The 72,089-nt window shown below is 36.6% G+C and overlaps 1 long non-coding RNA gene across 4 annotated transcripts; it reads left to right on the top strand.

Annotated features, from left to right (window-relative positions):
- Window positions 1-32,077: 32,077 nt before the first annotated feature.
- On the top strand, window positions 32,078-70,009 carry LOC144365035 (uncharacterized). 4 transcript variants are annotated; one of them, XR_013423309.1, is made up of 7 exons: window positions 32,078-32,262; window positions 39,610-39,715; window positions 49,040-49,171; window positions 49,949-50,057; window positions 50,251-50,411; window positions 61,162-61,245; window positions 65,680-70,009. It is a non-coding gene; the product is annotated as an uncharacterized LOC144365035 (long non-coding RNA). The 4 variants fall into 4 exon arrangements; XR_013423312.1 differs by lacking the exon at window positions 49,949-50,057; XR_013423311.1 differs by lacking the exons at window positions 49,040-49,171; window positions 49,949-50,057.
- The last annotated feature ends 2,080 nt before the right edge of the window (window positions 70,010-72,089 follow it).

Here is a 72,089-nt window from a genome sequence, read left to right as displayed (position 1 = left end):
ACTCTTACATGTATCATAGAATGAAATAGTATGAAAACGATATTTATCAGAGATAACCAGCCTTAAATAATTTATTCATCTATAGAATCAGATAAACATTAAACTTTCACCAGGATATTGACCAAAATCTGTTTTCTTCTTAATTTCAACATATATTAAAATCCAAAATAAATTCAATATTGAATAAATGATTAGACTAATCTGTACTACATATAATGTAGTTAAAAAGCCCAACATTGAGAAAAATATATAAAAATTAAAATTTGAAATTTTAAAATTTTATAGCAAAATCCTTAACATTTATGATACTTTTTATTCTTATTGGTCATCTTAGCAAGCTGCTCTCCATGTATTCTGAGCTGATTGAGCATGACTAACTCATTGTTCCTGACAGTTGACTTCAATATGTTCCGATGCAATACTAGAGTTATCTTTATATTGGAGAATTTATCAGCCATCTCAGCACAGTAATAGTTTTTCCATGTCTGTGTTTTGATTCAGTCTGCTTGTAGATAAAGGGCCAATTTAAATGAAGTTGTGCACTTTTTTATTTTATCAGTGATAGTCTAAAGTTGAAAAACCTAAAGACAATACAAGATATTATTATTAATTCATGATAACAAAACCCAACCAATATTCTGGCATTTCCTTGAGGTTCTCTTTTGATGTAAAATTTTTCTAGTTTTTCTTTCTCTTATATAAATAAGTTCTCCCAATCTTTTAAAAGTAAAACTCATTTACGATCATAAAGTTTAGTTTCCAAATGTATATGAGAATCTCTGGCTTTCCAGGGTTATTCCTAGGATTCAGGTAATATGGGGGCCTTAGTATCCTCTAGAAAGGATTAGGAGAAAAATAGTTTGACACTTTTGCTAAGGCTGAGTTACTTGGATTTTATGGGGTATATGTGCAGATAAGTTAGTCAGTTGTGAATAAGTGGGTAGGAGAAAGGACGATGAAGGGCAGGCATTAGACATATGCATTAAGAAAATCCATGAGTCACAAAATTGAGATCACAGGGAGTCTTATCAGACAGGCAGCCATCTTTCCAACTTTCCTATACCCACAGATAATTAGGACTCCTTAAGGGGATCATTACTTGAAATCATGGGGAACCTTATCAAAGCAGACAAACTTCAGGAAAATGGGGCCGGGTATGTCAGAACCTCCCTTGGCCATAGTTAATCATAACCCCTTAAGGGAACTACTGGCTCCAGACCAGGTCACCACTATCCCTTGAGACTAAGTTAGCAGGATCCTCCCTTATCACTGAAACCATGTGGTAACCACCCCTTGTGGGTGGTTATCTCCAATAGCCCTAACACAGGAGACTCACTAGAGGCTGTATGAAGGGATAATTAACCTCTTACAGGAGTGCTAGATATTAGAATAAGGACAAAGAAATTCAAACTCCTTAAAACCTCTCAATTCTGTAAGGGCTACACCATTCTCTTCAGAGATGGTCTAACACCTGTACTATATATGATCTCTTTTATTCTCATTTTCCCAAATAAACTCCTTTTACTTGCTACCATGCAGGACTCATCTGAAATCCTTACAGGACCACAAGATCTGCTCCACAATGGCAGACTAGTGGAGGGGCGCTGTCCCAGCAGTTCCTCGACACCCCACTTAAAAGTGGGAAGACAGCTTCCGAGTGAGGTGGGTAATTGGGGAAAATCACTTACACTTAGTACTAAACTATAAAACATATATAGCATCACAAAAGTTAGATTCACGAACATAAGAAATAATTTGTTAGAGAAGTGCCAGCTTGGGTGCCCAAGTGGTTGCCAACAGTTGTAGCTAAGGGAAGAGGCAGCGCAGATGAACAAAGGAGATAGTGTGGCCAGCAGATAAAAAAATTAAAAAAAGAAGAAGAATTGACTTAGGATAAGCTGTGGTATACAGCTGAATTTAATAGACACAAAGAGAATCAGTGAAAACAAATCCCAAAGTGACTTCCATGGGAGGAAAGTGGTCTGGGCTTAGAAAACCATTCTGGGCTCCCCACTGCAAGGAAAAGCATGCACTGGCCCTATCAGAGAAGGTGGCCACCCACTGTGATTGCCATACCAGAGACAGTGATCCCCCGCTGAGTTTCCATAGCTGTGAAAGTGCAGGATCATGCTACCCAAGAGGGCGGCCTTCCAGGGAATTCAAGCCTCCCTCTACAGATATGGCCCTCTGCAGTTCTGCGGCTGGGAAAGGGCATGCTCACATAGTGCCTGCTGCATCCCTGCTACCTGTAAAAGCCAACAGCCAACCCCACTAACACTCCTATGTGCTGGCAGGCAGGAGATCAGGAACACTTGCAGATAACCAAAAATTCCCAGAAAGCATTTAAACCAGAGAGATTAAAATAGGCACAAAAAAAGTTTGCCTAGACCATGCAGGCTCTAGACCTCAAGGAAAAAATCTCTCACTGATGCTGGTGCTACAGTGGGGACACACAAGTGTGTCACCACTCCAGGGCAGATACCTGGTATTTCATATTCATAGCAATGAGAATGAAACTTGTGGAGGTTTTATGCCCTAAAAGTGGATTTTACCAGAGACCCTAGAATTCTAGATACCCTGCAAGGACTGGCATTCCAACTTCCAGTAGGTAGTATAGAGCAATTCTCAAACACCCACCCATAGAGTTCTAAGGTTTGATCTAGACTAGACCCCAATTACTGGAATCTCCAATTTAGAATTCAGCAACTGCCCCACCACAGAAGCACACAATTTGTCAGCACTCAAATTGTGCTACCCCACTGTGTATGGGGAGACTGGAAGCTGAGATTTACTACAACCAGTTTTGCCTCCTAGCTGCAAAGACTGGCTGCTAAGAGAGGAACACAAAAGTGTTGAGCTTATCAACCAACTCCCCAATCTTTGACCCAAGAGTTACAAAGCCAAAGCAAGTTATCAAGAATGAAAATCCTTCATTGCCAACAGTTTTGGCAACAAATTTAAATTTTTTTTTCAAACATTATTTCATCATACCACTTTTTACTTTTTACATTGTGTGTGATTTTATGTGTATGTATGTTGGGGTGTGTGTGTGGGCGTGTATGTACTCACTATATAGATAGATTAAAATATATGTATACTCATATAATTTTACTTTCACATTAATTTCTTCCTTCTGCACCTATTTATTGTTTAGTCTTGATTTATTTTAGATGAGGTTCAATTATATGCAGGTTCAAGCTGTTTTTGATCTTACAGTTGCTGGTTTTTTCCATACCTTAGTTCTCATCCTTCTTATCTCCTCTTCATCACTATCTTCCTCCCGTAATAATAAAATTTTCCTATTCCCACATCCTCTCTTTGTTTATTTTATTACTTTCTATAAATCTTTTATTTCTACTTCTTCATAGTGACATCTTCTATCACTTATCTGTCCTTTGATAACTTTTTAAACAATATTTAAAAATTTCTCTCACTTTTCCATTCTATTTTCTCTGTGTTTAAGAAACTGTTATCCTGCTAAATAATAAAATTATATAGTTTATGAAATTCATACCCCATTCATGTTGTTGTGATTATTAAAGCCATGGATTAAATAGTAGACAACTGATGTTGAATGCTGATCTAGTCCACAGTTATTTTTATTGCTGAGATTGATGTTAAATGCTGACTGCCCTATTTCTATATAGGTGGAAATTAGTATTATAGATGTCAAAGTACATACTGGACATTTATCTCAAAACTATATATCTGTGGCTGACATTAGTGTTACTTCTAACTCTCCCCTCCCTCTAAGATGGGCAGGAAATGTTTGGAACAATTCAAGACCAGGAAGTATAGATCCTGCTGCCAAAAACACTAACAAGTCAGCCAGGCAACAATGAATCTCACCCCACATATGCTCTAGCTCTATCTGAGCCTAAATATCACTTTAATTGGGAATTATTGGGGGAAGAAAAGACTTAAAACCAAAAACCAGACCCCCAAGAAGGAACAACCTGAAGGGAATTTCAGGTCCCATCCTTTCTTCCCCAAGAGAAAACCTAGAATAAAAAAAGAGGAAGGAAAATCAATCTCAATTGGTTGGGAAATAAATCTCAAGTCCAGGAACTCTAAAAACATGAGGAAATGGGCAAATAAATCTCCTCCAAAATTCATAATCTCCCAACAAAGGATCCCACAGATATAGAAGAGGATGTAATTTCAGAGAAAGATTATAAGAAGGCTGATCATTAAAATGTTCAATGAACTAAAAGGAGACCTAAGGAATGAATTAAGAGAACAAATACAGGAGATGAAAGACCATTTTTAGTAAAGAAATAGAAACATTAAAAAGAACAAATAAGAACTGAAAATGAAAGACAATGAATCAAATTAAAATTTCACTTGAAATCTCCATCAAGAGATCAGATGCGTAGAAAATAGAACTTCAGCACTTGAAGATAGAACCTCAGGCCTCGAAGACAGAATACATGAATTTAAGCATGCAAAATTCATAAAGAAAAAAAAATAGAAAGTGATCAGAATATAGAAAAACTCTAGACAACACTGAGAGGCCAAATCTGAGAATCACTGGTATATAAGAGAACATGGAGATACAAACAAATGCACTAAAAATATTTTCAACCAGATAGTTACAGAAAACTTTCCCCATATCAGAAAGGAGATAGATATTCACCTACAGGAGATATACAGGACCCCAAATAGACCTAACTGGAAGAGAACTTCTCTAAGACACATCATAATCAGAATACCTACCATAGAAAATAAAAAAAAGAATATTAAAAGCAGAAAGAGAGAAACATCAAATCAAATTCAGAGGCAAATCAACAAGGCTGACTTCTGACTTCTCAACTCAGACACTTAAAGCAAGGAGGGCCTGGAATGAGGTATTCTAGGATCTAAAAGAAAACAATTGACAACTAGTTGTTACCTAAATAATTTTTATACCCAGCGAAGCTCTCCTACATATTTTATGGGGGAAATAGAAACTTCCCATGACAAGGATAAACTAAAGGGATTTTTGACAAAGCCAGCACTATCAAGTATTCTCAAAGAAAGACTGCACACAGAGAAACTTAAAAACAAATCCCCAAACTCACAAATAGATAAAAATCAATAGAAAACTAATCATATAAATGAGAATCAAAACAGATAAACAAAACAAAATATCAGAAAGAGAACAAATCACACACACATATGATAAAAACACTGAATACAAGGCCCAGAATAGCCAAGGCAATTCTGAGTAAGAAAATCGAGGTCTCAACTCCTCAATTAAAGGACATAAATTAGCAGAATGGATCACAAAATAATATCCATCTATATTCTATTTGCAAGAGACTCATCTCATAGGCAAAGATACTCACAGGCTGAAAAGTAAAAGGATGGAAAAAAATATTCCAAGCAAATGGAGTCTGCAAACAAGCTGGAGTAGATATTCTCATATCTGGCGAAGTTTATTTCAAGAAAAAATTAAACAGAAGAGAAAAATGAGGCTATTACATCATGGTACAGGGAAGAATCCAACAAGAAGATATAATGCTAGTAAATATATATATGCTCCAAATGTCAGCATACCCAATTACATTAAAAAATACACCTTGACATTAATCCCTGATAAATCCCAATACAGTAATACTGAGTGACTTCAACATACATCTATCACTAATAGATGAGTCATTAAAGCATAAAAATCAATAAAGATCTAACCAACCTAAATAATACTATAGATCTAATTGACTTTATAGATATCTACAGAATATTTCATCCCAAATAGTTGACTTTACCTTCTTAGCAGCTCATGAAACCTTTTCCTAATTAGACTACATTCTAGGTCACAATGTAAGTCTTAGAAAATACAAAAACACAGATAGAACTCCATGCATCCTAAAGGATCATAATGAAATGAAACTAGAAATCAACAGCAAGAAAAATAATAGGAGCTACATGAATACATGGGGACTAAGTAATACTCTTTTAAGTGAAAAAATAAAATGAAAAGAAGAAATGATCAAACAAGTCAGGAAATTCTTAGAAACACATGAAAACAGTGATACAAAATATCAAATCTCTGGGACAGTAGAAAAGCAATACTAAGAGGAAAATTTATTGAATTAGTGCCTATATAAAAAAATAGATCCCAAATAAATAAGATTATGCTCCACCTCATTGCCTTATAAAAAGAAGAAACTAACTGCCAAATCAGTAGAAGACAGGAAATAATAAAAATCAGAGCCAAAATGAATGAAATGAGAATAAAAAAACAACACACAGGATCACAAAACAGGAATAAGACAAGGATGTCCATTCTTACAACTGCTATTCAATATAGATCTTGAAACTCTAGCCACAGCAATTATGCAGGAGTAGAATATTAAAGGGATACAAATACAAAAAGAAGACATCAAACTATCACTGTTTGCTAGGACATGAATCTATACCTAGAAGACCTGAAAAATTCCACAAAAGACTCCTAGAGCTGATAAATGAAATTAGCAAAGTAGCAGGATGCAAAAAGAACACTTATAAATCAATAGTTTTTCTGTACTCCAACAGTGATTTAGCTGAGAAAAAAGTCAGGCAACCACCCCTTTTACAATATCCTCAAAAAAAAGGTAAACTACTTTAGAATTCATCTAACCAAGGAAGTGAAAGATCTCTACTATGAAAACTATAGAACACTGAACAAAGAAATAGAAGACTTCAGAATATGGAAAAACTGCCTGTGTTCTTGGATAGACAGAATTAATATTGTCAAAATAGCTATACTACCAAAAGGAATATACAGATTCAATCCAGTACCCATCAAAATACCAATGACAGTCTTCACAGAAGTAGAAAAAATAGTCCTTAAATTCATGTGGAAGAATATGAGGCCCAGAATAGCCAAGGCAATTCTGAATAAGAAAAGTGAGGCAGGAGGCATCATAATACTTGATCTCAAATTATACTATAGAGATATACTAACAAAAAATAGCATGGTATTGGCATCAAAATAGTGTTGGGAAAACTGGATATCTACAGGTAGAATAATTAAATTAGAGCCCTATCTTTCATCCTGAACAAAAATGAAATAAAAATGGATCAAAGACTTAGGAATTAGACCATACATTTTGCAACTGCTAGAAGAAAACATAGGGTCAATACTCCATCGTCTAGGTACAGGCACTGACTGATTACTCAAGAAGACACCTAAAGCTCAAGAAATAAAATCAAGAATCAATAGGTGGCATTCCACCACTAAAAACCTTCCATACAGTAAAGGAAATGATTAAGAGAGTGAAGAGAGAGCCTATGGTATGGGATAAGATCTTTGCCAGCTACTCTTCTGACAGGAGATTAATGTCCAGAATATATAAAGAACTCAAAAAAGTCCATGCCCCCAAAACTAAGTAATCCAATCAATAAATGGGCAAAAGAACTGAACAGCAATTTCTCTAAAGAAGAAACACAAGTGACCAACAAATGTATGAGAAAATGTTGAACATCTCCAGTAATCAGGGAAATGCAAAGCAAAACTAATGTTTCATCTCACTTCAGTCAGAATGGAAATTATCCAGAATATGATTAATAATGAATGCTGGAGATGATGTGGGGAAAAGAGTGCAATCATACATTGTTGGTGGAACCATTTTGGAAAGCAGCGTAGAATTTTCAAAAAATTCAGAATGGAACTACCATATGACCCTACTATCCCACTGCTTGATATTTATCCAAAAGAACTAAAATTGGCATATTATGGTGATATATGCATTACAATCTTTATAGCAGCACAATTCACAATAGCCAAATTATGGAATCAACCCAGATGCCCATGAGTAGATAAATGGATCAAGAAAAAGTTGTATATCTACACAATGGAGTTTTTACTCAGCTATAAAGAATAATGAAATAATGGCATTTTCTGGTAAATGGATAGAAATGGAGAAAATCATGCTAAGTGAAGTAAGCTAGACTCAGAAAATCAAGAGTCAAGTGTTTTCTTTCATTTGTGGATGCTAAAGCAAAATAATGGAAAGAAACCAGTGAGGGATGGGATCAGTTATCATAAAGATACAAGAAAGATCAGTAAAGTGGATGTAGAAGAATGAGGGCGAGGGAGGAATAAAGGGAAAGGGAAAGAAATAGAGAATGAATCCGATAGACTCATGTTCTATACATATATAAATGTACCAAAAAGAATATCTCTTTTATGTATATATAGTATACATAAAAAAAATTTTTTTATTGTACCAATAAAAAAATCAATAAATGAAGGAGTGACAGGAATATTAGTAGAGGAGAGAGAAAGGGGGAAGGAGGAGGGGAAAAAGAGGGAGGGAGAAGGGAGATTGAAATGAAATTTTGTGTACGTATAATTATGTCAAAAAGAACCCAAATACTATGTATAAATATAACACTCCAGTAAAAAAATTGCAAGATCTGGGGTCTAAGAAACCCTATAGCCTCTTCAGCTCCTTGGATGGGTTTCCTCTACAAAGTAAGCAATACTCGGGTTTCAATTTAGGGGTTTTGAGTGCTCATCCTGTTTTAATCAGCTTTACATTTCTGTGACCAAACCATCAGACAAGAACAACTTAAGAGGAAGAAAAGTTTATTTTGGCTCATGGTTTCACAGTTTCAGTCCATGGTTGGCCAACTCCACAGCTTTGGTGAGGTGGAACATCATAGGGCCAGGGTGTAGCACAGGACAGCAGCTCAGGACATGGTAAGCAAAAAGTGACAGAGCTCCACTCACCAGGGACAAAATTTAAACCCCAAAGGCAGGTCCCCTGCTACACCCTATCTGCCTACACTTACCCTACAGTTAATCCATATCACTGGAAGATTTACACATCAGATTACGTCTTTCATAATCTAATCATTTCACCTTTGAACTTTCTTGTATTGTCTCATGCATGAGCTTTTGGGGGACACCTCATATCTAAACCACAATGTTTTACCAATGATCCCCAAAACCTCATACCCATCTCACAAGGCAGAATGCATTTAGTCCATTTGCAAGAGTCTCCAGAGTCTGAACAATTCCAGTATTGCCAAAGTCCAGTCCAAGTCCAAAGTCTCCTCTGAGACTCAAGGCAAACTCTTGGATAATCTCCCCTGTAAAGATCAAAGTCAAAGTACATATATCTAGGCAGAGAGTAAGCATTTCCATTCCATAAATGAGAAACAAGGGCATAGGAAGAAGGGATGGGACAAATGCAAGACCTAAATCCAGCTGGGAAAACAAGTTCTGTAGATCACTTCTAACATCTGGAGCACATGGCATCACGGTGCTCTCTTCAAAGGGCTAGTGTAGCTCCACCCTTATCACTTTACTGGTTGCAGCCCACATGGCCTCTGCTCTATTTCTGAAGCTTATATTGGCAGATGTGCACGGAGGACCGAGCTAGCTCGCAACACACACCTCTTTGTTGCTTATATCCATCTTGGTCTCTGGTGGTCTTTTGGGGGCCCCCAATTCGAGCATAACAAGAACAATTTAAAAGGAGGAAAAGTCTATTTTGACTCATGGTTTTAGTGGTTCAGTACTTGGTCAGGGGACTCCGTAAGCTTTGGGCCTGAGGTTAGGCAGAACATCATGGCAGAATGGCGAGGCAGAGGAAAGCGCTCAGAACATGGCAACCAGGAAGCAGAGAGATAGACAGCTCAGCTCATCAGGTACAAAATGTAAATCCTAAAGGTAAGCCCCCAGTGACCAATCTTCCCCAACCACACCCGATCCATCTACAGTTACCATCCAGTTAATCCATATCAGTGGATTAATCCACCGCTCTTGTTACATCTCTAATAATCTAATAATTTCACTTCTGATCATTCTTGCCATTGTCTCCCACATTTTTTTAATTCTAAAATTTGTCTTTAAAAGAATAAGCTATACTCCATGTATGTAAAGTTATATTCCATGTATGTGTACTATGTCAAAATACACTCTGTCCTATATAAAAAGGACAAATAAAAACATGTAAAATCATGTTGTCTTTATAATTTTGCTTCCTGTTAATATAGCTGTAGGAACCTTTGAATTGAGTCCTTTAGAAAGATTTTGCAGTGTAATTGTTTCCATTAATACTACAAAGTGGCTGAGATATAAGCTACCCTGAGGACATAGGGAATAAGTTTAAAGTCAGATAAAGCAGAGCTTAAGTTACATAAGTAACAAAGTTTCTTTGAGTTTGTTTTCCTGATGTGTAATACATGGGGACACTGTTCCCTCCACAAAGGGTTTTGTTGGCTTTAAACTCTGCAAGAGTTTCTATGTAGTGTATTTAATACTACGTTTGACTCAGAAAAGTATTCATATAATGCTGGATAATATTATTAACTGAACGATTGTTAAGAGCAAATTTCCCTTTTATCAGCGAGGAAACTAAAGAACATGGAATTTACAAGACATTTCTTAGATCTTCCAGTTAGTCCTTCCAATAGACAAGTATTTCCAAAATTTCAGTCATTGAATATGATTTTCACAATTTTTTCCATATGTTTATAGCATTTTACTACTATTTGCTTAAAAGTTTCCTTAATATTTAATCTCTTTTTTTGTTTAAATAAAATCTTTAGAGAAACTGTATATCCTTGTTTTAAATACAAAGTTAGTATTACTCATAATCAAAAGGTAATTATAAACATCAACTCAATAACAGTATGATTTTATTATATTTTAGTTAGATACTGTTAGAAGCAAGTTAAATCCCTAAGATAATAGCTTGGGAGAGGAGCTTCAAGAGACAACAGTGCTTTATGACATTAAGGAATTGGTGCCCTGTTAATCAGATATGAGAAACCAGATGAGTGTTTAGGTATGGTAAGGATCTAGCCATTTGTACTTCAGGATCAGTATGGATCAGAATGGGTGGTGATAATGTAATGGGAGTGAGTGCTGAAGCAGTGTAGGATATCATTTCTGTTTTGAAAAGGTCTCAAACCATCACTTAATTAGATTTCTAAAAGGACTTGGTTTAGGAGCCTGCCTAGTCTCTTGATTACAAATGATTTCTTAGCTACTCATTCCACTTCCATGTTTTCTCTCACTTTTCAGGTGTTTTTTACCAGTTATTGCTATTACTTTTATGCTAATGTATAGACTACGAATTGAATTTTGTAGCAATGAGGCAATCCATTTTCAGTGACAGGCTGTAATGAACCGAGAGGGTTACTTTATCAAAAGCATTCATGGCAGGAGTGTTGAGAGCCCAACATATACATTAGTCAAATGGCCGAGAATGGCCTTTTGCATGCTGGCTAGAGATGTCAACAATTTGACCACGTGCAGAACAGATGGTGTAAGTCATGTTGGAAAGCAACCTTCCCACCAGAGGCTAAACCTCCAGAGTTCTCTTCAGTAATGTGTGAGTAATTGCTGTCTGTCTCTGTCAATATTTTAGGGAGGTAATTAGACCATAACCCAACCATTCTGCACCCTGATCTTGGACTTCCAGCCTATACAAGAAATAAATTTCTATTGTTTTTAGGCTACCCAGTCTGTGATAAATTGTTAGGGCAAACCAAATTGACTGAGACCCTCAACACCTGAGTTACTGCTCACTTTCTCCAGTCAAAGAAATGCAAACTAAAACAACAGTGAGATAATGTTTTTAACTTGCCATACTGTCAGAGTGAAAAAAGAGCAGAGGAAGGTGCTGAATGAGGCTTTATCACGTATTTCTCAGTGGGACAGAGAGAGACACTATGTGTTTGACAAGAAATCGGGCAAAATTGTAAAAATTTAAAATGTGCCTATTGTTATCCTAGCAATTTCACTTGGTACCAAGAGATGTTTGAGTGTAGGTCAATTGTTGGATTATTTAGAATTCACTCTACATGGAAATAATATAGATGTGTATCAATAGAGCATTGTTTAAACAAATCATGGCATACATACATAGATATGTATTTAAATCTATGTGTGTGCATACATATGTACATATGTGGCCAAAATACTATAATTAATAAGAACAAGGTGGTATTGTGTGTTCCTATATGGAGAATGGCCTTCAACATATATTGAGGTAAAAAAAAAAACAAAATAAAAATAAACAAAATAAACTTACTTATAAGTAAAATTTATATATTTTACAAAGTCATATTTAAATAATGTATTTTTAAATAATTTCTCCAAAAAATACAGAGTGTTATATAAGGTATTATCTAAAATTTATGAGACGAGATTAGCAAAGGGAGAACTGTCAGTGGGAAACAGTCAAAGGAGTGTCCCTCCATGCTTTTTTTCACATTACTAAAGGCATCAAAATATATCAAAGGCAACGGTCTTTGACTCCCAGAGGGTGGCTGAAAACCCTTTCAACATCCTGCACAGCCAGTGTGTCATGGACCTGAATCAGAGCGTGTGTTGCATGGTCCAAAGTTGCATTAAGCTTAGGCATTCAGAAGATAGAAGGTTGAGGCACCTTTACAGTTTTCAGAGCTGATGTGGTATGCGTCTGAGTAGGAAGGATCTGGGGACCTTTACATTCTCTTCCCTTTCAGGTCCAGGTATGTAGGTGCTGATGTGATGCTACTCAGGTCCTTAAGGGAATCTACTGATAGGAGCAGAACACTCTGGCAATATTTTAAAATGTTTATGTATATATAAACTGCTTTGTGACAGATGGTAAGGCAAGCAGCCAGGAAACAAGCATGAGGATGACACAATCCCTGCCCTGAAAATCTTGACTGAGGTGTCAAAAGTTCTGACTTAGCATCTTTTCTGAATCCACTGCAGACAAGGACCTGTACATCTGGCCAAAGGTCAATCTCTAGTAGGCTGTTTTCTCTATCCAGGTGAGACCGGAGCAAAACATACGGAATCTCAGTTAACAAATCCCTCAAACCGATTAATCACTCCATTCTCATGTTACCCCCTTGTGGTCTCCTGGAAAGATTCTCCTTGAGCCTGGGCCAATGGCATTCAGGCTGTTTGTTTTACTGACTCCTGTGACTCACTCTGGGCTTGACTACTCTAGATTCTAAGAATGCTCACTTTTTTTTTCCTTTCCAAATAATCTTTTCAATATCCATAAAGAATTAAAAGGTTATTTTACAGGCAGTCATCATTAAGCCTGAAGAATAATGCCTAGAGTATTATTGCATTTTTGAATTGTGTTAGTATCAGAAAATACTTAAATTCATTTGAATGCTTCATAGTTGCAGGCTTTAAAGGAATTCAGAATTATTATCATATATCTGCAGGAATAATGATTCAAAAAACCCATTGTTGTGATGATTTGTTTAATGTACATTCATAATTCAACTGCTATACTATAATTTTATGGCCATATTCATCATCTTCCTTATTTGCTCTTCTCTCAGTGTTTTTTCCCCCTCCAGCTCTCTACATTTCTGTTGCTAAAGGCATTAGATAGCTTCCCTGTAATCAGAAAGAATCTTAATATTAGAATCCTTTTTAGTCCCTTCCCTTTTTAAAAACTCTCTATATAGTTATTGCTCAGATTGGAGCACCAATTTGCCATTTGTCTTGTCCAAATCGATTACTGTTTTTTTTTTTCTGAGTTATATAACCTAATTTTGACTTGGCTGTATGGTTGTTCAAAGACATCTCCCACTGTTCCTGTACTGCTAGACGTGTTTATATGTCTTCATTTTGAACAGCAGATGTAAGCGGAAATATGTACAACAGCTTTGGGGAAGCTTCTTAGAAAACTTCATAGGTACCATTTTTCATATTATTTTCCATCTCTTCCCATTAAGTGCTCCCTGGCTGGAGCCCAAGGAAGCAGCGCACCCTAAGATAGTGAAAGAGCATGGTAGGAGAGTGAGTAGTCACTGGTCCATGTGTACCTGACATATGGACTCAACCTGCCTAACTCTGCATTTCTTTCAATGAGATGAAAATATATTTATCTTGGTAAGCAATCACCATTTCATGTTCTCTGTTACACAAATCAAATCTAATCCCGAATAATACTTTCTCTTATGCTTTCTGTCCTATTCTTGACATTCTCCCTATGGTTATTAATGTTGGAAACTGAAAAAAATAATGTAATTGAAGGTTTAGCAGCATAAGCTTGTGATAATTCTTGTTTTATTCTTTACTCTGTATCGAACTTTCTCTCTCTGTGCCTTGGTCCTCTCATTGTTATGTTGAAGACCTGATAAGTTTATAGTCAGGAATAAATGAAATAATGCCTATGAAAACAACAATGTGTCGTGTCTGACAGTAAGTGTTCCATAAAGGGTGGTTCCTTTAATATTATTGTCTTGTTTTGTTTGACCTAAGAGAAAAGTCTTAGAATAAATGCCTTTAGACACAGCATACGAATCCAATCACTGAATAAATATTAACCTGCTATTGAGCTGATAGCTCAATTGTTTTTATATTTACACTTAAATTTAATATTTGGCATATTTATATTTGCATTTAAGCTCAAGGTGCCCCCATTTATAGCCTATGTTAAATCATAGACTTGCAGTGACCATACTATATATATTATTTCCCCAAATCTTTTTCTGGTATAATCTTTCATACCATCTCCTTTGACAGTAGAGCCTCTTATGCCCAGTATTCTATTATCTTTTATAATATTTACTCCATCTGGAAGTTTAGTTGGCTTTTGTGCTCATTTTTCTTAATGCAAACATGGTCTATTCTTTAGCCAATTTCAGCAGCTTCCTTATTCAAAGATTAAAACTCACACACTCAGTTACTCACTTAGGCCAAATTTCACAGTTCATTTTTTTATTTTCAAAGATCCTTTAAAAATAACAAAAAGCAGATTTGGTGTATATTTATTTAATATTTATTTATTTAAATAAAAACTATTTATCCCAATAGTTTTCATGATTTGGCTAAAAATCGACAACATTGTTGAATAGTCTTATTCTCAACTGTATTTTTTCCCTTTTTGTTTTGATTCAGCTATAATTCACTGCTACAATTATTGATGGTTAGTTTATAACAGTGACCCAACTGGAATAGGCCTCAACATTAGTTCCAGGGCTCTACTTTAATACTTTCTTCACGTTGCTTCATAAATCCTTATGCACCTCATTATTTGAAGTTGTCATTTTCTTATTAAAAAACTTTGACTCACACCATTTTTTCTTCCACTGCTGTCTTTTTATTATTTTCTCTGCTCTTCCAAACAAATGCCTCAACTAACTCCATGAAACCTGATACATGCAGCCCAAATTGATAATTTACTCTTCCATCTTCCCTGAGAATATGCCAAAAATACATTTTTAAGAGTATTATATTTTGCCTTGAAAACTTCAACTTTCTTACTCATAATTGCTATAACTGAAAAGGAGTAGGCTGGCCTCTGCTATGATGAATTTTTTTCCCAAAGGTGATATACAGGATGTTGGACAGGAGGTCAGGAAACCAGGACCCCAAAATACAAACAGAGGCCAAAGTCATTAATAGCAAAATTGGAAAAGTCAGAAAAAGAAATTTCAAGACTTGTTGGATAAATGACCATGTGAGGCACAAACCATCAAAACTGAAGGAAGTTGGTGGTGGGTCTTTGTAAATCACTTTGATTTCTAGACAAAGTTCATGGTTTTCTGTTATGGGCTGGCAGGCCCAGTGGAAAATAGATGATGGAATTGACTGAATGGGAGAAGTAGAAATGCAATGAGATAGACCCAGTCTGTGTCTTTAAATGGTCTTAAGATTATTTTTCCAGTTTTTAAAAAGCACAGTGGGTGGTATGACATTATTAGAAAAAGAGCCAGATGGTGTCACTAATTTGGATTGTTTCCCAAATAGAGCCTCTTGGTTCTCTGTGCCTTGGATTCTGGATCATATTCTGTATGTCTTGGGTGGCCAGTGATCTCTTTAGGTAATGATGAGGTAGAAACGGTGCTCAACAATGAGACAGAAGTAGAAACCCTGGTTGCTATGCAATGGTGGAAATATGCATAATTAGCATCCAGAAAATAGGATTTGAGCCAAGCTAATTATTAGTATTTCTGAAAACTGCAAGTCCTGGCTGTCTCTACAGAATTATGCTGTGTATTAAATTGGGGAATTTCCATGGGCCCACTGTGGGTGCCTAATGAAGGCATGGCTGAAAGCCTATAGGTGGTTTTTTGAGGTAGATACTTGAACTTTGGGGAGTTCATGCAACTTGGTCCGTGCTGAGGTCTCCTGGTGTTCCAATGGTGTGGTGGTAGTAGTGGTGATGGGGGTGTATGTGTGTACACGCACATTTGTGTAACTCATTCTATGAAGGATTCCAAGAAAATAAGGTTCTCTCCCCAGAGATCCTTTTCACCTCTGAGAATCTTGTAATTGTCTCATAAGTGGTACATTTCTAGCTTCAGCCTCACATTCTGCAAAGCTCCCTTTGCCTGAAAAATTCCCTTTATCACATTCCGTAGAATCACCCATCAGTGGTAAATTCTCTTAGTTTTTATTTATCGGAAAGATTAAAATCAATTTCATCTTTCTTAATTTTTTTTTACATGTATAGAATTCCATGATGGAAGTTTTCTTTTAACGCTTTGTGGTCTCCATTTTGTGTTTATAAGTCAATCCTCAGAAGTGAATTCTTGCTTCTTTTAAGGAAATATGTCATGTTTTTCCCTCTGTGACTGATTTCACAATTTCCTTTCTGTCTTTGGTTTTTTTTTTTTTAATTTTTAATTTTTTTTTATTGGTTGTTCACAACATTACAAAGCTCGGTTTACAATGGTTTTACAATAATGCACCTGTGTGTGCTTTTCTTTGTATTGATATAGTTTGTGGTCTGAAGGGTTTCTTGAAACTATAGCTTAATTTTTAAAATGGTTTCTATCTAGTTATTCCTCTTTGCCTCTCCCTGCCTTTTTTCTGGTACTTTAATACATGCAAGTTAGACTTTTGCTCTGTAACCTTACAGCCTCCCATATTATTTTTCTATTCTTTTTTTCTCAAATTAGGAATTTTCCCTGTCCTGTTTTCTATTTCACCTATTCTTCTTCCAACTCTGTATGATGGGCCCTGAAAACTATTATGACTATTATTGTTTTTAAAATGCTAATATTTCTGTTTGGCTTTAAAAAAAAATTTCTAGCTTATGACTGAAAATCCTCAGTTTTGTCTTTTATCTTTTTCACCATGATGTCTGTGTTAGTCCACTTTACATTGCTGTGACCAAAATACCCAAGAACAACTTAGAGGAGGAGAAGATTATTTTGAGCTCCGGGGTTCACAGGGTCAGTCCATGGTCAACCTACTCCATTGCTCTGGGCCCAAGATGAAGCAGCAAATCCTGGCAGAAGGGTATGGTGGAGGAAAGATGTCAGCTTATGGCAGCTGGGAAGCAGAGAGAGGGAGGAGAAGGGGCTGAGGGGAAGATGAACTCTTTCTCAGCACACTCCCACTGATCTGTCTCCTCCAGGCATACCCCATCTGCCTACAGTTACCAACTAGTCAGTCCATTCAAATTAGGTAGGACTGATAGATGTGGCTCTCATAATCTAATCATTTTACCTCCAACATCAACATAGGAGCTTTGGGGGACACCTCATGTCTAAAACAAAATAATAGTCACATTTAAAGACTATATTAACTTCAATATTTGGATCTTGATTTTCTTAGTTTACGGTCACACTGCTTTGCCTATTGACTGGATCTTGCTATATTTGATTGAATACTGGATACTGATTTAACATTATAACCAAATTTGAAATCTAGGATGATGCCATCATCCAGAAATAATATTTATTCCTTGATGGAGGCTTCAGCAACTTTAATCTTAGCCCTCTTCTAGAATCTATGATGCTGTGGATATTTGGCTTCAAATGCCAGGCTCCAAAACCTGTGTTTAATTCTTCACCTGGTTAATCTTTACTGACTTAATACTCTGCTTCCTCCAAGCAACTTTCGGTCCAGCATTTTTGGCTATATTCAGCAAAAAGGCTGATGTACACCACGCTGTCTACCATTCCCTGAAGTGGAAATTGTGAGTAATTGCATTCAATCCTCAAAAGTAGAGGACTAAATCTTCACTTAGTATTTGGTGAAGAGGGAACATGAGGACACCTTTGTGAATTATTTCCAACTCTATTCCTGACCAAGTCATTTGCCAACAGTTTATAGTGGTGAACTAGTGATTTTGATTATTCCAGGGTGTATATAGGAATATGGGCTATTATATCTCTCTGTTCTCTTGGATACTCTTTCTTGCTATAGATGTTTTAATTGGGAAAACCTTATATATACAATGCACTACATCACTATGAATTTTGATCTCCCTTCTAAAATTAGCTTTTTAAATTTCCATGAGCTGTTGTTTCTTAGAAGACATGATTAATGCTTAGATTTTGTTTTTAAGATAAGTATTTGTTCACTACTTAGATGTTGCTTCTTCTGAGGAAAACATACATGGATAAAACTTACTTTGATTTTTACATAGTCCTTTTCATAAGAAATTGCTTTCTCCAGGGGTAAAGCAAGTGACAGCAAGTGACCAAAGGCCACTGGAATAGCTAAGTCAAGGGACTAGGGTCTATTTAGGAAATATTTTTTTCTGGGATGTGGTGAAGAAAACTATTGGTTTTCTGTGGCCTATGCTCGATCTCAAATCCTGAATTTATTACCAGTGATACAAGGGAATATTCATGTAGAATATCACACAATTAGAGTCAACTTTTAGGTAAAATCGGTGGGTTCTTTATGCATGGAATGTACATCAGTGCCGATAAATCAGAATGGCAAAGAGTGTGCTGGAAACTTACAGTGACTAAATCCTAAAAACAGAGAAATCAGACAATGATACAATCATGGCAAATTTGGGAGGTAGAAATGAAGATAGATACCATAAAATGATGTCCAGGGGCTTCCTGGACATGATACCCAGCATGCTAGGAACAACAGGATGAGTAGCCAATAGGCCAAAGGCTAAAGAAGGGCAGCACAGTGTTCCATAAGGCTCTGGTGTTAGGCTTTTCTGTGGCTTCTGGCTACTAATTATTGTCTTTGCAAAGCATTTAAAGTCTGTACACCTTAGTTTTCTTGTTTGCAAAATTGAAATATTAGGATCTTTTTGTAATTATTAAGTAATATATCTGAAGTGCTTTGTTTATTGCTCCGAACATATTAAGCATTTATATGAAAACAAAAACAACATTGATAATAATTACTATGATCAACATAGAGACTTCTGTAAAATTTGATTGAGGAAGTAGAAATTATCTAAAGATAGATAATTTGAATGATGAGAAAAGTAATTTGGTAAATACATCATCTGTGAAGAATAGAAATGTCAGAATGTTGTGATGAAATCTTTGAGTTGGAGATAGCATCTGTGAACTCTTACTTCTTGCAGATAATGAGTGTCTTAGGAGGAAGATAAAGTAATAGTGATCTTTATCTTCACTGATAAAGAACCTGAAGTTTCTGACCAAGAAGCATCCAGGAATGTGCAAAATTACTGTCTCAAAAAGTGGCAAATGTAAGAAATGATCCCTGGTAAAGACTGCTGGTCTGAAAATGCATTGTGAAAGAATAAGATTTTCTCTGAAGACTTTTTTTTTTTTTTTGTCTTGAGGTAACTTATTTTGCACAAATTGGGAAAAAGATGTGTTTACCAACAAACATTTCCATGAAGTGAGCTAGGGCTCTCAATGCAGAATAGGATAGAGCATCTTCTCTGAAGGAACATGTGGGACATAGTCATTTTACACCCAACCATACTGCATTGCTGTGGAGCTACTTTTATCTGATAAAACTATAAACATAATCAGAGGAGGAATCCCATTTTCATGCTTGGAAACACAGTTTAACTGCATGTCGATTTGGAAATTTGTATGTCATCTGTTCTTTGATTTGGAAGTTTGTCCAAAAGCAATTAAATTCTGATCTTACCATATATTAAAGGTATGAGAACACCCGTCTGGGGCATTTTTTCTGTCTTTTATCCTGTAACATGGAATAGAATGCCTGATAACAGAAGATACCATATAGATATGTGGTCATTTTGCTGTAAAAGACCATCTGCCTACCTCTGTACAACATGGTTGAAGAAGCATAAAATGAAGACCCAAATCCCTTTATACCCTTGAAGACCAGATGCCTTATGACATGACTGATGGGTGGGGTGAAATCCACCCTAGTGCCATCCATTGGGTAGATATTAGGCAATAGGCAACAGAGCCAGCTGTCAGAAACCTAAAACACTGTAACATTTTAGAATTTCATTACTAAAATCCAGCCTGAAGCTAAAAATTTTAGCTTAGTGATTTTAGAAAAATATGACTTTGTAGAACAGGTAAAATACAGTTGTTTGTTATATTACACTATCTCTTTTAAAATGCTGTAGGCCTGAATTTTGGAATATGCTCAATGCTTCTTGGGAAATCATGAACTTGGTGTTCACATATTGCAGTGGACCAGCAACTTAAGAGTGAATAATGTTAATACTGCTTTTGGATATGACATGTTCTGTAACTTTGCAATGAATTTAACCTGTGCAGGGAAATTTAAAAAAAATGTTCCAGAGCACTTCTTATAGGATATGAAAATTTTATAATGCTTGACAGGGCACTGGGTGCCATGAAAATTATTATCAATGATTCTTCAGAGACAAGCATCTCACTTTTACTGAAGTATTTTAATGTGCTGTCCAATTAGAGAGAATATGAGAAATGAGCCTCTCTGATTCTCATTTTTTGGCTGGAAATCTTGGCTGGCTATTGGGACAATCTGTTATTGCTGGCTATGACTCTGGGGGTAAGTTAATGCCAGCCATTCAGATGCTCACTAAAAATCTAAATTTTTGTGGAATGGTGGTTTTCTGCTTGCAGTGATGATCTTGCCATTCTGTGTAGCACAAGCAAAAAAGACCCCTTTTCTGCCCTTTGGTCTTGCTGGAGCCTTGGGCCCATGGCTCACATTCTCTGTAACTTCCTCAAGCTCATTAGTCAGTTTACAGCCATCTGTCTTTGTACCATTAACTCACTCGATTGGACACCGTGCCGTTGTTTTCAGTGTCTGTTCTGGTAAATTATGTGCGGCTACAGTTACGCACTCGGAGGTACATGCTGTTCTGAGGACAGCTCCCTGGGAAGGGATCAGGGTGGAGAACTACTCTGTGCAAATAAGAAGTTGGAGCAGAGTTTGGTTCTGGGAAGTGAGTGATTGGATAAGGGCAGTCCTTGATTAGGCTACAGAGAGAGTGAGGCAATGGAAAAGTATCATCTTTCACTAGCCAGTGGGTAGGATGAGAACCCAGGGACACATAAGAGAAAAATCCAATGGACACTGAAGCAATTTTCCGGCCTTGGAAGATAAACAATAGCACAAAAGAGAGTGACGCCATGCAAATAGTTAAGAACAGGTGTGGACATTTCCTCCTTTCCTTTCTTTAACTTGCCCTATCCACCTATCATGGGTAATCTTCCTAAATGCTACTCTTGGTGCTTGGATAGGATAAAACAAAACAAAACAAAACAAGAAAACAAATAAAAACAACCTATTTTTCCCTGGAAGGCCTAGGAAAGCAGAACTGGTTATCATCCTGAGGGGAAGTCAGTAGGCACAGGCAGAGCTACCTTGGATTTTTCTGCTGACTCTCCGGAATTCTACAGGAGAAATTTGATAAGTTTTGGGTGATGGAGAACCCTCTCAGTGGACAAAATTAGGAAATATATATGTATATTCAAGTTCATGGATGACATACATCTTTATTTTAGTACTTATCTCTATATCGAAAGTATTGAAATTCATGTTCGTATTAATACCTCTCACTTCAATCCAGCATCATCAGGTCCCTTTTCCTTCCCTATTTGCAACTTTATTACCTGAGAGTAAAGAAACTTGACTCCCTGTCTGGACAATATATTTACTTATTTGTTCAGTCCTAGGATACATATAAAGTGTGTTTTAGTCAACTCCTTCATTACTGTGACCAAAAGAACTATTTTAGAGGAGGAAAGTTTATTTGGCTCACTGTTTCAGGGTCTAAGTCCATTGCTGTGGGCCCGAGGTGAGACAGAACATCATGGTGGAAGGATGTGGAGGAGAAACACAGCTCAGGACATGACTCAGAAAGCAGAGAGAGCTCTGCTCACCAGGGACGAAATACAAACCCCAAAGGCATGTCCTCAATGACCTATCTCTTCCAGCTATCCCCTTCCTGCCTGTAGTCACCACTTAGTTAATCCATACCAGTAGATACATCCACTGATTGGGTCATATCTCATAATCTAATCATCTCACCTCTGCAAATTTTTATATTGTCTTACACATGAACTTTTGGGGGACTAAGTGCTTTTAAAATTCTAATCAACACATTCACTAACTAGACTGCAGAATTTGTGAACAGGTCTTTTTTGTCTTGGGAGTTAGGCTTATTTTGATAATATATTTATTTCATTTCAAATTTAGTTTTTAAGGTGACCTTCTCCTGTATCAGCTGTAGTGAGATAATTATCACTTGAATAGATTTTTGGTGGTACAGGTTATCACTGAAAAGCAGCAATGTGCAACTGTCTGTGGATAACAAAGATATTCGTAAATGGAAAGAAAAAAGTTCACCCAAGTTTGCCTGTTTCATAATTGGAAACATACATTTTGGTATAACTTCTTGATTTGTTTCCCCAGTATCAGCTCAAAAAATCAATATTTCTGTGAAGTCTCAGAGCAATATACTAAATGTGGATGGGAAGCCCATACCATCCACGAACACTGTAGATTTCAGTTATAGAATTAATAAATCAAAATGACTCAAAAGTTTTCTGCTGCTACCATTTTGAATAGAACTCATCTTCTTGAGAGGGTTTCAGAATAGTAGATATTAGTCTATATTATGTCTCCAAATGTCTATATTATATCTCTATGTCTATATTGTGTGGTGTATTCCTAAAAGTCATTTGTACAATGTATCACTTTTAAGACCAATTTCTTTCCCCCTGCCTTAATTTTTTTGGACCCAGGGTCTCACTATGTTACCCAGACTGGTCTCAACCTCTCAGACTTAAGTGATCTTCCTACTTTAGACTCACAAGTGCTGGGAATACATTCCACCTAGCTGTGATTATTTTTTTTCTACATGACAGTTTTTCCCCCAAATCTAAAGGATATACAGAAAATTCTTTAAAATGCATCGAAAAGTCAAAACAGGAGCATTACGATTACATGTATTAAGAGAGCAGAGATTAAAATAATGACAGTAAATAAATGTAATTCATTCATAGTACATATTCATGGTGTCACTACTCCATGCCAGGTGCTGAGGAAACAGTCACAATTAAAATGGACCAAAGTCTCTTGTTTTTGCTGCGGAATTCATATTTTACTGGGAGAAAGATGGGCAATAAGCAAAATAACGGTGCCGTACAGTATTGTTGGAAGACAATAAGTGACATAGAGAAAAGTAGAAAAGATGAATTGGGAGCGTTGGAGACTGGAATTAGGGTGGTCAGGGAAGGTGTTGGTGAAAAAGTGACAGCTGTGCAAGGACTTTGAAGAAGGGGATCTGGTGACTGACCGTCAACATGGGACCCTGTCTCAAGGAGCAGCTGAGGGCAGCATGGCGGAAGGGGAATGAAGGAGAGATTTCCAGAGATGAGGCTGGAAAGGCAGCGAGGCCAAGAGCAGAGGCAAATAGTGAGGAACAGAAAGTGACTGTCTGGAGGCCAGTGTAGGGCTGTGGCTTTTACTTGTTGCAAGGGCAGTCACTTGAGGGTTTTGATCAAGGGCTAGGAGTGATCAAGACCTTATTGCCAAACAACCCCAGGGTTCCCACAACTCAATTCCAAGCATCCCACTCTCTACCATCTTTTATCTTTCTAGTTTATTTCATCTAGAACACTGATTTAATTATCCTTTGATTCAATCAGGGACTGTGGACCTTATCTCCTTTCTCTTATCCTTGATTCCTTGATATCCTCTCCCTACTTTCAGGCACAGGGAAATTCTATGAGCAATCATTGTGGTCACTCTGTTGGTTATACCCAAACCCCCACTCCCCATTTCCTCTCCCCTTTCTCTTCCTCCTCCTCTCCCTACCCCCCATCTTTTTTTCTCCCCCTTTGTAGCTTGTTAGCAAAATCACAGCTTTGGATCAATTCAACTTCCCTCTTTCTACTTTTGCACCTATGCAACTAAATGTGCCTAGAGGGGGGAAAAACACCCTCTTAGATTAGTTCTATTTTAAGTTTGTGACAACAGACCTGGGATATGCTCTTAATGTCATCAGGCCATCATGTTCTCATGAGTGAGCATTCACCCTCCCACCCTCCCATATGATTAATCACTTTCTTGTCTTGCCTCAAACCTGCAACACATACTATCCTTCTTTATGTTCTTGTTTCTTATTTTACTAAAATAATAAGACCTTTCACAGACTTCTACACCAATGTATCCACTCTCAGTATTTGCCGACCATCATCTTGTGCTTTCTTGCCTGGAATCACAGATAAATTTAAAATCTCCAATGCAGAACTTATCCCTCTATTTTTGTACTACATCCCATTTTTTTAATATTATTCAAGCACATCGATTTTTACATTTTCATAAAATGATTTTTTTATCTCAATATGGGGTTGTACTTATTACTATGCTCTTGTTTATTTCATTAAATAAAAGGAAACAAAAACCAATTTCCTTTAACTCCATTTCCCTCTCCAATTCATTTCTTAGTTCCGCTTTGCAGGGAGATTCTACAAAAACATTGTGTCTACTCATCCATTCCATATTCTGTCTTCCATTCCCTCTTGTATTTATCTCAATTAGGGTTTTATCTAGACCACAGCACTAAGATTGCTCTTCTCAGTGCCTTAAGGTCATATTATTAAATCCATGGCTCAGTTCTCAGCTTTGTATTTTTTGACCTCTCAGCAGTATTTGTTAACGTAAGGGTTGATTGTTCTTTTTCTTTTTCACTTGACTTCTAGGACACGATACTTGCCTGCTTTTCTTTTTACCTTATTGGTGGCTCCTTCTCAGGTTCATTTGTTGGTTCCTTCCCTTTTCCCTGCCTCCTACTATAGAATTCCATGAGGTTTAGTGTGTGATTCTTTGACCTCAACTAATCTCATGGATTTAAATAGTCTCTGTCAACTACTCCCAAATTCTCACCTCCAACACAGAGTTTTCTTTTCCATCTCATTTTCAACCATTAGGACATTATTTCAACTATACCTTGAGAACATAATCAGTACTCAGACTCTGACCACTCATCACTACCTCTAATACTATTAAGGTTTGGATCTGGAATGTCCCCCAAAACTCATGTTAAGCAGTGCAGCAATGTCAGAGGGAGAATGATTGGATCATAAGGGATCTGGATTTATCGATGAGTGAATCCCTTTGATGGATTAATAATTTGAATGAACTATTTGGAGGTGGTACTTGTAGGCAGAAAGTGCATAGCTGGAGGAGGTAGGTCACTGGGGGCATGGCTCTGGGTACTATATCTGTCCCTGACCCCTTCCTGTCTCTCTATTGCTTTCTAGCAGTTGTAAATTGACAGTTTTCTTCTGCCACACCCTTCTATCATGATGTTCTGCCTCAGTTTTGGCCCAGAGCAATGGATTTAGCCAACCATGGACTGAGACCTCAGAAACCTTGAGCCCCAAAGAACTATGCTATTCCTATGCTAGTTGTTCTTGTCAGGTATTTTGGCCACAGCATTGAAAAGCTAATCACTTAGGTCTGTAGCCATCATTGTACCTTACCTGAATTATTAGAGTAGTCTTATAGTTGAGCTTTCTGATTCAATCCCTCTACACATTTTGTCAGCCTAGTAGATGGCAGATAAGATAACAGACTCTAAGAGGCACAAGGACAGAAGGAGGAACACCTGAAGAGGCGCTAGGTCGCTTAGAGATGTTGAGTAGGGGTCAGGTTCAGGTTATATTTTGAAGTTAGGTTCCCATAGATTTTGTTAATGAGAGAAAGAGGAATCAAGAATGCCATTAGGATTTTTGGCTGGAGCAATTGAAAGCATGGAGTGATGGAGACAGCTTACAAAGATGGGATCCTACATGCTCATAAGCCTTGAAACTGTACAGTTTTTTTTTGAGAAGCAACATGAAAACCTATTGAAACTTTAACTATTCATATTTTTTTTACCTACTCATCCTATTTTGATTTTTTTTGGGGGGGAGTTACTGGGAATTAAGCTCAGGGGCACTCAACCACTGAGCTATGTCCCCAGCCTATTTTGCATTTTATTTAGAGACAGGTTCTCACTGAGTTGCTTAACACCTTATTTTTGTTGATGCTGGCTTTGAACTCACTATCCTCCATCCTCAGCCTCCCAAGCTGTTGGGATTACAGTCATGTGCCACTGCACCTGGACTCTTTTGATTTTTTTTAAAAGGAAAAGACTCTGTTTACTAAATAGAGTTATTATGAGATTGTTTACCATGTAATAACATGGAAAATATTTATGATACAACACTAAGTGAAAATATGAAGTGTTTATGCAAGTGCGTAAGTCAGAGTCAAAATTTGTAAAATTAAAACCATGCTTACCTAATTGGGAAGAAACTATTTTTAAAATGAAATTATTACTTAAAGTTTTGAACTATTCTGATATTTATAAGAAGCAATTATATAACCCGTGTTACTCAACTTTTCATCACTGTGACCAAACTACCTGACGTTAACAAGGAAGAAATATTGATTTGGGCTCATGGTTTCAGAGATTTCAGTTCACAGTTGGCTGGCTTCATTGTTTTGGGGTTGAAGTGAGACAGAATATCATGTTGGTTCAGTTCATGGCAGCTAGGAGGGGGAGAGAAAGAGAGGAAGGGGGTGGGGGGAGAAAAGGAGGGTAAAAGGGATTGGGGATAAGAAATACCCCTTTAGAGCATGTCTCTAGTGACCTACTTCCTCCAACCATGCCCCATCTCCTGTAGTGTCCACCACTTCCCACCATCTATGCAGCCATCAGTGGATTAATCCACTAATGAGATCAGAGCCCTCATGATCAAATCACTTCACAAAAGCCTCACCTCTGAACATTGCTGCATTGAGCACCTGGCTTTCAACACCTCTGGGGGACATTCCAGATCTACACCATGACATAATACAGTTAATTTCCATCTGAATCCTAGAAAATAGGTATAGCCCTCTATACTGTTTTTCTTACAAGGTATTTGCTTTTGTCAAACCTTGAAAAATTTAACAATTTCTTATATAAAGTTATGAAGATTTTTAAGTGACTTTTTATAAATAGGCTTCCACAGACTTTTACCATTAAGAGTTCTTTTTTTTTTTTTTTTTTTTTTTTTTTTTTTTTACCTCAAAGACCTAATACCTGGAGTAGAATTAAGAGACTGAACTTCAAAGCCCTACCTTGTCAATTATTTGCTGGGTGGTTGTGGTTGAAGTAGGTAACCCGAGTCTGATTTTTTTCCCCTTTTGCAAAATGGAGATATTAATTTGTCTTCTACTTGACAAGTGGCCGTGAAGATCGAATATGATAATATATTCAAAAATATCTTGAAAACTGTACATGTCCACAGAAGCATGAGGGATTATGGTAATTTGGATTGACATTATTTTTGCTTCATCCTGAAGATTGTATTTTAGGTCTTATCACCATCTTCTGCTCCCTCACGTGATGTCTCCCTTTGAATGCCGTCAGTCATTGTTCAAGAAGGAAGCACTAATACAAACATACCTTTTCAAAATTGTAGGATGCTAATAAATCACATGTTTGTCTCACCAAGATTATTAAAAGATTAGCAACAACAAGCGTAATTCACAGTATAATCTTCCTGGATGCATCCTCAGCATATTCTTAACCTGAAAAAGATAAACTTAGTAAAAGTCAAGCAAAAGTTTTAAAACTTAAGGAAATAGTTGTTTTAAAGTCACTTTGTCTATTTTTCAAATATGTCTTTCTGAGTAGGGGAAATATTAAAATAATTTAACAAAAGATTAAATAATCCTTCTGCCTAGGAACGTGTTATGCATAGAGAATCTCAGTGTAGGCAGCATCTTCTCATTAAGCACCAGTACTTTCTTGAAGAGGAAGCTTCGTGAAGACGGTGATCCAGGTAGAATTGAGGAGTGAAGTAAGTATCAGTTTTAAAATTTAAATAGTTGGAATTATGGCTCTCCTAAGAGAAGAGATTTATGCAGTACGTGTTCTACAATCACAAAAGGCAAATGAAAGGGTCTATTGGTCTGCAACAAATCCTTGCATCCTCTCCAAAGCTGCCTGTTATGGGTGATAAAATTCATCAGGATAAAAATAGAACACATTGTAAATTGAGAGAAGCCAATTATTATTTTTGAAAGGCCAACAAAAAATTTGCCCAAAGTTTATAGCTACTGCCACAACAGCTATACAATAAAAGCAATGTGATTATACAGTAGTTTAGCTAAAAACAAATCATCTGATGCCAGAGTAAATGGACAGAAATAAACTGCAAAATATATCTTTGCTCATGAAGATGGGAATTGGTTTTGGCTAAGAGCCAAGCTGAAATAAATGTGATAAAGAGGGAAAGGCCTGTTAAAAGTTTTTCTCTACACCAGACTGCAGCTCCTTCCTTACTATGTGCGTCCAGATTTCTCTGCAATGGCTTCTGAGTAGAAGCAAATGGAATCTGTCTGCCAAGAAAAGTAGGTGACTTCATCTCTTTGAATCTCAATTCTGTCATCTATAAAATGTGAAAATAGAAGTTATCTAAAGTCCTTTCTGTCTCTTAAAACATGCTTTCTTATTTCCAACATTCTTGTCATCCAGCCTTATCCAGTTTTATAAAGGCCTATTTCAAGTAAGTTTACTACAGGCTGCTAAATTGATTGCTCTCCAATACAGTTTATTACCTTTTAATATATTTACTTTTATTTTTCTCATCTGTTGGATTCTCTGCGCCTTCCAGCTTATACCTTAATTTCCTTTGCCAAATCCCTTATTTTGCTAGAATATATTCTCCAGTAGATTCCATGATGAAAAAAAAAAAAAAAAGAAAAGAAAAAGAAAAAGAAACTGCACAGAGGCAAAGATTTGGTCTCTGCATGACATCTGCCAATGACTTTGGCTCTTACTTGATTGATTAGTTTTAGAATTCTAGGTTGAAATGCAAATTGTCCCTTGAATTTTGAAGACCACTTTTTTTGTGGTCTTTGTAGCTGCCTTTGTTACTATTAAAATACTGGAATCTTTGTGTGTGAGCTTTTAGCTCTTTGAAATCTTTTAGGTTCTTCTCTTCATCCCTAGAGAAAAAAAATGTGGTGTGGGGCATTTTTCAAACTTCATTTATTTAGTGTTTTATTGTTCCTGTTCCTGTTCAGTCTGAATGCTTGTTCTTTTCCGTCTAAAGAAACTGTTGTTACTGTGCCCACGACTTTCTCCCCACTGATCTCTCTTCCTGGAACACTAATAGGAGATGGACCTCCTGGACTAATTCTCTAATTTTCCCATTGTTTTTTTCCCCCCACTTTCTACCTCCATTTCTTTGTTTGACTTTCTGGCATTCCTCCTCAATTTTATTTTCTAACTTTGCCATTGAATTCTTTATGGTTGCCATCACATTCTTCATACCCCATAACTGGGGATTTAGTTCCCTTTCAGACTATGGTGAAATTTTTTGTTTTCATGGATGCATTGTATCATTTTCTCTCTCTAAAGATCTTAAATTATCATCATTATTATTATTATTTTTTTTGCTGGATTTTTCTTTGGATTTTCCTTTTCTTTTGAGTTTCTTTAGCTATTATTTTGCCATGATCCTTTTCATTTATCTTGGAGGCTTTTCTAAAATACCCAGTGAAATCTAGGTATCTGTTCCTATTGAAGGTAAAGGTTCCATAACTGACTGGAAGCTCTTTGTAGATTGGTGGACCTCATGGAAGGTGGTTCTGTGGCTGTGTAGAACCTGCATATTCTTCTCAGGGACTCATGACTGTCAATACGTGTGAAGATACTCCCTTGAGCAGCCACCTATTTCCCCAAGAGAGATCCTTTCACCTTCTGGTGGGCATGTGGCCAGAGGACCACAGGGGCAAGCTTGGCTGCCACCTGGCCCTTACTCACAGGAAGGAGGCTGGGTGAAGTATGGCGTCTCACTGTTTACTTCTGTTTTAGGAATGGCTTCCCATCCTCAGCTTCTCCTGGTGTGTCCATGTCCTGAATCCCCAGGGTTGACCTCTGATCTCTGCCTCAGTAACAGAGGTGAGTGGACAGTGAGGACTCCAGTGGTCCAGCTTCTCTTTCTATAGAGTTTCACTAAACTCTGTTTTCAATCTCTCTTTCATATTTATTTTCAGAATGATCTTTGTTCTTCTAGTCCCAAATCCATCCACTGTTGTACGGCATGAATTTTCTTGCTAATTCATCAACTTTACTTAGTTAGATGGCTTCCAGTTCCTCAGATTCGGTAGTCGTTATTTAATTTCCTTCATCTTATCTTTTGGTTCTTTTGTTTTATGTTTATTATCCCTTTTATTTCATTTTAGTAGAGTGGTTTTGGGGCAACAGAATAAATCTATGCTTTCTCTTTCTTGCTGAAACATAGATTATAGTTAGCAAATTCTTGATGATGAAGCTAAGTCCCCTTCCTCTGGAAAATCAGGGCAACAGCAGTTGGTTTTTCTCTCATGGTATGTCCTCGTGGGTGTTCCTGGTTGTTGTACATCTTTGCTTTATGTGATAATCCAATGACCCAAGTGTCTACATTTTATGGTTCATCTATCCCCTGGGGATTCCTTGTCTTTTACAGCCAGCTGGCTAAAGCAAAACAAAGCATGGAGAATGCACAGCCTGCCAATCACAGGCATTATGTCTTCTTCCATTCCACTGTGATCACATGCCTACAGAAAAGGGAATTGTTGGCTGATGGGGAAACACAATGTTTTGTTTGCCAGTTAACTGTCTTTGTCAAAGACCTCCCTCTGACTACCAAATGCCCTTCTTTCTATGTATAGGACTGATTCACTCCCTCCTCTAGGGAAATGACCTAACTTCTCAACTTTATTCCTTCATCCATTTCAAAATCTAGTTACCTTTGGACCATGTCAGTCATCTCCATTAGATCCAGATATGGCTCCTCAATAGTTGGGAGGTCACAAGGTACCTTACCTCTTGACACCCTTCTATGCTCTCATATACACAATGTACAGTGGTAAATAAAAGCACTTAGTTCAGAAAAGAGAGCTGATAAATACAGGAATTACTGGTCTGTAGCAGTGATGGGATCCTGATGGACAGGATCTAGCCCAAAGAGAAAGTTGTTTAGGTTCTAGATCTTAACTCTGGGAGGATGCCTTTATTCACTAACCTTCATGGCTACCAATACCATCCTTTTATCCACGTTTCCTTGAGCACACTTGAAATTGATAATGGTGAGCATGTCACACTGTATTGTTCAGTTTTACTGGCCACTTCTGATCACTTGAGTTTGGGAGAGGAGGAACTCCTAGAGTTGTTGGAAAGTCAACAATTTCTTTTTTATTAGGATGTGCTTGTGATTTCTTGGACTAAACATCTGTCTTATTTGTTTCCAGTGGGTTCCATTGCAAGAAATTATCTTACCCACTGCCACATACTTTCCTAGGTACAGTTCTCTAATATGAATTGTGTCTTTGATTCCTAGTCCTTATGCCTTTTCTCATTTTAATAGTGGCTATCTGAAAGCTGTCTGAAATAACAGTTTCGATTGAGAAGGCAACGCTTCTGAACAATTTCTTTTCTGTAGGGTTAAACTTTGCTTAGCTGAGAAGTATTGCCAGGTTTTTGTTGCTCAGAGTCCTTTTAAATTTTATCTCCTACCTATCTGAGGTCTGGAAGCAGTCAAATTTTATAATCTTTTCCCTCTAACTTTTAAAGCAGCCAGATCTTGCCTAAACTTATCTTTCTTAAAATATTTTACTAAATCCAGAAATTATACTCCAACATGGTATCTGGCTTTTTCAGTGTTTTCTCGAATCAAATTCTGGATTAGTGAATGCTACCTATTGAGATAAATGGACTTCCAATTTTCTAGAAAAGTAGAAGTTTATTTCTTGTTCACATAATAGTTCCTCTATGAAGTGTTGTTGTGGTTTAGATATGAAGTGTCCCCCAAAAGTCATATGTAAGACAATGCTAGAGAGTTTAGAGGTTAAATGAGTGGGTTATGAGAGCCTTACCCTAATCAGTGCAATAATCCACTTAAATGAATTAACTGGGGAGTAACTGTAAGTAGGTAGGGTGTGCCTGGAGGAAGTAGGTCATTAGGGGCTATATTTGTCTCTAGGGAGAGAGGTTCTTTCTCTCTGTTTCCTGGTGCAATGTCTGGAATTGCCTTCCTCTGCCACACCCGTCTACCATGATATACTGTGTCATCTCAAGCCCAGAGCAATAGAGTTGGCTGTTTATGGACTGAGACCTCAGAAACTGTGAGCCCCAGGTAAACTTACCCTCCTTTACATAGTTCTTGTCAGGTCTTTTGACCACAATGATATAAAAGCTGACTAAAAGAAGCATTTTAGGATCCCAAGCTTCTTCCAGTGTTTCTGCCTTTTTCCTACAGTCAGCCAACAGGAAGACAGGGACACATAAAAGGCTCATTTGAGTCTTGCAAGTCTGTGCAAGACTGTACCAAATGCCTTTCCACTCATTCTCCACTGTGAGAACTAGGGACCTGGCTCCACAGACAGATGCTGGTGCATCTGGGAAATGTAGTCTCTGGATTTGCAGCTGCTTGTTTACAATATATGGGAGGGAGGGAAACTTTTGGTGGATAGCTCTCAATCTGTACGTACCATGTTTGTGGGGAAGCTGAGAAGTATTGCCGAATCATCTGCCATATTGAGCTATTGTATTTGCTTTCAATTTTAGTTCTAAGATTAATAATATTTGTTTCAGAATTCTTTCTGTTTTTGAAAGGCTTCCACACTTGACTAGCACCAAAGAAGATGCTTTTCTAACTCTTTTTAATGATTTGTGTTGACTCTAACTCAATATAGCAACCCCCTCACTCAATCCCAGCACCATCTATTATATAAGTTGTAAAAGAAGCAATTTGTTTTAAAGCTGAAGAACTTAGCTTCAGGGCAGGTGTTGTGGCTCAGTGGTACAGTGCTTTCCTGGCATGAGTGAAGCCTTGGGCTGGATCCCCAGTATTAAAAAAAAAGAGTGAAAAACTTAGTTGCAGAAGATGCTCCTTAGCTCATGTCCCTTTCTCTTTTCTTTGGGGATGCTTTTTACAAATATGTGACCTGCCATTTGACCCCAGTTAATTGATCAAGACCTGGGTATTTGATACAACCTGAACCACACATTCTCTTTTAAAGGATTAAAATATAAAAACAGTGAGACTAATGACCTTGATTCTTTTAGAGCTGAGTAACTTGTTGGTAATATTTCAGTCATAAACATGCCTCTAAAATCCTGCACCAAGATTCCTAGAGCTACCTTAATTCCTTCCTTTCTTTAATTCTTTGTTCAGTTCTTTCTCTAGTGTCTTGAGAAAGAGTACTTTTCTTCCAACAGATTCTTACTTTACCTAACTACAAGAATCAGTGTCTGTTGTCTCTTGATTGCAACCAAAACCCCTTAATTAGTACCCTAGGGAAAGCAGATTTATTGTAGGATCTTCAATATAGCTTCAATGTCCTTTGGCTTTTTGAAGATTTTCTTCTCATTAATTCTTATGTTAATGGCTTAGACTGAATGTCTGTGCCCTATATGTCTTTTCAAGTCCAAGAAGTGATTTCCTAGAACTAAATAAATGTCATTAGCTACTCTAACCATTCATTTGGGTGTGAGCCAGATTCCCTGGAAACTCGAGCTGCTGCAAGGAGTTATTGGCACTTTAGGAAGATGAAATGGCCATTTTAGGCAAATATGCTTCTTTTTCTTCACATGTGCCCACTTTCATCTGACAAGTACGATGGTGTCTTTAGATATAAAGAATCAGCATTTTTCAGCATTGCCTAATTGATTTGCAGGTGTGTGTTTGCACTTCACAGGACTCTGGTTTAATTTTTCCTGTGCAGAGGAAGACTCAAAGCTTAGTGCAATATAGAACATCAGCAGGACCATGTGTATCTGCCTTGGATGCAAAGTTCACTCATGTTCTACCTGTCTTTTGTTAATAATACAGTGATCATAGGAAAATATGGAGCAACAGCTTTCTGGGCTCATTCTTCTCCTTCTCCTCCTTCTTCTTCGATTGAGCCCAGAGGGTCATTACTACTGAGCCACACACCCTGCTTCTTTTATTTTATCCTGAGACAGGGTCTTACCAAATTGCTGAGACGAGCCTTGAACTTGCAATGCTCCTGCCTCAGCCTTTCCAATTGCTGCAATTATAGGCATGCTCCACTGTACCCAGCTGAGATAGTGGTGTTATAGAGAGTAAATACCTTGCTTAAGTTTGTGTAGGTCATATAGGAAGTAAGTGATAGAGATGGAATTTTAATCTTCATCTGCAAGAATCCAGAGTCAAATTTCAAGATCTCTACATAATACAGTTGGCCCTCTATATCTGTGGGTTTCACTTCTGTAGAGTCAATCAACTGAAGATTGAAAATATAAGTGAAAAAATGGTATTTATATCAAACATATACAGACTTATTTTTTAACCATCATACCCTGAACAATATAGTACAACAAGTATTTGCATAGTATTTGCAGTATGTTATTATTATTATCATTATAAGTAATCTAGAGATGATTTAAAGTATATAGGAGGATATGTGTAGGTTATATGCCAATATAACAGCATCCATGAATTTAGAATCTGTAGAGGGGTCCTGGAACCAATCCTTCACAGATCTGGAGGAATGACAAATGTTATATGGATTAGATATTATAATAGATGCTGGGAAATTAAGGAAAACAATTTTAAAATTCTGAAAATAGAGAATTATACCTCAGGTCTGAGAATATAGAAAAGGATGTATATCCCAACATGGATTTTAAGGAGTGCTTTCGATTGAAGGAACAAATATCTGAGCAAAGATTCAGTGAAGCATTAAGCATTACTGGTGCCCAGTAGAGGAGAAAGATGAAGGGTCCTCTCTGTAGCAGGAACAGTGTAATCAAAGAGGTGGAGGCAGAGCATCTGCAGTGGCTGTGAACTATAAAGGTTTGGTACTGACAAAGTACAGAGTGCAGGCCTGGAAATATTGAAAGATCATGTTTGATGTGCTGGTAGTGATCAGTTCTTGGAGGATTGGGAATACCTATCATACCATTTGAATTGAGGAGGTGGCATATGGTAGTAATGATGGGCATAAGATGCACTGCCAAAATGCTTGAGTTTGAGTCCTGTGACCTTGGGTGAATTCCCTAATGTCCAAGTACTTCATTTACCAGTGGGTAAAAGGGGTAATTCTATTTCTGATATAAGAATTCAATGAGTAAATGTTTGTAGACTGCTTACAATGGTGCCTGAAAACCAATGAGCACTATATAGTATTCTAAAATTTTGACAAAATTAGTAGAATTTATATGAGCTTAGAGAAAAATCTTGCATGCTTCCAAAGTCTCTGAGTTTTTTTGATGGATGATATTTCCATTTCCTAAAAGTATAAATGTAGTGAGAGAAGCAGGCTTTGTGAAGGAACACAGAGGATTTTGATTTTTAAATGTAATCTTGATAGTCTTATGAGTTATCTGATTGGATACAATGTACAATGAATTCTGGAAACAGAAGCTCAGGGGCAAATCTAGAGATATAGGAATCTTCTGGATATTAATGATTCAATGATGATAGATAAAACAATTCAAGATAAGCATGTGCAGAAAGCATTGTGGTGTGAATACGGGGCCCAGGGAGGTAGAATGTTGTGGAAGGATTGAATAAGACAATGTGGTTCACAGTATGGATAGACAGAGCAATGTGAGCAGCATGAGGAGGAAGTAATGCTACCAAAGACAAGGAAATGAGCCATTTCGGGGAAAACACAGCAAACAGTATAGAAAGAGAGGAGCTAGTAACATGGAACTAAAAATATCTACTGGATTTGACAGTGCTCAACACTATAATCCAATGGCATAAATTTCAAATAACTAAAGATTTTAACAGGCACGTGAAAGAGTTTGGGAAGCAGCATAGATGAGACAGAGCCATCTGAATTTGAAAAATATATGAAAAATATAATATATAAAAAATATGTTGGGTGACTCCATTGCTCTGGGCCCACGGTGAGGAAGAATGTCATGGAGGAAGGGCAAGGTGCGAAGACTGGAGAAAGAGGAAAGTTTGCTAAGTAGAAAATAGAGATTCTAGATGGACAGGAAGAGTTTTGGTAGGAGGATCTTTGGAAACTGATCATGGAAAAGCAAACAGATAATACTATGGGAAAGAAATAGGAAAGAAGACAAATGTTTGAAGGGATTTACATCTTAATATTATCGTCATGGGATAAGTATGCAGGTTCATTCACTGCAATGTATTGTTGACTTAAGCTGGGTTAGGAGTTGGGGAAGGGACTCTTTCAATTATTACTCCACACATCAAAGTTTCACACGTGACCCTTTCATATCCTTGTTTTGTTTTAAGCTTGCAACATACAAGTCCAAGGGGACCAGGAAACAGTTTTTTTTTTCTATTTATAGTCATATATACTGATGTAAAGACTAGACAAATACTTCTCACAAGGTCACACAGCTTTGGACAAGAGCTGAGGTCTAATTCAAGGATTTGGACCCAGAGTACAGTGTTTTCCACCCCCCCCCAGCAAGGAAGCTATTTGATAAATCAGATATAAACTAAAATTTCCACAACACTCAGGAAGGAAAAGAGCACTTTTCCACAAAGTTGGATATAGTATTATTTGGTAAAGATTTTCTAAAAGACAATTTGCCTTGCTTTGAATATGGCCATTTTCCCAGAACTTTCATATCTATAAATTATAGTTAAGAAAATTATTAAAGATTTGCACAAATGTTTTACCTACACCATGTATATGTAATGGAGATCCCTCTCTCTCTTTCCCTCTCCATTGGATAAAACAAGCTTTATGGGGAATACCTCATATCCAAACTATAACAATATATTTAAAATTTTTAGGTTCACAGCAAATCTGAGCAGAGATGCAGAGTGACCATATTCCTCAAAACCCACACAAGAATAACCTCCCCCATTATCAACATCCCACGGCAGAGTGGTAAATTTGTTATTATCAATGAACATACATTGGCACATCATTATCAGTCAAGGTTCACAGTTGACATTAGGACTCACTCTTGGTGGTGAACATTCTATGAGTTTTGACAAATGTTAATGACATGAATCCACTATTATAATATATAGAATAATTTCACTTCTATATATCATGACTATTTTAGTACTATAGTATATACTTATTTAAATACATTCATGTTTATACTTATAGTAGGAAAAATTTGAAAACAAGCTTATAGAATATGAAGTGGTAGGTTACATAAATTAAGGCTCACCCATGTGACATGATATTATGCAGCCATTAAAAATATATGCTTGACAGAATATCTGAAAAATGAAAAAACTTAAAATACATTATTAAAAGAAAAAATAATCAGGTTGTGAAAGAATTTGTATATTGTATAATATCCCTTCTATATTATACAAGAATTTGTATATTGTATAATATCCCTTCTATATAATATAGAAGGGATATTATACAATATACAAATATAGGATGTATGTATACATCCTATAGGTAAGACTAGAAAGATCACATCAAAATGTAAAATACTAGAGTAATAAGGATATAATGGTTTCAAGTAAGCTTTTTCATGTTTTGATTATTATTTTAAGAGAATCTAAAGTTAGATTGAGTGTCCTAGGCCATTTTCTGTTGCTATAACAGAATAGCTGAAATAGAGTAATTTACAGAAGAAAGAAGCTCATATTAGCACATGGTTCAGAAGACTGGGTAGTCTAAGAGCATGGAACTAGCATCTGCTTATCTTCTGATGAGGGCCTAGTGTTTTTTCATCTCACAGTGGAAAGCAAAAGGACAAGCAGGTGTGTGCAAAACAAGTGAAACACAGGGGAAGCCTTGCTTTGCATAACCCTGGGGATGTGGTTAGTGGCAGAACACTTGCCTCACAGGCATTAAACACTGGGGTTCAATTCTCAGCTCTGCAAACAGACAAACAAACCAACAAAAACAGCCTTTTGAGAACAAGAAGTTAAAAAAAAGCAGTAGTCCCTCTTAATGACTCAATTACCTCTCAAAGTCCCCACTTCCCAACACCATTACAATAGCAATCAAATTTTAATGTGATTTCGACATGGGTTTCAGATAGCCATAGCACTGAGTTAAAGGTAATGACATAATCTCACCCTGATGTTTATTGAGTATTTTCATTTTCTTTCCAATTAGGCTGTGCATTCCTTGGTAATAAATCCAAATCCTGTTCTTGGATGTGTTCTCATTATTGAAAGAGTAACCTGCCTGTAATAGATATAGGGCCCACTGCTTCAACTTTCTACACACCTGCTCCATTTCTCTATGGAAGGAATTGACAACTCATACATCTTTATCAGTGATTGGTGGTATAGTAGATGGTTAAAATCTGAGATGGATGAATGATCCTGGTTTGCGATTTTGATAGGTTTACTGATGGGTGGGTGGTCATTGTAATCAGAACCACAAGACTAGGCCTCTTCTCTTGAATTTCATAGATAGCTTTGTTGAGTCAGAAAAATCTTTGAGAGAGAAGCTAGTTTTAAAACGTCCTCTCTTGAGCTTTGCCTCAGCTGCTTATCAACCTGAATTCATTTATTATGGGACCAGTGAAAGGATTTGGATTAAATGAAGGACAGGGTGAAAGTTCTGCTTCAAATTCTGGCCTAAATTGGCCCTGAAACATCTTTTGCCAAGTATAATATTAGGGGATTAGGCTCTGACACACATTACAACATGATATTTTTTCACATTGGTTAGTGTGTGCGTGTGTGTGTGTGTGTGTGTGTGTGTGTGTGTGTGTGTCTTCAGATACATGAGAAGAAAGAATAAGAAGAAAGAATAAGATCAAAGTTTTATTGGACATTGGTTACAATACCATAAATTTCATCTCATTTCAAACTGAAATCATGCAAAACACACTCTAGTATCTTTGACTCCTTACAAGTCTAGGATAGGAATATCACACATTACTGTGAATCTGTTTGGAGGGTTATCTAGGGTATATGCAGATCTAAGCAAAAATTATTTTAGAACCCGTTTTGTTTTAAGATATTTTGGAGGATATCCAAGATTGATTGAAAAACAAAATACTGAACTAAATTAGTGCTGAAATTGGGCAGTTTGTATGTCAATTACCATCAAAATAATGCTTCAGCCTTTTTCCTTTTTAATTCTTCTGCTGATAGCATAAAACTTTATGTTGTGGTTATTCCTCAACACATTGCACTGAGTGTGGTTTCACAAATCCCTTGACAGCTTTGTCTTTTTACAGTATGTCAGGGGATGGGAGTGTAGCTCAGTGGTAGAGTGCCTGTCTAGCAGGCACAAGACCCTGGGTTTGATTTCCAGCACCACAAAAAAAAAACAAAACAACAACAACAACAAAAAAAAAACAAAAGAAAACAATGAATATTCCAAGTACTATGAAGTATTCCTCAAATGTAGTTGTCTCTCTGATTTTTGCATCAACAATATAAGGAAATATATTCATTCCCCTTAGAAGGAATGCCACCTTTTTGCATTCTGTTTGAGTTTATTGGAAGAGTAAATTTGGAAAGATGGCACCAGGGAAGAGCAGCAAGGGATGTTCAGCTCCATGACTTTCTCTTCCATTATCCTTTTCTCAGGTGGACCCTCCACTGCAGGAACAAGCTCGGAGCACATGAAGCAAGGACACAAGAATGGTCAAAGCAGATCCAAAGGGGCTCAGAAATGAGCTTGACCTCACAGGAGGTGGGAAGCGAGACTGAGAAAGAAAAATTGTGGTGTTTTTCCCTCCACCTTGGGAAGAGGAGGGAGAACAGACAATACTGGAAAGAGAATGTTTAATTCTGACCGTCAAATTAAAAATAATAGTATAAGAATTCTCTTGTTTTCGTTTTCACAATAATCATATTCAGGGTGTTTATTTTTGATGTTTTTTTTCCAAGAAAGTTTTGAGTTTTGTTCTTATGATAATCACTAATAAAAATAGACTACATATATTTTTTTTTTCTCTGAGATACTCTTTGGTATCAGCAAATTTTGAAACCAGTGATGGTTACCAAGCAAGGAAGAGAGGAATGGTAACCTTCTTCTCTTGTAACACAGCCCCTGATGTGCAAGAATTTTAATATAAACATGTAGATAATATTTCAATAGATGTGCAGTTTAGAAGATCATATCAAATGAATGTGATTCTCTTCTATCATATGCACTAAGTGTCATTTCCAAAACCGAATGGACACATTTCATTTTGCTCAATAATCAAACACCAAGAATAGCATATTTGTGTGTGACAGTGTATTTGTGAGGCGGTGTGTGTGTGTATGACAGAGAGATTTCACAAATGAATTTAATGGCTTTCTGTTTATTTTCAATTTAAATGCTAACGAGATCAAAATCTAAATGAACTGAGAAAAAATTAATACAATTAGCCAAATCCTGAGAAAAGTTTTATAGAATCTTTCTTCCCTCGCTGCTAATATTCTGAATTAATTAAATTTAACTCAACTAACTTGTTGGGATACACAATGTACAATGTGTACTATGGATAGAAGCTAACATAGAAATCTGATTTTCCTTGTGTGGCCTCTCAAGGAATTGAGTATTGCTGCCAGATTTGTATAAAGCAACGTTTCATTTCATTCATTGCTTTTGGGAAGCTTAAGTATTATTTTTCTATTGCATATACTGCCCAAATTGTAGTTGGAATATAATGCATAATAATAGGACATTCCTTTTTTATTATTAATATAAAGTATATTGACTAGTTTAGTAATGTAAAATTTCTGTTGATAAGCAAGGTATTATATACCCCACCAAACAAACAAACAAAACCACCTAAAGTAATCTATATCAGCCTTTGGATCAATTCTTTTGACTAAGTCAAAAATATATTTTGACCACTCACTTCAGTTAAAGTCATCTAGTAATCTTGCCTTTCTGTATTAAATAAGTATTTTGAGCATAAACTAGGTGCAAAATAAGGTTAGACACTGAGGATAAAAATGGATCGAAAGATCCTTAGAAAAGCAGTCAGTGACACTTGCTGAAAATTAATATCGAATTGTCAGGTGTCAGTGAGATTCTAACCATAAACATTGTTCTAAAATATCTATGTAGTTTTGTAAATGAGTCCTTTTGGGTAGATCTAGCCTATGAATAGCATTTCCTGCATCTGGACATTCACATGCACATTGTTGTTCTTGGTATTATTATTATTATTATTATTATTTTGCTTTTGCTTTTTTGCAGTCCTGGGGATTGAGCCCAGGGCCTTGCCCATGCTAGGCAACTGCTCCACCACTAAATTACATACCCAGCTGGTCTCTGTTAGTAAATTGAAGCATTCTGCAGATACATCTCCTAGTAGTTATCTTTGGCACCATCTTAGCAAGGCTTCATAGACACCATTAATGCTCTATTACTTTGATTTGTTGGTTTAATTTCAGAAACATTTAGTACACACCAATTATTTATTAGTAAATAGGGTAATAATTATGAGACTCAGAAATGTACTTAAGAGTCCAAGAAAATTGTCAAACTCTTGAGAGTCCTGAAAGTGAACATACTTCACACAGGAGGGTGCAGTGAGTTATCTGAGTGCAGGAGGCGGGCAGAGATGGTGTAGTGAACATTAGGAGGAAAAGCAGATGGTTCCATCAGAAAGTTGAAGAGGGCTTTTTCAGTTAATCTAATTTTCAAAGGAAATGTTGCGAGTATCCAAGTTCAAGTAATATGGTGATTTTATAGACTAACTTATAAACCCAATAATCTGCAAATTGAAGAACCTGTAGAAAACCCTCTCCTATCTTTAGCAGTTCTGATGTTTTATAGACTTTTCATATTGTTCAATTAAAAAACTAAAAACAGAAAATTACTTGATTTTTAAATAAATAATAACCAAATGGCTTAATAAAATTTAATGGAATGAACACCATCTCTTAATGATACTATATCGCCACAAATTTTATTTGTAAAATAGATTAGAGATAAAATTATTAATATTCATTGAATTTGACATCAAATTCATAGTTGATTTGTAACAGTAAGATCATTTTTACTTCATTGACATTCGTTTCACTAAAATCTGCTGTAAAACTTCTAGTTCATCTTGAACTCATCCATTTTATATATTTAAAAAAATGAAGCATCATGCATTTTTCAAAAGCAGTGCAGTTATATTACATATTCTGACTTTGGTTGTTTACATTATAAGAAAACCCATCAATTTCCCTAACTTGTCTAAGCCAAATGAATTCTTAAAGTATTAAAAATGAAAGAGGTCCCCCCAAACTCTTTGCCTATATTGAAACTTCAGCTTTCATATTAATGTATTCTGGCTTCTTTTCTTAAAAGCAAAATAAATCTGTGAGACCACAGCAGATAAGTTGTCCTTGTTTTGGATAACTAATGTGCATTTTATTGGCTTTGTAAATATGAATTTATATTATAGATGCTAATGGTTTTAGAGAAATTAACAGACTAACGACCCACAATTTTAAATTCCTTAAACACATACTTGCAAATTTACCTTTCAACTCTTTCACAAAAACATGTTTATAGAATAGAATAGGATTTAATATTTTATTTCCAATTCTAAGTTTCATAGTATAGAAACCATATCAGTTTATTGGTTTTTGCATATAGCTATGGGAGAATTTTCGATGGCAGTAAATTTTTCATTAGTCAGAAGCTAACTAAACCGGAAATATTTAGCTTCTCCAATTTAGGTACATGTTGCACATGATGATTTTATAGGAGATGAGTAAATAGGTATGTATTTCACACTGCATACCTGCTCTTTGCTGGGCACTGTATTGGAAACTGAAGATATAAAATTAGTGAGGCACTGACTCTTCCTTTGCCAAACTCTCATTTAGCTGGTGAGTTTGGTAGGTAAACTGATAATTATAATACAGCTTTATTTTTCTAAGATTTATTTAGGAGAAAGTGAAATGTACTTAAAAATACATTATGATAAGATCTTTATTTAGAAATTAGTTTCTGAGAAATGTTCTACCATCAAAAAACGTTTGCTCTTTCCTGGATATTGTCCACATATCTAGCTTCGGTACTGCACTGTGTAAATTGACAGCAGAAGCAATGACCCGAAACCTGGGTAAAGTTTGATGCAACGCATCATCTCTCTCACTGGCTTTGTAACCATGGCTCATCTCATTTCCTTTTTCTTGTTGTGTTCTTATGTGTTCAAAGTTTAAAGCATCACTTAATTGCTGGGGGTATTAATTCAGATCGATTTGCTTCAATTCAATTCAGCAGAATTGGTTCTGATCAATTCAGCAATTCAGTTCAAGTCAGCTCCCTGGATGGTCTATCTTAAGGAAAGTAGTGTCTTCAGTTTTTTTTTGGGGGGGTGGGGGTGTCAATTTTTCCTTTCATGATCACAGTGCAAAGGCAGGTAAAACTAGCAAGTAAGTCTGTATCTGTAGCTGATAGTCCCCATAATATGTGTAGGTTTATTTTAGGCAATTATAGACCTTGTCCTTTTTTTTTTAAACAAAGTTCAGCTTTTGTGAAATTTTCTTTATTAAAACATTGCTGTAGAAATTCTTTTTATGGCCCTACCTTTTTCTTAAAATTCTATATGCTTTTATAAATATTTAAATATATTCAAATGTAAGCAATATATCAACATATAAATAGGGTGAGATTCTATTAATAAGCTAATATATTGATTTGTAATAATAATGAATTTATTAATATACTAATATACTAGGATTATGTATCAGTTTTTGAACAGAGCACATTATGGTCAATACAATTTAAAGTTATTCAGTTTTTTCATAATCCTATAACTCTCCTCACTCCCAAATGCTGCCTTTGGCACATTTATTATTTGTCTTCTGTCTCCTCCTTATCTCCACCCCCATTTCCAAATTCTAGTTCTTTAAGCTTCTAGTGTATTAATGTGGCTATTAATAATTTCTTTTTAAACAAATGCCACTGATTTTATTTCAAACTGTGTTCACTATGTACAGTTCAGTTAACCTCAACAAGTAGTCTATTGTCCTTCCTTTTGTAAGCAATGTGCCAGGTTTTAAATTATAATTGAGGTCCTGAGCCTCTGTGTGTTCATTTGTGAAGATACAATGAAGAAAGACACAGGAGGAAGATCTAGGAAATGTCAGCTCCCTCGCTCCCTTCCAGAATTCAAAATTCTATACCTGCCAATTTTTGACTTGCAAATGACAGGCTGAAGATTTTAGGACTGGGAAGATTCTTCCAAGTAATCAGGCACTGGTTTGCAGGTGTCACTAGCCAATTTGAACCATGTGTCCGCGCTTCTGTCCTGGTTTCTGACAGTCTGTATGGAGGCTGTGTTAGGACACTGGCATGGCACTGTCAGCAAGAGGAGAATTAAGGAGATTATTGAATGGGAGTGAGAGTACAGGATATGTTTCCAAGTTTCATGACTCTACAAGCCAGGTTAGATTTCTGACATCTGCCTCCTTCATTTTCCTGAGTTCCCAGAATTATTATAAAAAGCAATATCTGTTTTCTATGAAAAAAATTCACATAAAAACTGCTGGCTGAGATTTTATTTCTTATTGCATTCTACAACTTTTGGCCTCTATTTTTTCTTATTACTTTCACTTTCTAATCTAGAGATGAGGAGACATGGGCAGGTGGCTGCAGTGACACTTTTTAATCTTCTTCTGTCACTCTTTGAGCTGTTATTTCAAGATTATTTTATTCACCTGCCATTCATGCTCTCATCTAAATTTCAATTTGTTTCCCTGTTTTTAATGCACCCATTTTTTTTGTGTGGGGGGGAAGCATTTATGAGGAATCTTTTCAAAGACTCAACATATGACATTTCTTTGGGGTTGAAAAACTTTTAGGTTGTTTTATACACTCCTTACCTGCCGCTGACCATCAGTGCAGGAACAACAGAAGACAGCAAGAGAATAAACCTAAGAAAAGAAAAAATTACAGTGCTGATTCAATTGAAGATCATTTATAGAGTTCAGTTTTCAAGTCTCTCTAATTCCTTTCATTTGGAATAGTTCCTTAATTTTTTTTTATGATCTTGACATTTTAGTTATTTTGTAGAATGTAGTTGAATTTGGGTTTGTCTGATATTTCCTCATGAATAAATTTAATTTATGCTTTTTTTTATGGGGGGTGGGTGGGCAGGGATAATACAGAAGGTTGCTGTCTTCCTCAGGGTACTAGCAGGTGTGTGATGTTAATTGTCTCCCTGCAGATGATGTTGTCAGTCTCCTTGTTAAGGTGGTATCTGCCGGATTTCTCCACAGTTACCGTTTTCTCTGTGTAGTTTTACAGTATTTTCTAGAGAATACAGTGTCACATCCTGCGCAATGGTTTATTCAGGGGCAACTGAACCTGTTGATGAAGGGATGGAGAAAAGACAAAAAGACAAAAAAGTAGAGAAAAAACTGGGGCTTGGTAGTTCAGTCTGCCTTTGGCACATTTATTATATAGGTTTAAACATCAGAAGGATTTATGTGAGAAAGCTTCAAGATAAACCATACCTTGGGCTGGGATTGTGGCTCAGTAGTAGAGCGCTCGCCTAGCATGGGCGGGACCCGGGTTCGATTCTCAGCACCACATAAAAATAAAGGCATTGTGTTGTGTCCATCAACAACAACAACAACAACAAAATTCTTTCTCTCTCTCTTAAAAAAATTAAAATAAAAAAAGATAAACAAGACCAAAGCTGAGGATAAAAGCAGCTGGATTAGAACTTATTAGCTTGTGCCCATAATTCTCTACCTCTGGACAGCAGATATTTGAACCCAAGGTTATGAACTAATAAAATACCTTGGATAACAAGGAACTTCCCTTTGAACAGGGTATTACCAGTACAATTGGATAGTTTTCTATCAGCAAATTTGCATGGAGAAATCCCTAAAGGCTCATAATTCATCCACCACTCCTAACAATATAGTAAATCTAAGTAAATATCCTATTTGTCATCAAACCTTTGTTTGCTGATTTTAGTGCTCAAATTGGTAAAAATCAGAATAAGGAATGTTAGTAAATTATATTGTAGTATTCATTTCCTGATTTTGACAAGTGTTCTCTCTCAGAGATTGTTTTTTTTTCAAAAAGAAACAATGAAACATTTAGAATGAAGTGAACAAATATGTAAAAACTAATTAAATTATGAGCTTAAAGTAGGCAAATAAATTACAGTAATGAAAGACGATGATAAAATCTATTTATATAGGGTGGTCTGGAAAAGTCCCTCCACCAAAATGATAAGCCACATTCAGTAACATGATTAATTTAGCCAAATGAAGGAGAGTTCAAGGATCCTATGACAAAAGATCTCTGGGGTTTAAGAAAGGTATGAAAGCACAATCGCCAATATTAGTGCGTGAGGAAAGGTATTACTTTCTGAAGGTAGGCAAGGCACAGATCATAAGATCCAGGTAGGCACTCTGTAGGGAATTTGTATTTTATTTTCAGTGCAACAGAAGGTTAATGAATAAGGGGAGTGTTATGGTTTTATTTAGATTTTAAGAGAAATTCTTATTTCGTGCAGAATAGATTTGAAGAGACTTAAGATGGCATCGGGGAGACAGATTGTCAGAAAACTATTCTGGAGATAGAAGACATTGACGTAGAAAAAAGTGTGGAATCGAAGAAGAGAGAACTAAGCAGATTCAAGACATATTTGGGGGGAGGAATGAGTACCCATAAATATTTGGGCTTAGGAAGGGATGGGGTGATAAAGGTCATTCCCAGTTTTCTGAGTTGTCTACAGTAGACAGTAGCAGAATTTATAGGATGGAGAAGACTGGAAGGGGAAAACATGAAGTGTGTTTTGGTCATGTTAAATGTGAGATGCCTGTGGGAGAGCCACATGGAGACACAGGTAGTGGGAAACACGAGACTGGAGTTCAGAGTAATCTTGGCCTGGGAATCAATGGTAGTAGAAATGGCATCTAATGATGTTGGAATAGAAGAATGTCAAGGTAAAGAAGAGGAACAAGCCTTTGAGAAGCCCAACATTAGGGGTGTCTGGTTAAAGAAGAGGAATCTGTAAGGAGCACAAAAAGACTGAACAGAGAGGTGGGAGTCTCAGGAAGTGCACTGGGTATAATGAAGACAAAGGTACTAAGTGAAAGTCAAGACAGAGAGGTTGTCCATTTGTTTTGAATTTATGAATAATTTAAATAAGAGAAGATCGAAACTATGATTGGCCAAGTGGAAGTGATCTTGGCAAGAGCAAGGTAGAATGGTGTGCAGAAAATTCATTTAGATATGAATCATGTATTGTGTGGAAGGTGAGGAAAGGGAGATGAAACATGTAGATTAATATTTCCAGGTGTGTGGCAGAAAATGGGTGCAAAGGAATAGAAGTGTGTGTGTGTGTGTGTGTGTGTGTGTGTGTGTGTGTGTGTGTGTATACGTGTTAAGAATGGGCATATTCTGTCATGTTTGCATACTGATCGTACTGACATGAATAACCTATTGGGAATGGGGAAGATGATGGGGTGGAAAAGAGGGAAGCTCTGAAGCCTCAGGAAAGATTGGAAACACTGGAAACATTTGCATCTGGTACTTGATCGGCTGAGAGACTAATTCTTGGAATTCTGGACTCAAATTATACAGAGAAGAGAATTTGACAATTTGAAGACAGTAAAGGGTAAATAAATATTCTGCTTGAGTTAGTGGGAAGGTATACTAACTAGAGAAATTTGATGTTGACATTTAGTGTTTCAAAGTGAAATCTGTATACTATACTATAATATTTCTCTAACTACCTCTGTCTTTTTGGATGTAAATGCATTAGAGTCAACTAGTTTAGACCTTACATGTGGAAAATACGCATGGACCAGTTGAAGCTTGTTATGAGTATAAACTCTCAGGACCCATCTTTAGAATCAAAATCTACATCCTAAGAACTCCAGGACATGTGAATAGATGTCCAAATTTGAGAAGCATTTAAAAAACATCTCCTACTGTTGGGGTATTTCTAAAGTCAGAGAATTGAGCAGTCATGGCTCACTATGCCCTAAGTTTATCGCATTTCAGCTTTAGAGCTGTGTGGGGAGCCTGCTTAATTTCCCCATTAGGCTTTTATAGTTTAAAAATATGATTAATGATAGTTCTTACCTTATAATAGTTCTGTGAAGATTAAGTTAGATAACCTGGTACATAGTGCCTGCCACATAGAAAATTTCTGAAATAATGTCTACTACCATTTTTATCATCACTATGGGAGTAGGAGACACAGGTGGATCATGGAGAGAGATCATGGACAATAAGAGGGACAGATGCAAGTGAACCCGAGGTTGCGTTACCTGTCTGGTAGTTGAGTTCTCTATGAATGGCAAGAAGAGGTGAGGTGGGGAGGAAAACAAAACCCTAGAGTTAACACAGGAAGTGAACAAGGGGGTGGAGGAAACATGATGGAGGAGAAAGGGTCATTTGCTCAGACTGCAGGAATTGAAAGAAGCATAAGAAAGAAAAATGACTGGATTTTGCTATTGGAGAGTTATGGGGTCCTTCTTCCCATTTATGAACCCCAGGGAATTTGAGTCTGTGCCTTTTAGAAGCAGGGTGGTGTTCCCTATGTTTTGGAGGCTCCCTGAGCTTCAGAACTTTCATCCTGGCATGATGTGGTTGATCACCTTCATTTCCCAGGTATTCCAGTTCCCACCTTTCTCTGTCAATAGCTTCATAGAGCATTCATTGTGAGATATGTAATTGTGTTTCCTTTTCAGTCTGTCTTCACTAGACCAAGAAGAGGTCTGAACAGACAGGAACTGGAGCATAGAGATTTTACTTTGGAGTGGTACTCACAAACATCAAATTTCTCCCATTAGTTTACTTTCCCCTGGTCCAAGCTACCATCATATTTTTTTCTAATTATAAGCCTCTGGTGTGCAACTCATCAATCTTTTTTATACGTATCAGGCAAAAAGACTTATCAAAAATTCAAAATATTTGTGTAATTCATTTAAGTTTGAGCTGTTTCTGCTTAAGGCTTGGAAATGGACTCCTATTGGGTAAAATCCTTTGTGTTCTGCCCCCTTTAATCATCTTCACGTCTTCTCTTTCCTGATTCTTGCTCAGACTGTATTCCCAGTTCCCTGAATGTGACTTTGTGGGTTAAATATCTACTTCTACCTTCCAAAAATATATTGACTGGGAACCTGGCCTTATTTGGAATGAAGAATCTTTACAAATGTAATTAAGGAGCTCAAGGTAAGATCATCCCATTGTAGGGTGGTAAGTTCAATGGCAAGTATTCTTAAATAGACAGGAGAAGTCCCAGGAGAAAGTGGTATGAAGACAGGGAAGAGATTGGAGTAATGATGCATCTACAACAGAAGGAACTCCAGGGATTTCTGACAGCTACCAGAAGCTAGCAGAGAGGCAGGAAAACTCACACATTTCAGTGCAATTAATACAATGTATTATTATTTGTTTGGTGACCTACCTGTTGGAATATCACCTCTGTTATGGCAGGGTGTCCCTCATTTATTTCTGTATCCTGTAGAACTAGTGAAGTGCTTTGCACATAGTACTTACATTTTTATGTCAGAGGAGAGGAGATGACATTTGAAAATGAATTTCACTAGAAGGAGAATAGACCAAACATATCAGAGTTCAGAGGAGACAGATCTTGCAAAGACAGGCAGGAAAGAATGCTTATGGTCCAATGGGGAAATAAACTTGGTTTAGAATAAACTTTAGGGAGAGTCATGGGCAACCACAGGAAGAAAATGTTCCTTTGGGTCAGAGTATGAAGGGCCAAGTCTGCCATGCCAAAGCCATAGTCCTTTATCCTTTAGGCTGGATATTAAAACTTGAACTCCTACTGGTGATATTAGAGAGTGAAGTCTACAAAGTATTGTACTTCCTTCTTAATTGGACTCTTAAGAATCAATAGCATGGGCACTATCTCAAACAGCAGCTGATCAGGAGGATGAAGGGAAGCAGCGGAAGTGTGGTGAGCCTGAGAGCATATTCTCTTTGCAGAGGCAGCAGAGTTATCTCAGAAATGAGGACATTGGGGAACCATGGTGTTGGGTATAACACTTCCCCCCAAGAGACGCGACAAATCTGAACTATTAAATGAAAAGACCTGGTTGGTAATTTTTGATAATCACTTTACTGTTGTGCCAAGAGTGTGAATATGAGTGCTCTGAAGAACTTACAGAATATGTGTTTAAGCTTTAGACAACTTGAGGGACATATATTTGTGATCTCCTTTTAAGCAATTGAAAGAATAAATGTCTATGAAAAAGCTTCACTCAGGTTCTTTGTCTGGGTCTTTCTAGGTCTGGCCACTGCTGAGAGCACCGGAGAGCCATGACCTGCACTTGATCACTTGCTGAGGGCCATTACCAAGTAGGAATGACGCATCGAAATTTCCTTGCCAAGCGTACCCCATGCTGCTTAGAGGACATTCGATGGGACATTGCATGCATGCTTTAATAAGGTGACCTTGCTCAAGGACCAAGGTGGATCCGGGTTTAGAGCTGATCAGGTTTGAGGAAGTAACCGGTTCCTTGAGTTTAAGGCGTTGCCAGTTTAAGATAATGGGTTTTAGGGAAGTTAGAGGTTGAAGATTATTGCTGGGATTAGGGTGTTCCTGCTGCTTGTTCCAGTTGAGTTCTCGTGAGATTAAAATGGGATTTGGAGATAGCCTCGTGGAGTAGGTGGATTGTGCGGGCAGACGGGAGAACGCGATTGTCCCTGGACCTGTGTGGAGGCGGTGTGAGAGCGGGAATAAAGAATTGCTGTTTGAACCTACAAAGGTGTGTGGTGGCTCGTGATTCTGGTGCCAAGCCGAGACATTGGCCTTTGGCAATCACTAAACTGGTGTAATGGGAAGGGCATTTCACCTTCGTGATTCAGAGGGCACTTTAGGGCCATGATTGGTCCCAGAGATATAGCACTGATCCTTGGGTCTGGTTGCATTACAGGAGAGAAATGCTCTTGTTCATCGTATTAATTCCTTAATTCATAGAATGTAATAACATCAGTTTTTCAAAGTTGAAGATGTGTGTTTCAGGCCCCTGATGATGCCGGTGACTGTTCAAGGCACCTGGGATAGAACACAGGGACAAAGGCAGCAAAGCTCTCTGCTCTCAGAAAGCTTTCATTCAACAGCACTTTCTAAATCGACGAAGTCATCTTTTCTGTGTACTCTATCCCACCATCACATCCTCTGCAATAGCATTGGTTCCTATGAACGCCCTTGTGTTGCAGGATAATGACATTCTCTTGGCCTTTCATTAGCTTTCTCTAATGGTGTCCTTGGCCCCTGTGCTCAATTCATTAGCTTGTGTTAATTAGAATTCCAGAAATATACTTGAAATGCCATAACCTTAATGATATAAATAAAATTATTGGCTGCGTGTTTAAACATTAGATAGTGCCACAATTTATGGATGTCCTCTGTGAGGTAGCCTATAACTAGGTGTGACTGTTGGACATTTTGATTTTTTTTTTGGCAAACCATTACTTCCAAATTAACTTTATTTGTAGAATCTTCAAATTAAAAAGCAACTCTTTTTTTTTTTTGTTTCCACATCAGATTTTTCTTTAATAGGAGATTATAAAGTATTTACTACTGGGGATATACTTTATTCAATGTAATGAACATGGAACACTATATAAACACCAGCTACTAATTTAACCAAACACACACACACACACACACACACACACACACACACACACACACGGTGAGGGGAATCTTTGAGAAGAAAAGCTAATAGTGGGAAGACGTAAGGTGAGAAGCTGGGTGTAATAATATCTTCTTTGTTTATAGAAACTTCATTCAGATTAAAAGAAATTTCTTTCAATTAAAGGAAGTGATTCTCTATGTCACATGGTTCTTTTAGTTTTAGTGGAAAAAAATGAGTAAAAAGTAATACTCATTGGTTTGTAAGATACATAAATAATCAAGACATAGCACCATGTGAGATGTCACTATGAATAAATGAATTGATTCAATTTGGACAGCTCCAGTCAAACGTTGTATAAATGAGTAAAAATCTTCATTAAGTTCTCTATAGTTATCACCCCTAGGAGTGGGCCTGGCAAAGGGGCACAGGAGCTGGTGGCTGCAGATTAGAAATAAAGTGCATTGGCAATCACAAAGAAATAAGCCACAGATTTATTAATTAAATAAGGCAGATTTAACTTGGAAAAGTAAGAGACTAATGAGAAATGCCAGGCTCTTTACCTCTTCCCTCTTCCCACTCCTCCGGATCCTGATTTTCAGAAGTGATCGTTCTCCACTCTTGGCTATCTCTGCTATCATCACTACTTTTACATATCATAGTTAATGTCTTCCTGCCTTAGTCTAGATTGATTTACTCCCTACCCCCATCCTCAGCATACACAACGGATGTGTTAAAATGCATACTCAGTTAATATTTAAAAGCTGAAAAAATAAATAACTATAGAGAAAATATTTTAAGAAAAATATTAAGAAAAGCATTTCAGAGGTGGTATAGGTGAATATAAATCGGTAGAGAGAATTGTTTATTTTTTTTTCTATTTTTTTTTTATGAGATGATATTCAGGTAGTAGGAAGATGGCCTGAAGAAAACGCCAATAATAGTTTTGTGTGATGGAATGCATCCTGGACTAAGCCACTGCAGGAAAGACTCTATTAGTGGGAGTGAGAGAGTTCTGATATTAATGCAGAATGAGATGCTCAGTCTTGATGAGATGGTAATGTTGATGGAGACGGATAAAACCACACATGTGGTGGTAGGAGCTAACGGGGAAATTTGATGCAAATTGTCATTATTATTATTGCTCTGTTATGTTCTGTGCATTACATTAATGTGCTTTGCATACATTATCTCTTCTTGGAGAATAATTTCATGTTGTACCTATTTTGGAGAGAAGATGCAGGGGAGCCAGTTCCTGTTTCCATTTCCGACAGGATTCAAAACCTGTTCTCCTTGTACCGGCTTCTCTCCTTGTCACTGTGACTAAGCAAAGGAAGAAAACAAACTTCCTAATTGAATTTTAACGTTAAAATAATGTGCTTACTCAGTTTAACAGTCTGACTTAAAATATTTAAATGAAATTCCTGATTTATAATCTACATAGCTGCTGAGAATGATGTGTATGCTTTGAGTCTTAACTCCACATACTCTTGTTGAAAATAATATTCATGGAGTTTGAATACTTGAATTTTAATATAGAAGTTTGGATTAAAAAATTAAAAACATTTGATTGATTTATAACATGCATATTGAAGAGCAGAGACATTACAAGTGCACAGTGTGATGAAGTTTTGCAAAGTGAAAAGTGCGACTGCTCTAAGGTGAATGTTGGATATGGCCTGATAAAGCTGGGGTGGCCATAGGAGGAAACAAAAGCTATGCTTGGAAGGAAGTTGATATACTCACCAGTCTGGTGGGTGGATGGTGGAGGTCACCACATAACACACAGGTAAATTAAAAAAAATATTTTTAAAAATTTCATTAAAAATTTTAAATCCTATCTAATTGTTATTTATGGATATTGTGAATTTGATAGGTTTTCCCCCTGGCTAGTATTTATAGTGCTAATATTCTAACTACAGTACTACAAGGGAGTAAGAGTGTCTGTCTGTTTTGTTCACTTACGTATCCCAGCTCCTAGAATAATGCCTTGTACTTAGCAAGCACTTGACAAGTATCTATTAAATAAAGACTGATATATTAAATCATTGAATAGTGTTGTTAGTAGTTAGGAGCATGGATTGTAGTGTCAACCTAACTGGTTTCAAACACTACTATTTTGCTTGCTAAATAAATTGAACACACACACACACACACACACATACAGTTAATATATATAATATTGAATTGTACCTGATACATCTTAAACACCTTGGAACAAATTTTAAGTAGTATTATCATGGAAATTTCATAAATATGGAAATTGAAACTTAAACAGTGCTGAATTAAAAGAGGCTCACAGTAAGCAGCAGAGCTAGGATACAAATTCAGTTCTGTGTGAAAACAAATTTAATGCTTATACTTTTTTATGTTTTGTGGTACTTCTTTCAAGGGAATTTTATTTTCTTGTGTTTGTATTTCTTAAATTTTCTTATTTTTGCTTCCAATATTATTACATTGGCCAGAAGCTTCAGGCTGTATCTAATGATAATGATAATGGGGCATGCTTGATTAATACAGGGAATTCAGGCTATCATGTGAAATTCTCAAATATCTATGCTTATTGCTCTGTTGATTTAAAATATTTATTTTTTCATAATTTTTAAGCATATTCCTTTCTTCTAGAGTTTCTATAATTCAGCAAAGTTGAATTTTCTTATCTATGTGGACATATTGTTTAATTGTTTCAGGAAGAAAAATAATATAATTGGTGTGACTATCTGTTCAATACTATGAAGAAAACCAGCACCAGAATGATAGGTACCCTAACATGCAGTACTGGTCTGAGTCATGTCTATTGCTATAATTTAAGGGATACCTTGATGCAAATTCTATTCAAAACTATATATAGTAATTCCCAAATTCGATCTGCATTTTCCATGTTCATTTTAGTATATTAAAATACAATTGATTTTGTGTGGGTTATCATATTTATTGACCTTATAAAATTTAATTATTTCTTTAGGTTATCTTTAGATCCTTTAAATTTTCTCTTTATACCATTTGCAAATAATAGGAATTTTATGTCTCCTTTCAGATTCTTTTTACTTTTCATTTCTATTTCATGCCTTACAGTATTGGCTAGGATTTCTAAAACAGTGTTGAATAGAAGTGGTGACAATATGTAGCCTTCTTAGTCTCAGTCTCAGGGGGTGGGAAATAGTGTTCAATTAAATATGATTTTTTTGCTTAATATTTTGTAACTATCAATCTTCATTTGCTGAGTATTTTTATCATGAATGAGGGTTTTCTTATTTTTAAATCATTGTTATTTTTAGTGACTTTGGAGATGATAATGTTTTCTTTCTTTTATTAATGTAGTGAATTTTTAAGGGTTGATTTAAAAATCTTAAAACAAATCCTGTTTGGTTTGTGATGTCTTATCACTTTTGCACATCACTGGAATTGGATTACTAAACTTTTGTTAAGGAATTGTGTCTTGACCTTTCTATTTCTTTTCCTTTGACAGTATAATGTTAAGAAAGGGAGAGGATAGATAAAGCGAAAAATAGGGAAAACACTCAAGGTATACTTTATAACAAAGAGAAGACAATTTTGCCACACAGGTGTCAATGCTTTATTTCTAAGAGGAAAGTGAAGTGAAAGAGCTGCTTGGGGTAGGATTAATTCCCTGTCACCCAGGAAAAGTCCACTGCCTGCCCCTTTGCACTTAATCTGTCATTGGTCCTTCTGTGCCCTCTGGTCCAACATAAATATGAGACTGTGTAGAAAGGAGAAAATGTTCCTCTTTATTTTTATTGTTCAAACATTTTCTTTTCTTTTCTGTCCATGATTTTTTAGGGGTGATGGAACAACACTACAACTAATCAAGGTCACATCCAAACCATTTTATTAATTTTTCTCTTCTTTCATCCTTAAATAACTAGATTGGAAGAGAACTTAAATTTCTGTATATTTAAATTTAATTTGCACATATTTGAAGAATAGTGTTGTTATACATATGATGCTCTTACTATATCAATCTCCAAGCTCTTTATTAGCATTTGAAAGAACTCATTCTTAGAAGCAATCTTATTTTGCCCAAAGTTGGAGTTTATTCAAAATATATCAGTATATTTTGGAGACTTTACCTACAAGAAGTGAATGTGTTATAAATATAGTAAACATTTATACTCCTCATTCCTACACAGAGTGTCTGTTCTGAATCCAGATGACCGGGGGTTCCTGAGGCATATATCACGTCTACACTGTGGACGAGCCTGGAGCCAAAGAGACTTGAGTTAAAGATGCACAGTCGCCCCTCTCCATCTGCTGCAAAGAAAAGTTCAGAAGCAGGAGACTTGTTTGGGCAGTTGCCAAATCTTGTGTTTTATGCATAATTTCGGGGATTCTAAAGTCTTTCATTTAAGGAGTCATTACAATCTTTTTACTTTAATAATTACACTCCTTATTTCACCAAGCCTGTGATCCAAAAATGGAATGAAAATAACAAGAACTGAAATGGCCTAAGTAGAAATTTGCAAAAACATCACTTGTTAAAATGACATTTTAAAAAAACAGCAGAAAAAATAGTTATTTTTGTATGTTTTCAAGGACACAGAAAATTCATCAAGAAATAGGCTAGATTAGCACCCAAATAGCTTTCTTTCTTTCTTATCAGGGAGTACTTCATTGATCCTAATATAGTAAATATAGATAGAATGATGAGGTTATTCTTGCTTTGTTTCATTTTTATTAAGGAAGCAAATAAACATCAGAAAACTTGAGTTTTTGCAGAAGTGACCTTAGGTTGTGACCAAAAGTTCTTATAACTTTAACCACCAGTGACCTCAATGAAAGCTGAGCAGCTGCTAGACTGGATGGATTCTTGCTGGATTCCTGTGGTCACTCAGAGCAAATGACTGCCTGTGGCAGTACCTCTTTCTCTTCTCTGGTCTCAAAATTTAATGCTATTTTCCCCACCCCATAGCAAACAGTTGATGTTTGATGTGTGTTTTAATCAGCTTTTCTTTTTTCTGTGTCACTAAAAGAGCTGACCAAAACAACTGTAGAGAAGGAAAAGTTTATTTAGGGACTCACAGTTTCAGAGGTCTCTTAAAGTGGTTGGCTCCATTTCTTGGGGCTCAAGGTGAGGCAGGACATCATGGTGGAAGAATGTGGCAGAAGGAACCAGCTCACATGATGATCATCTAGAGAGAGACTCCACCCTCCAGATACAAAATCTCTACCCATAGCCAAGCCCCCAAGGAACCACTTCCTCCAGCCACACCCACCCACCTGCAGCCACCACCCAGTTAATCCCATCATGGATCAATTCACTGATTAGGTTAAGGCTATGAACCAATCATTTCTCCTCCAAGTCTTCTTGCATTGTCTTACAAATGAGCTTTTGGAGGACACCTCACATCCAAACCATAATAAAGTATATGTCATGGTTTACATGAGATGAACTATTATTTTGAGCTGTTATATTTTTATTGACTCCACTGGAATTGTATTCTATTTATAAAAATTTAATATCATTTTTACCCCTAAGGCATTATGTTTGAAAGGTTGTTTTAGGATGCCATTTATATATCTACTACACTACTTTTAACAACTTCTTAGGAGGCTTTTGACTCAGGTGGCTTCTAACTTTCTGCTACTACAAATAGCACCATGGCAAACATCCTGCATTTGAAGCTTTAGTGATCTTCATGAGAATTGCTTTAGCATATATATGGAGGATGGAAATTTCTAGCAAAGAGTATATTTATGTGGTGCCATGTTTCTTCCAGAGGGGCCATGCTCCACACTATCATAAAGCATTTACAATGGTCTCCATATTCCTACATTCTGGCTATATACAGCATTATCAAGCCAATCTAGTTTAAGCTGATATGAAAGGTATGGAATTACATGTCACTGGTTTTTTAAAACTTGCATTTCTCTTATTATGAATAATTTTGAGCAACCTCTTTATATGGTCATTCATTTCTTAACTTCTATATATTGTCTGTTTATTTTATTTGCACATCTTTCTGGTGGTACTCTAGAATTCTTCACGTAGATTTGTGGGAATTTCTCAAATAACTTTAATATTAATCTCTTCTCAGTTTTAGATATCACAACTGTTTTCTCCCATTCCAATAACATGGTGTTCTTCACAGAATAAAATCGTTAGTTTTTAAAAACTTATGGTAAAGTATACATAGCAATTCTATCATTTTTAACCGTTCTTGGGTATACAGTTTAGTAGAGGCACATTCATATTATGGGGTAAGCAATTTCCTGAACTCTTCTTGTCTTGTGAAAATGAAACTTTATATCCATTAAACATATATTTTCTCTTCTGCTTTTCCCCAAGCCCTGAAAACCACCATTCCACTTTGTACCTTATGAACATGGTACCCCATTCAAGTGGACTTATGCAGTATTTACCATTTTGTGATTGACTTATTGCACATTTGTCCAAGGATCATAGTGTTCTCAAATTTCATCCATTAAGATCTTTGTGATATAACCAAACAAATCACTGTACTTTTCTCAGACCACTCATACATTTGAAATTTTAAGAGTCCCTTTCTTCTCTTAGGTCACAAAGATTCTTCTTCATTTCTTCTAAAGCTACAAGTGCTACAGTTACAACAATTACACAGATGCATTCTAGTTTTACATTATACATCTACATCTTATTTCATCAGGAGTTCACCTTCAGATGTTGTATGAAGTTACATGAAGGTACTCAGTTTTACACCAGATAGTGAGCCAGTTTTCTCAACACTGCTAAATGAGCAATCTTTTCCTTTGCTATTATTTGTATTTTTCTATCTAAAATTTCTTGTATATAGTGTAGCTCACTACCATCTTAAGACTCAGTGACCAATGGGATAAATGAGGTTGAATTGAGAGAATATTATGTATTAATACTCTAACAAACAATATTTATTATATGGTGGAAATACTGGGATAAATGAAAAAAGTATTGCATTTGCTTTGCATACACTTAACCTTTTGAGGAGCCTAACAGTTAGAAAAACTTAGCTCTTAGCAATACTGACATAGCAACCATATATGGTTGCTAGTAAGACCCATCATTACCATTAATGGCTTACATAGTCAAGTTCATTTTTATTTTTGAATGAAAGAAAACATTTTTCATAAATGTGCTCACACACATACACACAGACACACACACACACACACACACACTCACTAATTGGCTTATTCAGTTATTTAATTATGGAGTCTTATAAATTCCCAGGTCTCTAGAGTGAATCAGAAAGATAGAGAGATAATACTGTTGCAATGCTACTGTTACAGTACGAATGGTAGGCTTGAGACCCAGGAAGAGCAATATTTTAGTTAGCATATGAAGGCAGGAAAAATCTAATGCTCTGAAATGAAAGTAGCTAAAAAGGAAGAATTCTCTTTAACTTGAGGAAGGATCAGTCTTTTTGTTCTATTCGAGTCTTCAATAAATTGTATGAGGGCACTCCCATATTAGAGAGGGCAACCTACTTTACCCAGTCTACCAATTTTAAAGTTAATTCCATCCAAAACAAACTCACAGACACACACAATAATGTTAGACCAAATATAGTGAGACCAGATATAGGTACCCCATAGTCTGGTCAACTTTATATATTAAAATTCATCATGATGCCCTTCATCTTTCTTTATTTCTACTCTGTGGTATCATCTAAGAAGTAATTCACTGCCTACCAGCTCTGTTTGAGTTTCCTATTTTCACGCAGAGTTTGAACTAAGATATCTCTGCTGTACTTAATATGCAAAGCAAGGCTTTTATGTATGGATGCTAATACTGCTTCTTTGCAGGAGATATTTATGATTGCTATAATTATTATTTGAGTCATCAAACAGTAATACAATAATGTAGTATGGACATATACATTTTCTACTGTTTCTATTTTAAAAATATAGACTTGCTTTGTGTGAAGTAAAAGTTTATCATTTTCCAGGTATTAAAGTGGATGCCCATTTGAACCTCTAGGTACCCTTTTAAAAAGAAAACACTCTAAAACATTTCTAATTTCTGCAGTCACTCCCTTGCAAAGCAAAGAACAGCATAGAAATCATAGTAATATGAGAAGAAGAAGAAAACGTCAAATTCTCTGCCCTAATTTGGTATGCTGAGTTCAGCTAAATTTTAGCACTTTACACATTTGTATTAGAAAAGAATATATTTTCCCTGATTGATGGTACATACATACATATTTTTTTTTAATTTTAGCTTCAAGTAAATTTAAAATAAGAAACATACTTTCCTAATTCTAGGTCACCCATTACACTAATACTCTCTAACAGGCAGTATTTATCATGAAATGAAAATACTGGAATACATGCAAAAAGTATTGCATTTGCTTCTGCATACGCTTAACCTTTGGAGGAGCTTATCAATTGGAAAAACTTTCAGCTCTTACCAATAGTGACAGCTCTTTTGTGGCTGACTACTGGGAGATGTAGCAAATCATTGACACCAGTTGACCTCTAGTGTTTATTTTAAATCATGCACTGTTATTGTCTGTTGGTTGAAGGCAAATTCATTTCCACTTCTAGACTCATGGTCTACCCAATAATGCTTACACACTGGTATTTTAAAAAGAAGCAAGCTGTTCTAAGTTCTGTTAAATTTTAGAATTTGAAAACTTCTAAACAAATTCTGTGCAAACTGCTGTCTGCTGTGCCACTAAGTAGGAGCTTATTCGAAGATGAGACAGGAATTGTCCTTTAGGGGCCAACCAGAGGGCCAACAGCTCATTGCCTCTTTCTTTTGCTTTGGTGGCTCTGAGGTGTAGCAGATTATTTCGTCGTAGAAGTTTATGGGAAAGGCTATCAGACGTCTGAAATTTGAATTTTATTCTGTAAATGTTCAGAAGCTGATTGAAATGATATCAAATTCAAATTGAGTTCTTTGTAAAGAATAGAAAAGGAAAGAAATGTGTAAAATATTGAATAACCAGTTAGGTGGTTTGTTGTTGTTATTTTTTTTTTTTTTTTTTTGCTACAGGGGATTGAATTCAGGGGCGCTCAACCATGGAGCCACATCCCCAGGCCTATTTTGTATTTTATTTAGAGACAAGGTCTCACTGAGTTACTTGGTGACTTGCTGTTGCTCAGGCTGGGCTTGAACTCATGATCCTCCTGGCCTCAGCCTCTCAAATCTTTGGGATTATAGGCATGTGCCACCACACCCAGCCCAGGTGGGTTTTATTGAAAACCAATTTTAGGTGAATCTAGGGTTGATAAAAAGTAAAAACTAGCAGTCTGACTCCTAAACCAAATGACATCAGCTCAAACAGACTGTCTTTTTATTTGTTCTGTGTGGGGAGTCATCCTGACACGTGACTGGGTGAATCCCGATTTGGGTCTGAGGTGCTCTGCCCGTGTTGGAACTTTCCCAGCCCTCTCCTGATGAGAGAACTTGTCCGTGTGGGGGTGTGACTGACCACTGACCCCGGGGGCCAATCACTGACCCTGACCTTGGAGTGCGGCCCCCCTCAACCTTCATTGGATGGAATTCTCCCCTGAATTTCTTGTTCCCCAATAAAAGGCTACTTCCTGGCGTGTTCAAACTCTCTCTCTCTCTCCTGCTAGCCCTGAGTAATCCTTGCTGCCCTACCAGGTGGTTCCAGGTGGGAGCCAGAGGGGGAGCCGTCTCGGACCTGGTCATAGAAAAAGGTAACTGAGTCTGTGTGTTTATTTCCATCTCTGCTAGCTAACTTTTATGCCAAGAACCTCATTAATGAAACCATTGCGCTGGCCGCATGGTGGAGTTCTGGTTGTGCACAGAAGTTAATTATTCATTGTAGTTAAGAATTTTTGTATTGACCTTAAGAACAATTTTAATAGATGACTGACAGAAGAGATGGTAGGAAATACAAGGAGTCTGGAGTCCATTTGCTTTGTTATCTGTGTGACCTCTGGTGTATTATTTAACTTATTAAAGTTTTAGTTCTACATCTATGGAAAGGGAATTAAAATTCATACCCCATAGGATCACTGTCACGTTTAGAAGTAATGTGAAATAGTAGGCATAAAGTATTCTTAGGTTTACCATCTGAAGTTAGCCTGACACTGGGTGTCTAAGGCGGCATGCAGAGCCCAGAGAGAGAATAGTTTCCCTATTGTATCTTTGGCATGAAGTCCACTTTCACAATGAATTGCATTCTCCCTTGTCAGGTTTATGTTTTGTGGATGAGTTTTCAGATAGCAAACTGGACTAAACTATCCTAAACTGAATTCCTAGGCATCCTTCTAGCAAGAGTAAGATTTTTTTAATGTTTGCTTGGTAGCTTTAAAAGAAAAAAGGTTTGAAGATTTTTGTGTGCTATCTTTTCAGGTAACCTTTTTAATATTAGTCATTATAATTTCTGCTTTTTCCATTTAAAAATGATTTATGTATTTAATTATTATTTGTGAAATAGCTCTTACCAACAAAAGAGTAGAAAGAAAGATCTTGAAACAAACACTCATGCTGTAGTTACCACAGAGCTTGGAAAAATATAAAAGAATAGCAACATGCCATAGTGTCCTGTATATCATGCCCGACTTTCTCATTCTTCAAGCTAATCTTGGTCCTAGTTTTTTGGGTGGATGATTATTGTGCCTTTCCACACAGGCTTTTACCACATTCAGATATGTCCATGAACAATATGCTGGTTATTTAAAAAAAATTATTAGAGCTTTGTAAAAAATAATCATATATGTGCTTAGCAATCACTTTTAGAACTATGGTTGAGACAATCTTTTAATAATTAGGTGAATTATGTCAAAATATTTTCAAACGTTGAACCAAATTTACATTTTTAGATAAACTTAATTAGTTCATGATGTATTATATATGTATTGTTAATATGCTTTGCTCGTATTTTGTTTAGAAACTTCTTCCAATATTAATGACTTAGGTTGACTCACAAAATTCTGTTCTTATTCAATTTTTGTCTGTTTCCAAAATCCAAATTTTCTGAGCTTCTTTGAAGGAGGCAGAGAATGCTTCTTCTTTCTCTCTTCTCTAGAACATTTCATATTTATTGTGAACACAAAGGCCTTTTATTCATGGAAAATTACACTCCTGGGAAAGTATTTCATTAGAAACAATTATTTTGACTTTGATTTTCTGCAAACAATACTATCTGAGCAACAACATTTCAGATTTGATTTTTAAAAATATTCCCTAATGTTCTCCTTATAGACACCTGGCCTATTGAGGCTGAAATTTGTTTTCTCCTTTTTTTATGATTGCCTGAGCACCTTGCAATTCTGACAGTAATTGTGTACAAGTCTGTCTCCTTAACTTAAGAATAAGTCTTTCTGGGAGCATTAGCATGTACCTGGAGTCCAAGCTACTATCATTTGAGCCCAGGAGTTCGAGACCACACTGAGCGACAAAGCAAGACGTCTGTCTCTTATAAAAAAGTATCAATCTCTGAGGGTGTGAATTATATTTCATATACCTTTGTGTCTTCAGAATTTCATATGACTTGATCAAAGTGCTTGGCATATAGCAGATATGCAATAATTGTTTGATAAAAACAAATTCAAAGAAATAGCTAGTCAGAAAAACTTTCTGGAAAAATACAGCTTGTGATTAATAATGAGGAAACTTATTAGTACTATGACAAAATAATCTATCTTTATATTTCTTTTCTATCTTGAGTCACTGTAGCTCTGATTATAAAAGTAAAAAATGATCTCAGATTAAATCAGAGTGATTAAAAATATTCTCAGGGAAAAGTGGAAAAGAATTGAAAGTTCAACTAGAGTTATATGAATACATAATTTTGGTATATAAAAATAAAAAAAGAATGTTAATAAAACTTTGATTCTTTCTTTACATAAATTTTAGATACTTCATTAAAAAGTTTTGGCTACTGGAGAGAGAACTGAGAACTGAACCAAATATCAGCTGTAAGCTTTAACCACAGCTCAGAAATCAAGACTTGTTTTTATAATTACAGGGACCTGTTAAGCATTGTTTAAATTCTTGGAGTGTTCACAGTCTTGTTATTTTCTGGATTCGTGTCAGTGAAAAAAATCTTTGAAATTTTCTACTGTGAAGAAAATTGGCCCAATTGCTATCAGTCGTCTGAATTTTTGCTTCTTATTTTCAATACACATACTCAAGCTTGCAATCCGTTAACAAAGGACCTTCCAAAGTCTTCCTTTTGTGTGTTTTCAGGACATGCCTTCTGCACAAAAACTACAATTTCTTAGACTCTCTCGGAAGGACAGAATAATGATGTCTAGGGTGAGGAAAATGATTGAAAGTGGTTTTGTTTTTGATGACCTACTAGTTGCAGGCAAATACAGCCACTGCTGTAATTGTAACTACAGCAAAAGGGGACTTTACTAATTCTTATTTTCTTGAGCAATTCTAAGAAATGAGTTTGGTATATTGTTTAAATGGTAGTTAGAGTTGTGTATATCTTGTTCACCCTGGTGCCTCTTTAAGCTCTTTTGATACCGCGTTCTCCTGTCAATTCATGGGATCAGGCATTGGAGGGAATGCAGATCATTTAATCCAGATTTCCAGTGAATGCAAACTTTGCCCTGTGCCATCTCTGACAGCTCCAGCTTTGTGTGGTAGCATAGTCTGAATCCACTCAGTGGAAAAGTAACATTGATAATTAAAAATTTTTATCTAAGTGTTATGGTTTGTATATGAGGTGTCCCCCAAAAGCTCACCTGTGAGACAATGTAAGAAGGATCAGAGGAGAAATGATGGGACTGTGAGAGTCTTAACCCAATCAATGAATTAGTCCCGCATGGGATTAACTGAGTAGTAACTGGAGGCAGATAGGGCGTGGCTGGAGGAAGTGGTTAATTGGGGGCGTGGCTATGGGTATTTATTTTGCATCTGGAGGGTGGAGTCTCTCTCCACTTCTTGATCACCATAAAGTGAGCTGCTTCACTCTACAAGAATGTTCAGCCTCACCCCAAGCCCTGAGAAATGGAGCCCGCTGTCAATGTTACTGAGGCCTCTGAAACTGTGAGCCCTCAAATAAACTTTTCCTCCTCTAAAATTGTTCTGGTTGGATCCTTTAGCCACAGCAGTGAAAAAGCTGATTAAAACACTAAGCTTTCACTTTAACCCAACTGTCATCTATTTATTCCAGGTGTGCTTTGTATTTGTAGTCTGTTATTTGAGTTCTTTGACAGCTTTATATAATCATCTAATTTTACTCTCCATGCCTATATGTTCACATAGCATTGATCCTACTAACTTAATTTTTCATAATAGTGCTATAAACCAAGATTGTCACATAAAGTGATCTTTGAAAGTAAGTTATTGTTTCATCATGAATATAGAATAAGGTATCACCCCTTTATATCTCTAGATTTACCCTTTTTATGAATTTCCAGTCTCTCTGCTCCTTATCCTCTTAGTTATTAGAAACAGATAAACACTTATTACCTTCACCATTTGTTTGTGAGACCAAAGGGTCCGATTCTTGTTAGTAGCAAGTAATGAAACTAACTGGGTTGGAATTTCAGTTTAGTCTTAGATGTAGGCTCTGAATCTAAGGTATGTTTATACAAACATCAGCATAGTATTTGCATAGTATAAGTCTTTTGCTCCAATTTTATTTTTTTCCACTTTATTTTTTATTTTCAACCTAAAAGTAAATTAGTGAAAGGAAAGTTGGGGCAAAAAATTCTCAAAACAATTTTGTTAGGTAGTTTTTAAAATTTTCATTACGCAGATGAAAAAACCAATTTTCAGAGAAATGCTAAATTTAGGTTAGTTCACTATCTTATAAGTAGCCTATTAAAAATCTTTATAAATTAGAAAAGTAATAGTGATACAACTCTAAAATCTATGAAATGACAGAAATATAAAAAGAAAATAACCTAATCTCATTTTTAAATAGATCCTGGGGAAAGAGGTAAGTCAAAATTATGAAGCTGTAATTATGATTCGTCATTCAAAAATCAAATTGACAGTTATTTCGAAAAAGAAAAAATAAGTGAGAAGAGGTAAAAGTATGCTTTCTTGAATGTTGAACTTCATGAAAGACCTCAGAAAACAGAAAAGATGATTATAATACTTAATAAATACTAATGTACTAATAAATACTAATAAAAATAACATTTGTGTTTTATAATTTACAGATTCTTTTCTCATACATTACTTCATTTATTGATCAAGTTAGCAATTCCACAGGAACCTGAAGAACTGTCGGCAAGTGGGACATCACTGGAGGTGGTGGCCCCTTGGGGGGCGTGTCCTGGAAGGGTTCATCTTCTCTGAAGCCCCTCCCCACTCTCTGCTTCTTGGCTGCCATACCCTTCCACCATGATATTCTGCCTCACCTTGGGCCCAGAGAAAAATGCACTTGGTCTATCATGAACTAAATCCCTGAAGCCATGAGCCAAAATAAACTTTTCTCTAAGTTGTTAGTTGTTTGTTAGATATTTTGCTAACAGCAACAAAAAGCTGGCTAACACAATGTGGATGAAGCAAAACCAGACAAATGCTGTGCATGTGATTCCTGATGGAAGTGTGTTCAGTGCCCTCTTCCTGTGGTCTTTAGGGTCCATATTATTGTGATTGCCAGCAAGGGTCTGTGTCACGGAGAAACAGAAAATATTTTCAGATAGTTTGTAAGCATATTTATGGAGTCAGAAAGACAATCTTAATCTTTTTAAAAATTTTTTTTAGTTGTAGTTGGACACAATACCCTTATTTTATTCATTTATTTTTATGTGGTGCTGAGGATTGAACCCAGTGTCCTTCATGTCCTGGGTGAGTGATCTACCCTGGGCCACAATCCCAGCTCCCCTGATTATCTTAACCTTTATGATAAAAATATGTATGTATTACAGCAATAGGACGAACCTATCAACTTAGAAAAGACTTGAATTTGAAGTTGAGAGGTTTGGATTCTGATATTTTTCTTTCAATGAGTAAACCAAACAATTAAATTCTTTGCTCCTTGTTTCATTATTTGTAAAAGAAGGGGTTGGGATAAGATCAGTGTGTGTGTGCGTGTGTGTAAGGGTGTACTGCCCTCTTCAAGACGTGTTAGGAATTGTGCTTTTGTGTGAAGACTCTCAGCAAGTCTGTATGGCCCAAGGAATCTTGGCTGGCAGGACTAGCGCTTGTGCAGGGCCCTCTGTGTGGCTCATCTACTCACATCCGTTTATTCAGGAGTTGTTTCTTCTAACTTATTTACCGAAGAAGGAAATAATAGCAGATTTTAGAGCCAGAGATGTCAAATTTTTTTTCTACTTAAGGTTAAGAAGATCTATGCAGATTTCTCTGAAAATTCCTTGAAAACTCAGATGATTTATTCAAAAGAAAGACCATGATGCCTACAGCATAAGACATTCCAGTGGTGTGGAAGGAAGGACCTAAAGCAGATGGAGCCAAGTCCCTAAAACTGGTGCTAATTGGATACTTTAAGAGCCCAAGATATCCACCATAACATCAGGTGAAACGATGTTTGGCTTTTCTGTTGTTGTTCGGTTTTATGAATTTCAACTTTCAAAACTAAACTATTCAGCTCTCCTGGAGTCTGTGGTAGAGGAAACTCAAAAGCATTTTTAGCACCATTAACTTTTACTGGTGTTTGACAGGCAAAATGGTCTACCAAAAATTAAACCCTTGATGTAGACTCTCAATGATGGTTTGAAATTTTTCTGAAGAGGCTGGAAGATTCTCAGAAGTGAGATGTACCTCATAAAGTGAGACATTTTTTTTCCACATTTTATGACTCTTGCTGGAGTTCACAAAGCTTTATGATGTTTGAGTTTAGACTCTCTCCTGTGCTTTTATCCATCTGAACTACATCAAACAGAACTGATAAAGAAAGGCGCTCTTCTGCTGGAATATTTCTGAGAAATTTTGTTTGTCTCTGTAACTTTATTTCTTTCCTATTCTTGTCCCCCCTCCTATCCTTTCCTTCCCCTTTGTCTAATCTACTGAGATTTTATTCTTCTCCTAACTCCCTTATTGTGGGTTAGCATTCACATATCAGAAAAAAACATTCAAGCTTTGGTTTTGGGGGATTTGCTTATTTTCTTAGCTTAATAGTTTCTAGATCTATACATTTACACCTTTCTTTGTCACCATCTAAATTCCCTTCAGTAATTCATTCTTCTTTATGGCTGAGTAATACTCCATTGAGTATATATGCCACATTTTCTTTATTCATTTATCTATTGAAGGGCACTAGGTTGGCTGCATAGTTGAGCTATTGTGAATTAAGCTGCTCTGAACATTGATGTGGCTGAATCACTATAGTATGCTGATTTTATAAATCTAGAAGTGGGATAGCTGGGTCAAATGGTGGTTCCATTCCAAGTTTTCTGAGGAATCTCCACACTACTTTCCAGAGTGGTTGCATCAATTTTTAGTCTTGCCAGCAATGTATGAGTGTATCCTTTCCCCCATATCCTTGCCAACACTGCCATTCTGACTGGTGTAAGGTGAAAACTCAGCGTAGTTTTGATCTGCACCTCTCTAGTTGCTGATGATATTGAACATTTTTCCATATATTTGTTGACTGTTTGTATTTCTTCTTCTGTGAAGTGCCTGTTCAATTCATTTGCCCAGATATTGATTGGGTTGTGTGTGTGTGTATGTGTGTGTGTGTGTGTGTGTGTGTGTGTGTGTGTGAAGTTTATTTAGTTCTTTTTATATCCTGAAGATAATTTTTCCCTTAATGCTATCTGAGGTGCAGGATACACTGATACTTTGATCTTGGTCTTCCCAGCCTCTAGAACTGTAAGGAAAGAATTTTCTGTTCTATATGAATTTCCCATTCTGTGGTATTCTGTATAGCAGTGCAAAGTGAACCAAGAACATACTGCTAAGACAGGTGATTTGTTTTTAGGTCTTGCTTACTGATGCCTTCCCCAGAGCTCTGCAATAACTTGCACTTAAAAGTGTTAGATGTGGCAGTGGTGCACGCCTATAATCCCAGCATCTTGGGAGGCAGAGGCAGGAGAATCTCGAATTCAAAGCCAGCCTCAGCAATGACGAGGCACTAAGTAACTCTCTAAATACAAAAATGGGGCTGGGGATGTGGCTCAGCAGTTGAGTGCTCCTGAGTTCAATCCCCAGTAACCCCCACCCAAAAAGTGTTAGATGTTAATTTACCATTGAGTTATTCCGAGATAGGCCTTGAGAGTGTCACTCAGTGGTAGAGCACTTGCCTACCAGGCACAAGATCTGGATTTGATTCTAGCACTCAAAAAAAAAAAAAAAAAATCAGAGCTAGAAACCTTGAGTCTGTTCATCACCTGGTTTAGGAATTGGGGTGAAGAGTGGAAAAGTTGAGGAGGGCCATTTTAAATTATTTTCCAGGTAGATACAGTGAAATCAGCTTTATAAATAATAACTTCAACTCGGATTTGTTGAGCCATACAGTGTCTTGTGTTGAAATGATAAAGAAAAGCTGTGGGCGCCATCTGATGGTAAAGTTCACCCAGTGTCAGGGATGTTATTTGCCAGAAGGCAGAATACTGAGATGTGCTCTATGTAACCTCTTTTGTGGGTTCTGGCCTTCTATCTCACCTCTGAAAACTGGGAGTGCCCTATGTAAGACATTTCCCCCTAATGCTCATTTGCTCCACCCCTGTGCCTCTCCATACATTTCCCCTTTCTTCTCTTCCTAAGGTCTCTCCTTCCTTTCTTCTGCTCTGAGGTGCCCAAAGCTGGCAAAGAAGAATACGATCTCATTGCCAAGTATGTAGCGTGTATTCTGAATCTCTCAATTGCAATACAGACTTCAAGACTTTCAGCAGTGACTAGTGCATATGGTGGTGATATTCCTAGTGACTTTAACTGCTTGACTTTAAGAGAAGTACTGTCAGTTCCATCCTTGAATCATAAACTTGCAAGATCAGTATTTTAATTAATGGTTGAGGAAATGTGGATAGAGAAGACTTGATAGTTATACTCTAAAACCTTAGATGTTACATGAGTATTCAGTTATTTTTAGCCAGAAGAATTTTCTCATCCTCCAAATGAAAGAGAAGATCCATTGTTGAGCGCATATTTTTAATGTATGAGAAAAGTGGTTTCATTTCTTACAGAGTTCTATTCCGTAGATCAAAGGAATGGAAGTAATTGACTTTTTTAATCTGACATTATATTAGATAAGTTCAGAATATGCATAAGAGGCTGAAATTTTTCCTCTTCAGAAATTTGTAATTAATTATAAAGAAAAGTGTTTGATCAACAAGTCCATTATTATAATTAGATAGGAGGAGTAAGTTCTGGTGTTCTATGGCAGAGGGGGGCCCGGTGAATGTGATTCATGATAATGTATTATATATCTCCAAATGATTAGAAGAGAGGAATTTGAATGTAATCACCATAAAAAATGATAAAATTTAAGGTGATGGATGTATAAGCTAATTACCCTGAGTTCATCAATAATGTACACGTGAATCAAAACATCACCTTTTACCTCATAAATACGTTAAATATTATGCGTCAATAAAATTGTCTTTCAGTTCATATTTCTATTTCTTTTCTTTCATTTGTGTTTGGACCCAGCTTATGTGGTTGGAGCACTGCTCATTTGTTGAGGTGGGTTTCTGTGTGAGCCTCACACCTTTCTTTGTCACCATCTAAATTCCCTTCAGTAATTCATTCCCAGTTACTTGACTCCCTGCCCTGCCAGAGGACCAGTTGAGTTAGTGGAAACCAGAGGTTTCAAACTGGAGGCCAGAAAGTTCATGTGACCTTCAGAAGGGTTTTATTTGACCCACATATCAATGTATTTTTTTTTAAAAAAAACTCATCTAGCATTTAAATATTAAGGGTTCTCATATAAGTCCTAATTTCTAGATTTTTTTTTTAAACTAGGTACACTGCTAACAATGAACCGGAAGTAAGTATCTGCTGAGCTGTTTATACCAAGCATATTCTTTCCAACTGGACTTGGTCTTCCTTATCGTTTTTGATTCTGAGACTAAATGGCCATTCACAGTGCAAATAGTGGGTAAGATGACATTGGGATATTGGAATTCTTATTTTGGGTCCACACATTCCATCTACGACTCTTGATCCAAAGTTATCACATAGTTATAGAAATCTTTACCTTTGGTATATAGTTGATGGGTGCATTACTTGTTATTTATTTATTCACCCAAGAAGACCCTTTTGAGATACTGTTTCACCCTCAGGTGACAGAGTAACTTGGTGCCCTTCACTAACAGAAAAAATTATTTTTCAAAAAATATAAAAAAAGACTGGGAATTACTCTGTGTATCAGTGATGCAAGATTAAATCTCTAAGGAACAGGAATTGCCTCAGAGAGACGTAATCTACCTGCTTCTCACAAGTTCTAGATCACTTCAGAAACCTCAGAAGTGGTCCAGGATCTCATGCTTATAGTTAAGAAACTTGCTCAAAATCACGTAGTTACTAAGAGGCAGAACCAGCATTCAAATCCAATTTTCTAATGCTACAAATAACTATTCTGAGTTCCACAGACATTTGTTAAATGCATAAATAAGTCTGTGAGATTTGGTATGTTATCCATTGCACATGTTGCAAAGATCAAGTTAGGACAGCAGAAATGTGAGAATCACTGTGATGTCTCTCTCTTTATCAACCACAGTGGATTATCTAATGGATTTTACTTTTATAATAGATTTCAGATGTGTCTATTCCCTCCGCCCACGCAGCTGCCACTGGAGTCCAGGCTGTGACCATCTCTTCTTTGCACTAGTGTCACAGCATCTGAACTTGTCTCTAGGCTTCCAATTTTGTGCCCTCTACTGTCTATTCCCCACATTGCAGCCACAGAGCACTTGGCAAATAAATAAGATCTTGTCATTTCTCTGCTTAAAACTCTTCAGTCTTTTCTTAGGGCCCTCTGAAAAAATTAATGTGATCAGCAAGGGTTGGTCTGCCCTGCCCCAGCCTGGTGTCCTCCTCACTGGGCACTGTGTTCCCGGAATTCACAGCCACAGCCACTCTGGCTTTTCACTTTCCTCATGATACCTCCTGAGAGTAATATTCTCACTCTACTTTTTTGTTCACTTAACTCAAACTGATCCTTTCCAACTTCCTTAGATGAATTGTTCATCATCCCTAATTCAGTTATTTGATTATATATGCAGTCAGCCCTCTGTATCTGCAGACTCTACATCTGTAGATTCATCCAGGAATGAAAATACTTGAAAAAATTTTTGCTTCTGTACTGAACATGTATGGACATTTTTTTGCCATTATTCCCTGTTCAATACTGTGTAACAACTATTTGCATAGCCTTTACATTATATTAGATGTTTTCAATAATCTAGAGATGGTTGAAAACATATAAAAGCATTTGCTTAGGTCACATGCAATTACTATGCTGTTTTATATAGGAGACTTGAGCATCTGTGGAGCTTGGTATATGTGAGAGAGTCCTGAGCAAATACTGAGGGACTACTGTATCTATATCTGTATGTATTTCCACCATGCTTTGGTTTTCCTTCGTGCAACTTTTCGCTGTAGCTATATAATTAGGTCATGACTTAAATATAATTGTACTGATGTCATGAATTTATTGGTAAGC

The sequence above is a fragment of the Ictidomys tridecemlineatus genome, chromosome 6 (assembly GCF_052094955.1).
Source record: "Ictidomys tridecemlineatus isolate mIctTri1 chromosome 6, mIctTri1.hap1, whole genome shotgun sequence".
NCBI lineage: Eukaryota > Metazoa > Chordata > Mammalia > Rodentia > Sciuridae > Ictidomys > Ictidomys tridecemlineatus.
The sequence above is the reverse complement of the archived record's forward strand: the minus strand, read 5'-3'. Positions and strand labels throughout refer to the sequence as shown.